This window comes from Amia ocellicauda (assembly GCF_036373705.1).
Source record: "Amia ocellicauda isolate fAmiCal2 chromosome 11 unlocalized genomic scaffold, fAmiCal2.hap1 SUPER_11_unloc_4, whole genome shotgun sequence".
Classification (NCBI taxonomy): domain Eukaryota; kingdom Metazoa; phylum Chordata; class Actinopteri; order Amiiformes; family Amiidae; genus Amia; species Amia ocellicauda.
In genome coordinates this window covers 656,945-716,569 of record NW_027102662.1, presented here as the reverse complement: position 1 = coordinate 716,569, position 59,625 = coordinate 656,945, and the positions used below count along the sequence as shown (strand labels likewise).

The 59,625-nt window shown below is 43.7% G+C and overlaps 7 non-coding genes across 7 annotated transcripts; all 7 read right to left on the bottom strand.

Annotated features, from left to right (window-relative positions):
* Positions 1-7,216: 7,216 nt before the first annotated feature.
* Positions 7,217-7,289, bottom strand: trnav-cac (transfer RNA valine (anticodon CAC)). Its single transcript has one exon. It is a non-coding gene; the product is annotated as a tRNA-Val (tRNA).
* Positions 7,290-9,444: 2,155 nt separating this feature from the next.
* On the bottom strand, positions 9,445-9,517 carry trnav-aac (transfer RNA valine (anticodon AAC)). Its single transcript has one exon. It is a non-coding gene; the product is annotated as a tRNA-Val (tRNA).
* A 16,216-nt stretch (positions 9,518-25,733) lies between these two features.
* On the bottom strand, positions 25,734-25,806 carry trnav-cac (transfer RNA valine (anticodon CAC)). Its single transcript has one exon. It is a non-coding gene; the product is annotated as a tRNA-Val (tRNA).
* Positions 25,807-26,326: 520 nt separating this feature from the next.
* trnam-cau (transfer RNA methionine (anticodon CAU)) lies at positions 26,327-26,399 on the bottom strand. Its single transcript has one exon. It is a non-coding gene; the product is annotated as a tRNA-Met (tRNA).
* A 12,932-nt stretch (positions 26,400-39,331) lies between these two features.
* trnav-aac (transfer RNA valine (anticodon AAC)) lies at positions 39,332-39,404 on the bottom strand. The gene has a single exon. It is a non-coding gene; the product is annotated as a tRNA-Val (tRNA).
* An 861-nt stretch (positions 39,405-40,265) lies between these two features.
* Positions 40,266-40,338, bottom strand: trnav-cac (transfer RNA valine (anticodon CAC)). The gene has a single exon. It is a non-coding gene; the product is annotated as a tRNA-Val (tRNA).
* Positions 40,339-57,202: 16,864 nt separating this feature from the next.
* Positions 57,203-57,275, bottom strand: trnav-aac (transfer RNA valine (anticodon AAC)). The gene has a single exon. It is a non-coding gene; the product is annotated as a tRNA-Val (tRNA).
* Between the last annotated feature and the right edge of the window lie 2,350 nt (positions 57,276-59,625).

Sequence of the window (59,625 nt, the reverse complement as noted above, 5' to 3'; positions counted from 1 at the left end):
CACGAGGAGGCGCGTCTTTCTCGGTTACAAAACTTTCTACCAGGGTCGTCAGAGACTTGATGTTAATGAGCTTGTTGTTACAATGGTTCAGAGTGAAACCCTTAACTTTCATACAGGTCTTACCCGCAGCCGTTCTGTATGCGTAAGTCTTAGGACCCCCTGAAACAAACTCCACTATGTGGTCCTGAGGATCTAGTTCGCTCGTTAACTCCCCAAGGTAGTCCCCGAGGGGAGGGACCCAATCCCCTGGCCTGGTGACAAAGATTACAGAGTCAGTATCATGATAGAGCGTGCGTTCCTGCAACTGATCCATTAAGTTGTACAGTTCAAGCCGGGCGTAAGCCGTGGTAACACCCGTCAGCGCTCTCTCTTCATCACTGTGCAGACAAGAGGTAGTTTGATTTTCAGTTTCCACACACGTTCTACACAGAGGGAACATCAATTTTCCCGAACACCAGTAAGGCAACACGGGTAAGAACAGCTCGCGAGGAGGGTACATGGTGACTTTGATCAAACCAAAGTAATGTCCGATTTCGAGAAAGTCACGATAAACAATGGTTGGACGCCCCACCGGGTACATTTTGGTCTTGTTGACATAAGGGTACAGACTGGTGAAATCATAGTAATCTACTCTCTCACCCTCCTTTACCTCATAATGTAAACAGAGGGCGTTGGTACGACCCCCAAATAACGCATCCCGGGGCTCTAGACGTTCAGGAAAGTCCAAGGTTTCCATAAACCGTTGTCCACCCGCTTCCTGTTGCTTCAGGGTCGTCCACTCGTGTTTCCAAATCACCAGCACGTTCAAACCATAGGTGTTTTTTAAAGTTTCAATTCGTTCCTGGAAATCATAGTACATATCACCGCAGAGTTTTTGTGTTACGGGGTTAAAGGTGTTTGGGTCGAAGCACTGAGGACAGCCATGGTAAATACAACCTGCAAACTCATAAGCGGTACGCCGCCCGGACACGTCGCTAAAACCGTCTAAGTAATAAGGCCCCATTTTGACTTCCCCTTGATTTAAAGCATGTCTGATGAAGATGTTATCCCGGGCACTCAGGTATTCCAGCCACTGTATGGAGACAGTCGAAAAGTTCTTTTGTCTAGCACGATAGTTGTCAGAAGTGGTGACCGCTATAGTGTTTTTCTGCAAGAAATTGGACCGATACATTTTCATGCAGAGAGACGCTATGGTCACACTTTGCAAAGGGTCGAGACCCGATGTGTTGATAACCTCGGCGCGGAAACGCACACAGGCTTCTTTAAGGATCACCACATCATTTTTACAATAAGCGGCCATCTCTTCTCGGAAATCAAAAACACCTCCCTTAACCGTATTGTACCATTTAAAGAATTCCTCCCTCTCATGAGACATCATAGTATCAACCCCATAATAAGAGGCGGGCGGGTAGGACCCTCGATAATTTTGAGTGTCCTTAGTATTAAAAAAATGGCAGAACCAACCTTTCTTCTGAGCCTCAAAACCCAGAGCCTTAGGCAAAGCGCTCAATTTCATGGGGAGGAAATTTAACGAGTCTATGTAACGTTAGTTGAAAGCTTCGTCGGTGAAACACATGATCTTGCTACCCTGAGCTATTATTTTTGGGGTCACCCCATTTTCCACCAGATACTTCATCAAAATGTAAGAATCATAACCCTTAGCATTGTGGGCAATAAATGTGTAATTGAGGTATTTTGGACCGCGATACCGCGTAAAGAAATCCCTGACACAACTCTCACCGCTAGCTGACCACTCACGATCCAACATGTCAATACAGTGTATATAATTAGCAACGTGGACCCCGTTTTCTTGCCGGCATTCAAAAGCAAAAAAGACATACCGGTTGTGCGGCGGCTCCTTTTTAACCGGCTGAATAAAGCACTGGTGTTCGGACCCCGGGGTTAAATCAGCATTACAGATCCTGCATCTCGGCTCCAGACATTTGTGTGGTTTAACCTCATGAAAACGGTACTGGAGGCAACACTGCGGGCAATATTTAGTTTGATCACAATAACTCCGTTTTTTAACCCCCTCAGCAGCGGCCCTCTGTACCTTATGCTCGGAAAAACAGAACGCTGAGAGACAAATCCTTAAGCAATCTTTACATCGGATGGTAGGGGCCAAACCCTTACGACATTGCGGATTGAAACAGACGTTACAGTAACCGTCACAGCGGTGCTTAAGCTTATCATTGAAGGCCTTATAACACCAATGACAAACATACGAACAACCCAAAAAAGCCGTCAAACTCTTTATTCCAAAGTAATGACTATCACTTAGGAAGAGAAACAGTGTCTGTGTATGGGTTTCAGGATGTGTCTGAAATTTCACAAATACTTCCTTTACCTCACAACGGTACCACACAACAATTTTTAAAGACAACAACTCCTCAAACTTGGTGATGTCTGAAAAGGCAACCATCTGTTGAGAGTTTAAGCCGGCCCTCTGATGAAGCATTAAAGCCTCTTGCAGAGCTTGGGGTTCAGGCATGTCGGGGCTGAGTAGTTTTATTAAACTGTAAGCAAAACAGAGCTTATTGTCCCCACTGGAACTCACCACTAATTGCCTGAGCTTGGTCCTAATTATGTCGTTCTTCAAGCATTTCGACAGTCTTCTAAGCGCCCCACCCTCAGGGTTACGAACCACATTCATTACCAGAGACAGACTTTCATCAGCTAAGATGGCTGCGTTACTTTGCAATAACGCTTCGATTTTAGCCAGACATCTAAATTATCTCCACTCAGCATTACAGATAGGTTGCTAAACAAATCATCCCCTCTGAGTTCTAACTGTACAACATCTCGAGGTCTGACCCTTTCAGCAACCTGTTCAAGCATTTTCTGCAAGGCCTCGTGTATGTTGACAAATATTTCTGCATAATTGTCACAATTTAAAAGTTCTGCAAAATTAAAACGCTGAATCATTTCAAAATTGTTATAGGCCGGTCTATCTATAATCACGGGATCACTGGTACTCTTGGACACATCATCATTTTGAACAAAGCCTTCACCCCCTACATTCTCACAGAGCATGACCTCCACAGCCTTATCAGTCTCAGAACCCTCCACATTCCGAACACCCCCACTGCTGACATCTACAAAACCCCCTTTTTGAGGAGGCTCATTTAAAGCCTGTAAAAGTCCTTCAAAGATATCCAACCGGTTAATGTCAAGACCCTCCTCTATAGTGATGGCTGCTTCTGCCGCCATCCTGTGTTCTAATTGTCTCAAATCATTTATAATAGGGGCAGAATTTGGTCGGGGTAGCTCCTCCAAAGCCTCCACCATTTCAAACAAATCGGGGTGAACTAGGGGGTGAACCTCTATAAGCGCTACCGGTGGGAGGTGGTTATTTAGATCATTGACCATCTGTAACAGGTCGGGGTTCACCGGTAAGTCTGTTAATTCACATTCTATCGGTGGTAATTGGGGGTTATTTAAATTATTTATCATTTGTAATAGTTCCAGGTTCATTGGGACATCAGAGGAGTTCACAACAGGGCCGGGGATGTTCTCTCGGGAAGGTCTTTTTGGGGCCCTAGCTTGTTCATAATCCTTTAGTTTGTGAGTTCTTTTACCAAGTCAGGACATTTTTTAATTTATTTTTTATTTTTCCAACAACCCACAATAGTAAGGCGTTTTGTGTCTATTAAAACATTAAATACGGTACAATTCGTTAGTAAGGGTATTAATAAGGGTGTTTTGGCTCTCTATCACCAGGTTTTGCCCCACTAACACAAGTCTTTGATTTTGTAACAAAGTATGTAGCAACTCATGCCAACCTTCAGGAAGTAGCTCCGGGGGCTGGTGGCCTGGCTCAGCTTCAAAGGATGGTCGCTCCGGTAAATCTCAGTCGAAGGAGGCAGGGAGCGAGCGTATACTCATGGACGGAGACCAAGAAGGCCTTTGCGGTAACACCCTGGCCAAGCGCAGGGTACTGTTCCGCGTTTCTGTAGCCAAGAAACGGGTCTGGGGGGACGATGTTGAAACCAGGCCGTCGTTGGGTGGTGTGTCAGCCCTGACTGACGGCGACCCCTGAGGTTGTTGGATGCCTGTATTTGTTCCGCCCGACAATGCGGCGGGCTGAATCTGGGGTGTTGAATTACCCCCAGAAGGCTGTGGCCTGAGTAGATGTTGGGGGGTCTCCAAGACCACCGTGGGGGATCCTCTCGGTGATCTCACCGGGGAAGATGTTTGATCCCACTTAGACGGGGTAATTGTCCTCAATAGCTCATCCACAGAATGACTATCCCAAGAGTCTTGGGAAGAATAAAAATATACATTACATTTACATCTTTAAACGGCGACAGAAATCAAACTTAAAACAACATGTCCAGGACATTCAAAACCTTTAGCTTTTTTAGACCTTTGAAAATAGCCTTAGACATTCACTACAACGCCTTATTATTTACAGACAATATATTTATTAGGACTTGATAATAAATGTAAAACAGAGAAGCCGCTGTAAATAAACTGTTTTATTAAATGTTTCTTTAAAAACTGTAATATTGTTAATAAAACACACACACACACAACAACATTTCATTTTTAAACGAACCTTCCAAGTGTAAACGCTTCCTGATCCCGGGACTTCCTGTTTCACAAACGTTTTCACGATCTGTTTAAATATTAAATACAATGAACACCTTCAAGCCTTTTCCTACAACCACTTTAAAACAGAAGTATAATAGCGGGAGATAAGCCAAACAACTTACTAAACCCTTTCGGACGGCTTTACTTCCTAACCAGACGGTATGGCAATCGGTCATTTCTAAACACGTTCCCCAGAAACAAGCCTAGACCTGTCCGGACTTCTAAAGATCTTTCCCAGAACCCCCCGCCCTACAGGAAACGGTCACCCATCGCTTAAATATTAGCCCTCAACGGGCAAACAAAGCCCTTTTAAAAACATTAAAGTTTGAAAGATCTTACTTACCTCCACAGAATAATCATTTCTTATGTTTTTCGGCTGGTTTAGCTTTTTGCACTGCTGTGAAGGTAAGAGACATGTTTAACCTTTAACCACACCGCTTTATAAAAAGCTTTAACCTCTTACAGGCTGCAGACATATACTCACAGCTATCAGATACCGGGGCTGAGGGCCATTGAGATTCTTGAAAGGTTACGGTTCTCGAAGGTAAAACGAAACAAGCCCTCGATGTGGAAGGCCTTTCGTTGTCTCGAACCACGTTTCTTAATACTGTTAGACAGGATAATTTTTTTTAAATTAACAAAACTGGACTCAAACATCTTACAGAAACGTTATACAAACAAACAGGGGTTTAGTTCTTACCCGGTCGGCAGACAGCCTGTCTAGGGACAACCACTTCTCTTGGTCGAGACATTAATCATAGGCCTTTCGATAGTTTCTGTGTAATTAAAGAGACCGGCATTAATATATATTAAAACGTTTTCATAACTCTAATGAGCCGCTTCAAAACCACACACACCCATACATAAGAACCCATGAGCGCAAACACAAAAATCTTACCGTCGTTGTTCCAGATGATCTCCTCAGCGTTGGGAATTAACTCCTGTTGACTGGCTGAAAAATAATTTCACAGAACTTAAAACAGATGTTATAGCCTTATTTACAATACATGCACACAACACGCTCTGAGTCAATGAAAATAATCTGAAGACTTGCCTAAAAACTCGTTTAAATCGAAGTCGCTGATGTTGTTTCCGGACATTGTTGATCTTTAGTCTTAAATCGAAAGGTCAGTATGAGTCTGTCGAGCTGAAGACCAGACCTTCATACTTATACTGATGGCCACATGCCGGATCTGCTTGTAAGGCATTGTTCTGGTCTGGCCTTTGTGCATCAAGACCTATAGTCAACAAACCACTAAGAATATTGCAGGCCTTTATAAGCGCTAAAAAACAACCTGAGCCAAGAAACTAACTATAAAGATCTAAAATAACTAGCGCTTTTACAGTGATTTTTTTTTTTTTTTTAATAGCGATGCTTTGTTTGGTATTAAACAAGTCACAAACTACTCAGAACAGCGTTTATCCCCGCAAAAGAGATATTTGGGTTTATTTTACAAAGCTTATAAATTATATAGGTTAAAAGTATTCTGAATGTTTTGATACCACATGCCATACGTACTGTTGTCTGAGCCCACCCCCGCCACCCATGGTGTGAGTGATTTAGCCTTGAGTGTTGTGATCTATTTAGCATTGAGTGATCAGTTGTTTTTATTTTTTAAACGATTCCTTATCATCAGGGATTGAGACTGCTAAAATACCTTAAAAGCATATCCTTATCTTAAGTCTAACTCTTATGAGCTTTAAGACCCTAGAATGTATTTAAGTAAAACGACTGAACACATTATGTGAGAGATAAAATATAACCACAGCTTTTTTTTTTTTTTTTTACAAAAACAATTAACCTATACACACAAACACCCACACACACACCCTCTTTTTTAATTTTATTTTTAATTAAATTTGAGGGGAGAGACAGAGCCAGATACAGTGTGGATAACATAAGTACCCTATGCAAAACAGGCATTGTTAGGACCTGGGATCATAACAGACAACAGAACTTGTTGATCTTATAAAATGATTGGGCGAGAGAGAGAGAGAGACAGACAGAGACAGTGTGAATATGATAAACGCACTATTCAAAACTGGCATTGTTAAGACCTGGGACCATTACAGACAACAGAACTTGTTGATCTTATAACGGTTTAGATTTACTAAACCATTACATGTATATTTAAAAAAGACCCCCAACCACTACAGGAAGAGCCGACCCATTCACACTCTACAGTTGACCAACAAGAACAACAAGAACAACAGGTTATGGGCGGCCTTGTTGTTCAGGGTTTTATGGGTGTACACTTTCTGACGGATATGACGTAGGAATAATTAAGGAAATAACTCTACCTAAAATCACGCCCCCCAATTATGACGTAGGAATATTAATAAGCTTAGGGCATACGTCATAACAAAATAGGCCGCGCCCATAAAACCCTACTATCTACTCATAAGAGTAACAGCAATGTCGCCGATCCTGCTACGGTCGTATTGTAACAGCAACAACATGTATCGATTTTAAAACTGTCAGTTCCAGCGCCTCGCAAAGCTACCCTTCTGCGATCGTTTGTTCTCAAGGTCAGGATTTCTTGACACTCCGAGGAAGAGAAAACGATGGCCGGCCGCGTTACAGGGACAGATAACACGGCACTAGCACGCGTGCACCGCGGGTTGTTTCCGCCCGGTTTCGAACCAGGGACCTTTCGCGTGTGAGGCGAACGTGATAGCCACTACACTACGGAAACCGACCTGTCCTGGTGTTTCGAATGGCTCCCATCGAAGCCGGCTGGTAAAACGCGCACAGGCGTTTCCCGTGGGCCAGCCTGTGAGATAAAGGTTTCTATTTTCACTGACCTATTTTGCATTGCTCAAGGACACATCAGGACACTTTGGAAACTCTTTCAAAGGAAGAACGCCCTGAGCTATGACAAGACTTACACTTACCCCAACAAGGTGATGCTCAATGGCTTGTTCAAACAGCTGCTGCTCGTCTTGTGCCACCATCAGACAATCACAGAGCTATTGTGCCTTCTACACCTTACGGTAGCTTTACTTTAACAATAATAATGACGGCGACCACGACGACAAAAAGAAAAACAAGAACAACAACAACAACAACAAGAACAATAACATCATCATCAGATTTTAATTAAAAGTGGCTACACCAGCGTTTACAATTTCAACCTGTCGACGGACGGACGCTCTGAGTCCAACAATTTCGGGAACTCCAATGAAGGAAAGCCACCTACCGCCTCCGGGGAACCACGAGGGCAAGCAGGACGAAAAGGGCCGGCCCACAGCAGGCTCTTTCCGCCCGGTTTCAAACCGGGGACCTTTCGTGCGTTAGGCGAACGTGATAGCCACTACACTACGGAAACCAACCCGTCCTGGTGTTTCGAATAACTCCTATCGAAGCCGGCTGGTAAAACGCACACAGGCGTTTCCCGTGGGCCAGCCTGTGGGATAAAGGTTTCTATTTTCACTGACCTATTTTGCATTGCTCAAGGGCACATCAGGACACTTTGGAAACTCTTTCAAAGGAAGAACGCCCTGAGCAATGACAAGACTTACACTTACCCCAACAAGGTGATGCTCAATGGCTTGTTCAAACAGCTGCTGCTCGTCTTGTGCCACCATCAGACAATCACAGAGCTATTGTGCCTTCTGCACCTTACGGTAGCAACAAATCTAACTACTGCTTTACTTTAACATTAATAATGACGGCGACTACGACGACAACAAGAACAACAACAACAACAACAACATCAACAAGAACAACAACAACATCATCATCATCAGATTTTAATTAAAAGTGGCTACACCAGCGTTTACAATTTCAACCTGTCGACGGACGGACGCTCTGAGTGCACCGATTTCGGGATACTTCGGAAACTCTTTCAAAGGCAGGACGCCCTGCGATCAGACAGTGCCTGCACTTAGCCCAACAAGGTGATGCTGAATGGCTTGTTCAAACGGCTGGTGGTCTTCCGTCACCACCAGACTATCAGAGCTATTTTGCGCCTTCAACTACATAAGAGTAACAGCAATGTCACCGATCCTGCTACGGTCGTATTGCAACAGCAACGACATGTATCGATTTTAAAAGTGTCAGTTCCAGCGCCTCGCAAAGCTACCCTTCTGCGATCATTTGTTCTCAAGGTCAGGATTTCTTGCCACTCCGAGGAAGAGAAAACGACGGCCGGCCATGGGGCAGAGAGATGAGGACGCGTAACACGGCACTGGCACGCGTGCACCGCGGGTTGTTTCCGCCCAGTTTCGAACCAGGGACTTTTCGCGTGTGAGGCGAACATGATAGCCACTACACTACAGAAACCAACCTGTCCTGGGGTTTCGATTGGCTCCCATCGAAGCAGGCTGGTAAAACGCGCACAGGCGTTTCCCGTGGGCCTGCCTGTGAGATAAAGGTTTCTATTTTCACTGACCTATATTGCATTGCTCAAGGGCACATCAGGACACTTTGGAAACTCTTTTAAAGGAAGAATGCCCTGAGCTATGACAAGACTTACACTTACCCCAACAAGGTGATGCTCAATGGCTTGTTCAAACAGCTGCTGCTCGTCTTGTGCCACCATCAGACAATCACAGAGCTATTGTGCCTTCTACACCTTACGGTAGCAACAAATCTAACTACTGCTTTACTTTAACAATAATAATGACGGCGATCACGATGACAACAAGAACAACAACAACAACATCATCATCATCATCATCATCAGATTTTAATTAAAAGTGGCTACACCAGCGTTTACAATTTCAACCTGTCGACGGACGGACGCTCTGAGAGCACCGATTTCGGGCACTCCAATGAAGAAAAGCTACCCACCGCCTCCGGGGAACCACGAGGGCAAACAGGACGAAAAGGGCCGGCCCACAGCAGGCTGTTTCCGCCCGGTTTCGAACCGGGGACCTTTCGCGTGTTAGGCGAACGTGATAACCGCTACACTACGGAAACTGACACCGCCACGTCTTGCTTCAAACGGTTACCGTTGAAGCCTGCTGGTAAAACGGGCTCAGGCATTTCAGGTCGGCTAGACTGTGAGATGGCGTCTGAAGTGCCGCGAAAGGATGCCATTTTCACAGACCTGTTTGGCATTGCTAAAGGGCACATCAGGACACTTCGGAAACTCTTTCAAAGGCAGGACGCCCTGCGCTCTGACAGTGCCTGCACTTAGCCCAACAAGGTGATGCTGAATGGCTTGTTCAAACGGCTGGTGGTCTTCCGTCACCACCAGACTATCAGAGCTATACTGCGCCTTCAACTACATAAGAGTAGATAGTAGGGTTTTTTGGGCGCGGCCTATTTTGTTATGACGTATGCCCTAAGCTTATTAATATTCCTACGTCATAATTGGGGGGCGTGATTTTAGGTAGAGTTATTTCCTTAATTATTCCTACGTCATATCCGTCAGAAAGTGTACACCCATAAAACCCTGAACATCAAGGCCACCCATAAATACCCCCACCCCTCTGAAGGCAACGCCCCGAAACTCTCCTCTCTATTTAAGAACCCGCGCTGCTTTTAGGCAATACCTCTTTAATTCTCAGCATCAGAAACATCCCGCTTCTTCAACATGTCCAGCGACATCAACATGAAACCCCGCAAGAAACAATCCCGGGCAAGGGTTCCTGTACTCACCAATTTGAAGATTGAATGCTCCTGGGTGTTGTTCTGGGGGGCTCGACGGGGTTACCGCTTTAAAAGGGATCCCAGCTATGTTGGAGTGGAGCTTTTTGCTTTGGGAGAGAAGGAGGGTACGTTGGAACCTTTTGAGACGGTAATTGAATACTCTTATGAGGACTGGTTGAAGGTGATGGCCTGGAGAGATCTGGGGCTTGTGGATAAGACTCTAGAAGGCTTGCAAGAGGGTCCAAGAGAATGCGAAATGGAGTCTCCGACTCAGGGTTTTGAAAGGTGTGAATGGGAAAGCTTGCAGAACTACGGTAGAGTGGTGAAGAGTCTATCTCTAACTACAGATCGTAAGGTTTTGTTTAGCAGTACCCTGATTACAAACCCTATTGAAGGGGGTGTGGAGGATCCAGAAAAACAGGTTACTGAAATTATGTTTGACGCCGTGGACTGGCCGTTCTTGAAAGAGGTCATAAACTGTATAAATGATGGTTTTGACATCTTGACCAAATGTTCGCAACTGGATTTGGTTAGAAGGAGAATATGCTGGATTATGGATTATATATCCCCCTTGAATGACGACGACGATGATAAAACAGACGACGTGTGGGGTTTTGGAGGGGGGTCTGACGGCTCAGGGGCTACTCTCTTCTAAGAGGGCGGTGTGTCGTGACGTAGTGAAGAGATAGGATAAAAGGCGCAACAATTCAATCATGGTTGAAAATTAAAGAGAATGTCTTACCTGAAAGCTGCGGACGTCGACAGGCTCTACAGGCCTCTTCAAACCCGGGATCACCCCTGGTTCTATTCCCCAGATTTTGTATACACTCTGGAACCCTTTGACTGCGGTTACTCTCCAAGACCTCAGACCCTGGACTGCTTCTGCAACTGGTTCTGTCATCAACACTCTGCAGCTAACCTGAGAGCGCTATTACACCATGTGCTTGACAGAAAAGTAGCCAACGCGAGCCTTTTCTCTACAGATTTAACCATCGATGAGGATCAACTTTCAAACCTGGAAAAGTTAATGGCTGCTGTAACAAAGACCGGGGGGTACGAACACTGGGATGAAGCGCTCAAGGGGGCCAAGAATGATATTAGGCCATTTCATCAACATCTGTATGACCTTTTACTGAGCATGTTTAATACACCTCTGTTTACTTTTAAAATAGGTCATATTGTTGTTTTATTTACATATGTAACTGAGGTGTGTGCCTACAAGATAAAGAAACAGGTATATTTGTTGATATAGATCAAGTAACCAATCATCTGATTTCTTTTTGTCTGGACCGTAGAAAAAATTGTTGTGTATGTTATACTTTTCTCAAATGTCTAAAAAGGGGTATCTGCTCTCCTGAAGTTGAATAAAAAACCTTGTATAAAAACTTTGCGCATAGTGTGGGTCTGTGTGGTTATTTGACAGAATGACTCGGCAAGCTCCCCAAATGCAGGAACTATACTACAACCCAGCCAAGATTGGGGGTTTGGCGGGTAAGAAGGGTTTTCAAAGAGGACTCGCTGAGGCCGGAGTGAAGGTTAATGATGTGGTTGTTTCAGAATGGTTACGGGAACAAGACGCCTATACCTTACATAAACCTCTCAGGATTAACTTTAAAAGAAACCGCGTATATGCAACTGACATAGACTCACAATGGCAAATGGATCTAGTCGATATGTCAAATTTATCAAAACATAACAATGGTCACAAATTTATGTTGATGTGTATCGATGTGTTATCAAAATATGCCTGGGCTCGCATTCTACATAATAAAACAGGTCGGGCGGTGACAAGGGCCTTTGAGGATATATTGTCCCAGGGTCGATGTCCTAAAAAACTGCAGACTGATAAAGGAAAAGAGTTTCTCAACAGAGAATTTCAGAATCTACTGAAGAGACACAAAATACATCATTTCACCACCGGTAATGAGCTTAAGGCATCGGTAGTGGAGAGGTTTAACCGCACCATAAAGACCAAAATGTGCAGATATTTTACAGCGGTCAACACGTTCAAGTATTTTGATAAAGTTCAGGATTTTATCGATACTTACAACCAAGGGTATCACACCAGTATTAAAATGAAGCCTATAGATGTGGATCAAAGTAATTCTTTTAAGGTCTATAAAAAATTATACGGACCATTTATTAAGAAGGGAAAAACTACTTATAAGTTCAACATCTGTGATGTGGTTCGCGTTTCAAAGCTAAGGAGTACTTTTACAGTTACCAAACAGTTGGCTAGAGACCCCCCCGTGTACCGGTTAAAAGACTATGACGGGGAGAATATAGAAGGAACGTTTTACGAAGCCGAGTTACAAAAAATTATTGTGGGTAAAGACAGTGTATACAGAGTTGAAAAGATATTAGCTGAAAAAACCCAGAACCGGAAAAAATATGTGTTGATGAAATGGCTTGGATGGCCTGAAAAGTTCAATAGTTGGGTCCCGGAACAACAGGTTTGCGATATTCAATCCTTATAACAACATGCCCGCGGGTGTGTTGGGGGCATTACTTTCGATACTCAAGATCGAATCAGGAGGCTTCTACGTGACTCTACCCAGTAACGCCTCTCTCGATATATACCCTAAAAATGAAATATTTGGAATTTGGAAAATCTATAGATCTAAGGGGGTTGTGGGAAGTGGGGTTGGCGGAAATACAGTATCCTTACACTTGGGCTGTTTTACAAGATAAGGATGCCACTTTCGCCATTTTTGATGATGTTAAAAAGAGTCAATGGACATTCACGATACAAGGAGGTTATTATGACAATGTGGATAAAATATTAGATGAGATGCATAAACAGTTCTCAGAAGGCACCCCCAACATCAAGCTATATTACAACCCTATTAAAAACAGAGTGTACAAGGTGTCAAAACCAGGTATTAGCATTCAAACCAGCGGCCAACTGGGGCGTATATTAGGGTTCTATTCTGACACAGAGAGCAAGTTCTCAGAAGTGGTGGGGCTGCTTTTACACTCTTTATGTGTATACGGATATCATAACCCACCAGAGGGTCTGGGATAGTTATGTCCCCCTTTTGAGAAATGTACTTATTAAAGGTAAAAGCAATGACATGGTCACAATTACTTATGACAAACCACACTACGTACCAGTCTCAATGACCCACTTTGACAACATCACGATCGAAGTAAAATCGGATCAGAATATCAACGTACCCTTCCGCTTCGGTAAAGTTAATGTCAAACTACATTTTCGACCCCTGAAACAGTGTGTACATTATTAAAATGGCTACCTCGAGGGGTTATGTAGATCCTAGCGCCTATGTGGATTATTACAAGATGCAAGATGGAACGGCTTGCCCGGTTTTGTAGGAGCCCCCACAATGTATGGCGCCGGTCTAGGAGGACTCTTTCGTGGTCTCTTTAGAATGGCCGTACCCCTGCTTAAGAGAGGCTTTGCTATAGCCAGACCCCACTTGAAATCAGCGGCTAAAAATATTGTTAGTGACGTGTTCACCAATGTTATGAACCGGGCAGCTAGCCATGAGCATCAGGAGGGTTCGGGTCTCATGGTAATGGCGAGGAGGGGGGGTAAAAGAAGAAACAGCATGTGTCCACCAGGGCGACGAAGATCCGTGGCTAACAAAAAACGAAGAATCTCTCATTCTCCAACATATCGTGGAAACACTCGGAGAAGGAAGCAGCACAAGAAAAAACCTGCAAAAAGAAAGTCTCAAAGAAAGAAAAATAGAGCCTCAGGATACATCTTTTAAACATGTCTTTTTTCCACAGTCTATCGGAAGTATGCGTCAAATCAGAACTGGATCTGTTTACAGTTCCATACACTCAAACGAGTATAGATAAGATCATATATGTAGAGATTCCCCCTCTATCTGCAATTTCAGACACGGCCCCTCTGGAGTTTTTTATAGCTGGCAATGGCGAGGATTATATTGATTTGAATAACACATTTATTTTAATGAACTGTAAAGTGACTGATTAGGATGGCGATGCAATCGAGAAGACGGCCATCGCTGGGGTCATCAATTACCCGGTGGCCACCATGTTTTCACAGGTGGATGTGACCCTAAGAGATCGGCTCATTAGTCAAAGCAGCAATACTTACCCCTATAGAGCCATGATGGAGTGTAAACTTAATTATAGTGAGGAGACCCTAAGCAAACAGTTCAGCCCCGGCCTTTTCTTCAAAGACATCTCGGAAGCTATGGACGACAAGGATCCAGAGGGACTCAATAAGGGTTTGCAAAAAAGAACGGCCTCTTCAACAGAAGGGAGGACCTTTGAGCTAATGGGGCATATCCATGCAGACATATTTTTCCAAGAAAAACTCATGCTCAACGGGGTAGACATAAAAATTAAAATGATCCGTAGTAAAAGTGCTTTTTGTCTGATGACCCCTGATACGGAAAAATATAAACTGACCATATTATCGGCCTCGCTGTTTGTGAAAAAAGTGTCCGTCTCCCCGGCAGTTAAACTAGGACACGCGCAGGCGTTAATGACGGCAAACGCCGAGTACCCGATCGAAAGAGTCTATATGAAAGTCCACAGTATCCCCGCAGGGACACGGGTGATGAACCAGGAAAATCTGTTTCTAGGACAGCTCCCAAAACAGGTTATTATAGGTCTTGTGGATAATGATGCATTTACCGGGGTTTACAACAAGAACCCCTTTAACTTTAAACATTATAACGTGGAATTTATAGTATTGTACGTCGATGGTGTGCAGGTTCCATCCAGACCTTTTCAACCTGACTTTGAAAACGGCAATGCGGTTCGTGAATATTACAGTCTAGTACTGGCTAAGGGTCGCCATCTCAAGGATCAAACTCTGCTGATCGATCGCCGGGAATACTGCAGCGGTTACACCCTGTACGGTTTCAACCTGGCCCCTGACGAAGAGTGTGGACAACATTTTTCACTGATGAAGACGGGCAATATGCGTTTGGAGATGCGTTTCAAGCAGCCTCTACCACGCACTGTAAATATGGTCGTGTATGCTGTGTTTGACAACATTATTGAGGTGCATCAGAGGAGAAACGTTCTGTATGATTATTATTAAAATGAACACCAGAGAGCTCAACCACATCATGAATGCCCTGGCCGGCTCACGGAAACTGTTTCAAGGAGTCTACGCCTGCGATCAGCTGCCTAAATTTAAGATCAAGAATTTACCTGCAATGTACATAATCAACACACACCCTAAAAATATGCCCGGAGAACATTGGCTGGTTATTTATCTAAGGGAGGACCAACGTGGTGAATTTTTTGATTCCTATGGAAACCCCCCAGATTTCAGACCTTTCCCTCGGAAGATCAATAACTTTCTGCTCAACAACTGTCAAGAAACCATTTACAGCTGTCGTCAAGTACAAAGTCTTCAGACCTTCACTTGTGGTCAACACTGTGTGTTTTTCTTATATAATAGATCTAAAGGAAGGTCATACCCCGATATTATGGCCTTGTACAGTGAGGATTTAGGCCAAAATGATAAAAAAGTGGCAGAGTTTGTCAGGACACTGTGGACCCCCCCTTATAACACAATGACTTACGACCCTAGCCAGACATGTATACAGATGGGGTGTTCTTGTGAGGATTTTAATAGATGTCATGCGTGTTAAGGTGAAAAAATAATGAAAACAGCCTTTGAATCATTAGTTTTGTTTTTATTCAACACAATTCTTATACAAAGCAGGGGTTATGTTATAAATAAATGTACAACATTTGAAAATAAAAAAAATAAAATAAAAAATTGTTTGTCGGGTCATTATTTACAGGGGAGACAAATAAAAACATGAGATTAATAAGCTTCCCAACGATGGATAGATCCTGAGGATGGTCGCTCAGCACGGTCAGAGTAATGAGATATCGGAGTCAGATCAGGCTCCACCTCTTTACACAGACGGATTTTTTGTCGCGTTTCCTGGTTAGGAACTGTGGATTGGGGCATGTTCAGACAGGCCATCGCCTGTAGGAAAGCATTCCAGCCTACAGGTCGGCGACTATCGGGTACCTTATTAGTGCTAGTGACACTCTTCAACAAATCAAACATGTGTGAACCTTTGATCAGTTGTCCTTTAAAAACAAATTCACCCTGTTCATTCCAAGCCGTTACCCGCGGTTTCTGAACCATTTTGTGCAGGATATATTCTGCATGTCTTTTGCTTCTGGCCGGCATGTTTCTCAAAACATCCGTTACAACATCTCCCTCTGAACTCTCTACAGGTTCGGTCACCGCAACATCTTTATCAACCGTTCCCCCCGCATCAGCCCCAGAACCATTTTCTTGAGAGGCCATGGTTAAAGTTAAAATGTTTTGATCTTTTTCACCCTGTCTAACCAGACGGAGGTAGCGCTGTAACGTGTTGGTATACAACTGGGCTTTGGAATACTGATTTAAATCGGCCCTGGCCTGTATAGCTTTCATTTCAGAGTCCAGGTTGTTTTCGGCCGTTTGTCTAATGGGCTCTGGCCCGACAACATTTTTTCTCAGTTTCTCAAGCTGCTCCTGAGGGATCAAAAACATTTTCTGAGCATATTCCATTATTAACCCACTCTGGAAGCTAGAAGACTGGTTAGGAAAGGCACGGCTATGCTCAACAGCGGTCCTATAAAACCCCCGGTTTGATTAATCTTCTTTCTTTTTCTTTTAATAGAATACTTCTTATTAGCGATGATCTTGATAACCGCTTTTTGTTTTTTGAGTTTAGAATGTTGAGAAGGGGTTAGGGGTATATTACCGCGTAAGATGTTAAAAGCTATTTCACACAGGGTCTCGATCAAATCCGAGGGGGCCCCTGCCAGCACAGCTTTCCTATGGCGCGGGCTCCCCTCAAATAACATTTGCAAAAGCGGCAGATTTCTTTTAATCCGAACAGACATTCTTATTTATTTCCTTTTCTTTAGCACATACACTGCCGGCCAATCGGGCGGGCACAAACCTGTTCTGAGGCGAAAGTCTTCTGGGGTTTGTGCTTTTAAGTCCGCAATCAAGTACCCGTAGGGTTTTTTGGTGGCATCCTCAAATGCCTCCAAAAAGAACTTGGTCTGGTTAGGGTACATTTGACGAGCCAAGACGGTGACCTGTAGTTTATCTCTGGGGTATTTAAAAAGAATTATATAATTGGCATTTAAATTAATAGTGCGGCTTTTTTTACCTTGAAAAAATAGATTTTGAACTAAATAAATAATACTTAAATTCCTATGATGAGTGTACTTTGTGAAAGCTTTTTCCACTTCACTGTTGTCACCGGCCTGCTCCATCAGGTCATCAAGGATCACTAGATTAGTTTGACCGGGCGGGAACAAGTCATCGTCACACAACGAGGCGGGGAGACCTTGCACAAATTTCAGATTATTTTTTTTCGAAGCCAAATCATCGTAGAGAGGTTGCCAGCAAGAGTAACGCCACACTATGTTGTCAAGAGCTTGGGACACGGTTGCGTCCACATCTTCTATGATGTTCTTTATAAGATAGCTCTTCCCCGAATTGGAGGGACCGGCTATAATACAGGAGAAAGGGTGTTGAAGTCTGTTATCAAAACCACCGCTAATATCCATAAGGCAGAGTGGTATAATCAGTCTTCAAGACTCTTTTATTGTACACCACCCTGAACCGTTTGTTTAGTGATCTATTTTCCAACGTGTACCCCTTTTTATTGCGATAGATCTGATTTCCGGCTGTAATAATCTCACGAGGAGGCGCGTCTTTCTCGGTTACAAAACTTTCTACCAGGGTCGTCAGAGACTTGATGTTAATGAGCTTGTTGTTACAATGTTTCAGAGTGAAACCCTTAACTTTCATACAGGTCTTACCCGCAGCCGTTCTGTATGCGTAAGTCTTAGGACCCCCTGAAACAAACTCCACTATGTGGTCCTGAGGATCTAGTTCGCTCGTTAACTCCCCAAGGTAGTCCCCGAGGGGAGGGACCCAATCCCCTGGCCTGGTGACAAAGATTACAGAGTCAGTATCATGATAGAGCGTGCGTTCCTGCAACTGATCCATTAAGTTGTACAGTTCAAGCCGGGCGTAAGCCGTGGTAAAAACCGCTATGAAAACATTAACGTTCCCCTGTTTGGTGGGGAAATCTTTAGGGGCCCTCCACTGGACCTGTGCCACGTGGTCATTTAAGAATTGAAAGTGTGATACTGCATGTTGTTTGGAAAACATAAATTCTATAAACTGTTCAGGGGTTTTAATCAAGGTTGTGTTTAGACGGTAATTTCTTTCCCCAAACTTACCCCACAGATTGTTTAAAATCAGTTTGGACATTTGTCTCTTGGCGGGGTTTACAGTTATGTTCCCCGGCTCTAGACGGATCCCTTCCTTTTCAAAATATTGCTGAACGTATCGCTCTTTGGCCGCGGAGTCAACACACCATGAGGGATAGCCCGATGCCTCCTGTTTCCCTTTCAGATGGGTCATAATGTAATCAGCAAAAAGAGTATCAGGTTTTTCAGAAAAATGCCAAACCTCATACACCTTACCGACTCTGTAACCTTTCTCCACCGCCTTGTCAAGCTCAATGCTACACCAGACACCCGTCAGCGCTCTCTCTTCATCACTGTGCAGACAAGAGGTAGTTTGATTTTCAGTTTCCACACACGTTCTACACAGAGGGAACATCAATTTTCCCGAACACCTGTAAGGCAACACGGGTAAGAACAGCTCGCGAGGAGGGTACATGGTGACTTTGATCAAACCAAAGTAATGTCTGATTTCGAGAAAGTCACGATAAACAATGGTTGGACGCCCCACCGGGTACATTTTGGTCTTGTTGACATAAGGGTACAGACTGGTGAAATCATAGTAATCTACTCTCTCACCCTCCTTTACCTCATAATGTAAACAGAGGGCGTTGGTACGACCCCCAAATAACGCATCCCGGGGCTCTAGACGTTCAGGAAAGTCCAAGGTTTCCATAAACCGTTGTACCCCCGCATCCTGTTGCTTCAGGGTCGTCCACTCGTGTTCCCAAATCACCAGCACGTTCAAACCATAGGTGTTTTTTAAAGTTTCAATTCGTTCCTGGAAATCATAGTACATATCACCGCAGAGTTCTTGTGTTACGGGGTTAAAGGTGTTTGGGTCGAAGCACTGAGGACAGCCATGGTAAATACAACCAGCAAACTCATAAGCGGTACGCCGCCCGGACACGTTGCTAAAACCGTCTAAGTAGTAAGGCCCCATTTTGACTTCCCCTTGATTTAAAGCATGTCTGATGAAGATGTTATCCCGGGCACTCAGGTATTCCAGCCACTGTATGGAGACAGTCGAAAAGTTCTTTTGTCTAGCACGATAGTTGTCAGAAGTGGTGACCGCTATAGTGTTTTTCTGCAAGAAATTGGACCGATACATTTTCATGCAGAGAGACGCTATGGTCACACTTTGCAAAGGGTCGAGACCCGATGTGTTGATAACCTCGGCGCAGAAACGCACACAGGCTTCTTTAAGGATCACCACATCATTTTTACAATAAGCGGCCATCTCTTCTCGGAAATCAAAAACACCTCCCTTAACCGTATTGTACCATTTAAAGAATTCCTCCCTCTCATGAGACATCATAGTATCAACCCCATAATAAGAGGCGGGCGGGTAGGACCCTCGATAATTTTGAGTGTCCTTAGTATTAAAAAAATGGCAGAACCAACCTTTCTTCTGAGCCTCAAAACCCAGAGCCTTAGGCAAAGCGCTCAATTTCATGGGGAGGAAATTTAACGAGTCTATGTAACGTTAGTTGAAAGCTTCGTCGGTGAAACACATGATCTTGCTACCCTGAGCTATTATTTTTGGGGTCACCCCATTTTCCACCAGATACTTCATCAAAATGTAAGAATCATAACCCTTAGCATTGTGGGCAATAAATGTGTAATTGAGGTATTTTGGACCGCGATACCGCGTAATGATTTCCCTGACACAACTCTCACCGCTAGCTGGCCACTCACGATCCAACATGTCAATACAGTGTATATAATTAGCAACGTGGACCCCGTTTTCTTGCCGGCATTCAAAAGCAAAAAAGACATACCGGTTGTGCGGCGGCTCCTTTTTAACCGGCTGAATAAAGCACTGGTGTTCGGACCCCGGGGTTAAATCAGCATTACAGATCCTGCATCTCGGCTCCAGACATTTGTGTGGTTTAACCTCATGAAAACGGTACTGGAGGCAACACTGCGGGCAATATTTAGTTTGATCACAATAACTCAGTTTTTTAACCCCCTCAGCAGCGGCCCTCTGTACCTTATGCTCGGAAAAACAGAACGCAGAGAGACAAATCCTTAAGCAATCTTTTCATCGGATGGTAGGGGCCAAACCCTTACAACATTGGGGATTGAATCAGACGTTACAGTAACCGTCACAGCGGTGCTTAAGCTTATCATTGAAGGCCTTATAACAACAATGACAAACATACGAACAACCCAAAAAAGCCGTCAAACTCTTTATTCCAAAGTAATGACTATCACTTAGGAAGAGAAACAGTGTCTGTGTATGGGTTTCAGGATGTGTCTGAAATTTCACAAATACTTCCTTTACCTCACAATGGTACCACACAACAATTTTTAAAGACAACAACTCCTCAAACTTGGTGATGTCTGAAAAGGCAACCATCTGTTGAGAGTTTAAGCCGGCCCTCTGATGAAGCATTAAAGCCTCTTGCAGAGCTTGGGGTTCAGGCATGTCGGGGGTGAGTAATTTTATTAAACTGTAAGCAAAACAGAGCTTATTGTCCCCACTGGAACTCACCACTAATTGCCTGAGCTTGGTCCTAATTATGTCGTTCTTCAAGCATTTCGACAGACTTCTAAGCACCCCACCCTCAGGGTTACGAACCACATTCATTACCAGAGACAGACTTTCATCAGCTATGATGGCTGCGTTACTTTGCAATAATGCTTCGATTTTAGCCAGACATCTAAATTATCTCCACTCAGCATTACAGATAGGTTGCTAAACAAATCATCCCCTCTGAGTTCTAACTGTACAACATCTCGAGGTCTGACCCTTTCAGCAACCTGTTCAAGCATTTTCTGCAAGGCCTCGTACATGTTGACAAATATTTCTGCATAATTGTCACAATTTAAAAGTTCTGCAAAATTAAAACGCTGAATCATTTCAAAATTGTTATAGGCCGGTCTATCTATAATCACGGGATCACTGGTACTCTTGGACACATCATCATTTTGAACAAAGCCTTCACCCCCTACATTCTCACAGAGCATGTCCTCCACAGCCTTATCAGTCCCAGAACCCTCCAAATTCCGAACACCCCCACTGCTGACATCTACAAAACCCCCTTTTTGAGGAGGCTCATTTAAAGCCTGTAAAAGTCCTTCAAAGATATCCAACCGGTTAATGTCAAGACCCTCCTCTATAGTGATGGCTGCTTCTGCCGCCATCCTGTGTTCTAATTGTCTCAAATCATTTATAATAGGGGCAGAATTTGGTCGGGGTAGCTCCTCCAAAGCCTCCACCATTTCAAACAAATCGGGGTGAACTAGGGGGTGAACCTCTATAAGCGCTACCGGTGGGAGGTGGTTATTTAGATCATTGACCATCTGTAACAGGTCGGGGTTCACCGGTAAGTCTGTTAATTCACATTCTATCGGTGGTAATTGGGGGTTATTTAAATCATTTATCATTTGTAATAGTTCCAGGTTCATTGGGACATCAGAGGAGTTCACAACAGGGCCGGGGATGTTCTCTCGGGAAGGTCTTTTTGGGGCCCTAGCTTGTTCATAATCCTTTAGTTTGTGAGTTCTTTTACCAAGTCAGGACATTTTTTAATTTATTTTTTATTTTTCCAACAACACACAATAGTAAGGCGTTTTGTGTCTATTAAAACATTAAATACGGTACAATTCGTTAGTAAGGGTATTAATAAGGGTGTTTTGGCTCTCTATCACCAGGTTTTGCCCCACTAACACAAGTCTTTGATTTTGTAACAAAGTATGTAGCAACTCATGCCGACCTTCAGGAAGTAGCTCCGGGGGCTGGTGGCCTGGCTCAGCTTCAAAGGATGGTCGCTCCGGTAAATCTCGGTCGAAGGAGGCAGGGAGCGAGCGTATACTCATGGACGGAGACCAAGAAGGCCTTTGCGGTGACACCCTGGCCAAGCGCGGGGTACTGTTCCGCGTTTCTGTAGCCAAGAAACGGGTCTGGGGGGACGATGTTGAAACCAGGCCGTCGTTGGGTGGTGTGTCAGCCCTGACTGACGGCGACCCCTGAGGTTGTTGGATGCCTGTATTTGTTCCGCCCGACAATGCGGCGGGCTGAATCTGGGGTGTTGAATTACCCCCAGAAGGCTGTGGCCTGAGTAGATGTTGGGGGGTCTCCAAGACCACCGTGGGGGATCCTCTCGGTGATCTCACCGGGAAAGATGTTTGATCCCACTTAGACGGGGTAATTGTCCTCAATAGCTCATCCACAGAATGACTATCCCAAGAGTCTTGGGAAGAATAAAAATATACATTACATTTACATCTTTAAACGGCGACAGAAATCAAACTTAAAACAACATGTCCAGGACATTCAAAACCTTTAGCTTTTTTAGACCTTTGAAAATAGCCTTAGACATTCACTACAACGCCTTATTATTTACAGACAATATATTTATTAGGACTTGATAATAAATGTAAAACAGAGAAGCCGCTGTAAATAAACTGTTTCTTAAATGTTTCTTTAAAAACTGTAATATTGTTAATAAAACACACACACACACAACAACATTTCATTTTTAAACGAACCTTCCAAGTGTAAACGCTTCCTGATCCCGGGACTTCCTGTTTCACAAACGTTTTCACGATCTGTTTAAATATTAAATACAATGAACACCTTCAAGCCTTTTCCTACAACCACTTTAAAACAGAAGTATAATAGCGGGAGATAAGCCAAACAACTTACTAAACCCTTTCGGACGGCTTTACTTCCTAACCAGACGGTACGGCAATCGGTCATTTCTAAACACGTTCCCCAGAAACAAGCCTAGACCTGTCCGGACTTCTAAAGATCTTTCCCAGAACCCCCCGCCCTACAGGAAACGGTCACCCATCGCTTAAATATTAGCCCTCAACGGGCAAACAAAGCCCTTTTAAAAACATTAAAGTTTGAAAGATCTTACTTACCTCCACAGAATAATCGTTTCTTATGTTTTTCGGCTGGTTTAGCTTTTTGCACCGCTGTGAAGGTAAGAGACATGTTTAACCTTTAACCACACCGCTTTATAAAAAGCTTTAACCTCTTACAGGCTGCAGATATATACTCACAGCTATCAGATACCGGGGCTGACGGCCTTTCAGATTCTTGAAAGGTTACGGTTCTCGAAGGTAAAACGAAACAAGCCCTCGATGTGGAAGGCCTTTCGTTGTCTCGAACCACGTTTCTTAATACTGTTAGACAGGATAATTTTTTAAAATTAACAAAACTGGACTCAAACATCTTACAGAAACGTTATACAAACAAACAGGGGTTTAGTTCTTACCCGGTCGGCAGACAGCCTGTCTAGGGACAACCACTTCTCTTGGTCGATCCTCGGAGACATTAATCACAGGCCTTTCGATAGTTTCTGTGTAATTAAAGAGACCGGCATTAATATATATTAAAACGTTTTCATAACTCTAATGAGCCGCTTCAAAACCACACACACCCATGCATAAGAACCCATGAGCGCAAACACAAAAATCTTACCGTCGTTGTTCCAGATGATCTCCTCAGCGTTGGGAATTAACTCCTGTTGACTGGCTGAAAAATAATTTTACAGAACTTAAAACAGATGTTATAGCCTTATTTACAATACATGCACACAACACGCTCTGAGTCAATGAAAATAATCTGAAGACTTGCCTAAAAACTCGTTTAAATCGAATCGCTGATGTTGTTTCCAGACATTGTTGATCTTTAGTCTTAAATCGAAAGGTCAGTATGAGTCTGTCGAGCTGAAGACCAGACCTTCATACTTATAATGATGGCCACATGCCGGATCTGCTTGTAAGGCATTGTTCTGGTCTGGCCTTTGTGCCACCCTGTTACCAATTAACATATCAAAACCAACCAATAAAATGACACTGCATCAAATTTCAAATAGAAACCAAGATGGAGACGATCTCTCTCCTCTCTACTCTAAACTTTTATTAGAACCTTTTGGTCTCTCAAAAAAACATTTTTAAGCATCAAGACCTATAGTCAACAACCACTAAGAATATTTCAGGCCTTTATAAGCGCTAAAAAACAACCTGAGCCTAGAAAATAACTATAAAGATCAAAAATAACTAGCGCTTTTACAGTGATTTTTTTTTTTTTTTTTATAGCGATGCTTTGTTTGGTATTAAAAAAGTCACAAACTACTCAGAACAGCGTTTATCCCCGCAAAAGAGATATTTGGGTTTATTTTACAAAGCTTATAAATTATATAGGTTAAAAGTATTCTGAATGTTTTGATACCACACGCCATACCTATTGTTGTCTGAGCACACCCCCGCCCCCCATGGTGTGAGTGATTTAGCCTTGAGTGTTGTGATCTATTTAGCATTGAGTGATCAGTTGTTTTCATTTTTTAAACGATTCCTTATCATCAGGGATTGAGACTGCTAAAATACCTTAAAAGCATATCCTTATCTTAAGTCTAACTCTTATGAGCTTTAAGACCCTAGAATGTATTTAAGTAAAACGACTGAACACATTATGTGAGAGATAAAATATAACCACAGCTTTTTTTTTTTTTTTTTTACAAAAACAATTAACCTATACACACAAACACCCACACACACACCCTCTTTTTTAATTTAATTTTTAATTAAATTTGAGGAGAGAGACAGAGCCAGATACAGTGTGGATAACATAAGTACCCTATGCAAAACAGGCATTGTTAGGACCTGGGATCATAACAGACAACAGAACTTGTTGAATTTTATAAAATGATTGGGCGAGAGAGAGAGAAAGACAGACAGAGACAGTGTGAATATGATAAACGCACAATTCAAAATTGGCATTGTTAAGACCTGGGACCATTACAGACAACAGAACTTGTTGATCTTATAACGGTTTAGATTTACTAAACCATTAAATGTATATTTAAAAAAGACCCCCAACCACTACAGGAAGAGCCGACCCATTCACACTCTACAGTTGACCAACAAGAACAACAAGAACAACAGGTTATGGGCGGCCTTGTTGTTCAGGGTTTTATGGGTGTACACTTTCTGACGGATATGACGTAGGAATAATTAAGGAAATAACTCTACCTAAAATCACGCCCCCCAATTATGACGTAGGAATATTAATAAGCTTAGGGCATACGTCATAACAAAATAGGCCGCGCCCAAAAAACCCAACTATCTACTCATAAGAGTAACAGCAATGTCGCCGATCCTGCTACGGTCGTATTGTAACAGCAACAACATGTATCGATTTTAAAAGTGTCAGTTCCAGCGCCTCGCAAAGCTACCCTTCTGTGATCGTTTGTTCTCTAGGTCAGGCTTTCTTGACACTCCGAGGAAGAGAAAACGATGGCCGGCCGCGTTACAGGGACAGGTAACACAGCACTAGCACACGTGCACCGCGGGTTGTTTCCGCCCGGTTTCGAACCAGGGACCTTTCGCGTGTGAGGCGAACGTGATAGCCACTACACTACGGAAACCAACCTGTCCTGGTGTTTCGAATGGCTCCCATCGAAGCAGGCTGGTAAAACGTGCACAGGCGTTTCCCTTGGGCCAGCCTGTGAGATAAAGGTTTCTAATTTCACTGACCTATTTTGCAATGCTCAAGGGCACATCAGGACACTTTGGAAACTCTTTCAAAGGCAGGACGCCCTGCGCTCTGACAGTGCCTGCACTTAGCCCAACAAGGTGATGCTGAATGGCTTGTTCAAACGGCTGGTGGTCTTCCTTCACCACCAGACTATCAGAGCTATACTGCGCCTTCAACTACATAAGAGTAACAGCAATGTCGCCGATCCTGCTACGGTCGTATTGTAACAGCAACAACATGTATCGATTTTAAAAGTGTCAGTTCCAGCTCCTCGCAAAGCTACCCTTCTTCGATCATTAGTTCTCAAGGTCAGGATTTCTTGCCACTCCGAGGAAGAGAAAACGACGGCCGGCCTTGGGGCAGAGAGATGAGGACGGGTAACACGGCACTGGCATACGTGCACCGCGGGTTGTTTCCACCCAGTTTCGAACCGGGGACCTGTCGCGTATGAGGCGAACGTGATAGCCACTACACTACGGAAACCGACCTGTCCTAGCGTTTCGAATGGCTCCCATCGAAGCAGGCTGGTAAAACGCGCACAGGCGTTTCCCGTGGGCCAACCTGTGAGATAAAGGTTTCTATTTTCACTGACCTATTTTGCATTGCTCAAGGGCAAGAGGATCCAGAAAAACAGGTTACTGAAATGATGTTTGACGCCGTGGACTGGCCGTTCTTGAAAGAGGTCATAAACTGTATAAATGATGGTTTTGACATCTTGACCAAATGTTCGCAACTGGATTTGGTTAGAAGGAGAATATGCTGGATTATGGATTATATATCCCCCTTGAATGACGACGACGATGATAAAACAGACGACGTGTGGGGTTTTGGAGGGGGGTCTGACGGCTCAGGGGCTACTCTCTTCTAAGAGGGCGGTGTGTCATGACGTAGTGAAGAGATAGGATAAAAGGCGCAACAATTCATTCATGGTTTAAAATTAAAGAGAATGTCTTACCCGAAAGCTGCGGACGTCGACAGGCTCTACAGGCCTCTTCAAACCCGGGATCACCCCTTGTTCTATTCCCCAGATTTTGTATACACTCTGGAACCCTTTGACTGCGGTTACTCTCCAAGACCTCAGACCCCGGTCCCTCAGGACGAAACAACATGCGGTGCGATGGATGTCCAAATGAGTCTCGGGGATCCCCAGCCTCTGGAGCTCATGGAGGGCCTCGATTTTGCCGAACTGTCTACCGTCTGTGCGTCTCAGGAGGGGGTCAGTCCAATGGATGTAGAAACACCCCACAAACCACCAGGCGAACCAATGAGCATCGGACAGTCCCGGGGGCGTGATGAAGATGAAGGATTTATGCCCGGGGTATGTGACCAAGTAAGCAGAGTGGTTAAAAGCACCCTGGTGTATATTCTGAGTGCTCTCATCGACCGAGCTCTGAAAGAAGTCTGTCGGGGGTGTGAAGTGAATCACCCCAGTCAGTTGAGACACAGTTGTTTGTTTGAACCAGACCGTTACTATTTCCTGTTCTATTTCAACGTGTTTTACAGAAGACTGAACAAACCGTGGCTGAAACCGGCACTAATCAAGGCGCTGTCTTACTCCCACATACATGTCACTGCGGGACAAGTCCAGAAAATCATAGATGAGATTTTGCTGGAGCTGAAAAAGGAGCCGTTTATAATAGAGAAACTTGGGCAGCTGCTCAATGACCTGGATGAGCCGAGTAGAAAAACCGCTGGCAAGCTAAAAGCTTATTTCTTCCGTAAAGAAGTTAAAGCTGGGGACAGCGACGAAGAATTCGACATCTACGCCACTGATTCAGACTCTGACCTGAACTAAGGGACTTTGAACATGGGGAATGTTCTGGACTGCTTCTGCAACTGGTTCTGTCATCAACACTCTGCAGCTAACCTGAGAGCGCTATTACACCATGTGCTTGACAGAAAAGTAGCCAACGCGAGCCTTTTCTCTACAGATTTAACCATCGATGAGGATCAACTTTCAAACCTGGAAAAGTTAATGGCTGCTGTAACAAAGATCGGGGGGTACGAACACTGGGATGAAGCGCTCAAGGGGGCCAAGAATGATATTAGGCCATTTCATCAACATCTGTATGACCTTTTACTGAGCATGTTTAATACACCTCTGTTTAATTTTAAAATAGGTCATATTGTTGTTTTATTTACATATGTAACTGAGGTGTGTGCCTACAAGATAAAGAAACAGGTATATTTGTTGATATAGATCAAGTAACCAATCATCTGATTTCTTTTTGTCTGGACCGTAGAAAAAATTGTTGTGTATGTTATACTTTTCTCAAATGTCTAAAAAGGGGTATCTGCTCTCCTGAAGTTGAATAAAAAACCATGTATAAAAACTTTGCGCATAGTGTGGGTCTGTGTGGTTATTTGACAGAATGACTCGGCAAGCTCCCCAAATGCAGGAACTATACTACAACCCAGCCAAGATTGGGGGTTTGGCGGGTAAGAAGGGTTTTCAAAGAGGACTCGCTGAGGCCGGAGTGAAGGTTAATGATGTGGTTGTTTCAGAATGGTTACGGGAACAAGACGCCTATACCTTACATAAACCTCTCAGGATTAACTTTAAAAGAAACCGCGTATATGCAACTGACATAGACTCACAATGGCAAATGGATCTAGTCGATATGTCAAATTTATCAAAACATAACAATGGTCACAAATTGATGTTGATGTGTATCGATGTTTAATCAAAATATGCCTGGGCTCGAATTCTACATAATAAAACAGGTTGAGCGGTGACGAGGGTCTTTGAGGATATATTGTCCCAGGGTCGATGTCCTAAAAAACTGCAGACTGATTAAGGAAAAGAGTTTCTCAACAGAGAATTTCAGAATCTACTGAAGAGACACAAAATACATCATTTCACCACCGGAAATGAGCTTAAAGCATCGGTAGTGGAGAGGTTTAACCGCACCATAAAGACCAAAATGTGGAGATATTTTACAGCGGTCAACACGTTCAAGTATTTTGATAAAGTTCAGGATTTTATTGATGCTTACAACCAAGGGTATCACACCAGTATTAAAATGAAGTCTATAGATGTTGATCAAAGTAATTCTTTTCAGGTCTATACAAAATTATACGGACCATTTATTAAGAAGGGAAAAACTACTTATAAGTTCAACATCGGTGATGTGGTTCGCGTTTCAAAGCTAAGGAGTACTTTTGCCAAAGGTTATGAACAAACATTTTCTGACGAATATTTTACAGTTACCGAACAGTTGGCTAGAGCCCCCCCCGTGTACCGGTTAAAAGACTATGACGGGGAGGATATAGAAGGAACGTTTTACGAAGCCGAGTTACAAAAAATTATTGTGGGTAAAGACAGTGTATACAGAGTTGAAAAGATATTAGCTGAAAAAACCCAGAACCGGAAAAAATATGTGTTGGTGAAATGGCTTGGATGGCCTGAAAAGTTCAATAGTTGGGTCCCGGAACAACAGGTTTGCGATATTCAATCCTTATAACAACATGCCCGCGGGTGTGTTGGGGGCATTACTCTCGATACTCAAGATGGAATCAGGAGGCTTCTACGTGACTCTACCCAGTAACGCCTCTCTCGATATATACCCTAAAAATGAAATATCCAGTTACACGGTACAATTTGGAAAATCTATAGATCTAAGGGGGTCGTGGGAAGTGGGGTTGGCGGAAATACAGTATCCTTACACTTGGGCTGTTTTACAAGATAAGGATGCCACCTTCGCCATTTTTGATGATGTTAAAAAGAGTCAATGGACATTCACGATACAAGGAGGTTATTATGACAATGTAGATAAAATATTAGATGAGATGCATAAACAGTTCTCAGAAGGCACCCCCAACATCAAGCTATATTACAACCCTATTAAAAACAGATTGTACAAGGTGTCAAAACCAGGTATTAGCATTCAAACCAGCGGCCAACTGGGGCGTATATTAGGGTTCTATTCTGACACAGAGAGCAGGTTCTCAGAAGTGGTGGGGCGGCTTTTACACTCTTTATGTGTATACGGATATCATAACCCACCAGAGGGTCGGGGATAGTTATGTCCCCCTTTTGAGAAATGTACTTATTAAAGGTAAAAGCAATGACATGGTCACAATTACTTATGACAAGCCACACTACGTACCAGTCTCAAAGACCCACTTTGACAACATCACGATCGAAGTCAAATCGGATCAGAATATCAACGTACCCTTCCGCTTCGGTAAAGTTAAGTTGTCAAACTACATTTTCGACCCCTGAAACAGTGTGTACATTATTAAAATGGCTACCTCGAGGGGTTATGTAGATCCTAGCGCCAATGTGGATTATTACAAGATGCAAGATGGAACGGCTTGCCCGGTTTTGTAGGAGCCCCCACAATGTATGGCGCCGGTCTAGGAGGACTCTTTCGTGGTCTCTTTAGAATGGCCGTACCCCTGCTTAAGAGAGGCTTTGCTATAGCCAGACCCCACTTGAAATCAGCGGCTAAAAATATTGTTAGTGACGTGTTCACCAATGTTATGAACCGGGCAGCTAGCCATGAGCATCAGGAGGGTTCGGGTCTCATGGTAATGGCGAGGAGGGGGGGTAAAAGAAGAAACAGCATGTGTCCACCAGGGCGACGAAGATCCGTGGCTAACAAAAAACGAAGAATCTCTCATTCTCCAACATATCGTGGAAACACTCGGAGAAGGAAGCAGCACAAGAAAAAACCTGCAAAAAGAAAGTCTCAAAGAAAGAAAAATAGAGCCTCAGGATATATCTTTTAAACATGTCTTTTGTCCACAGTCTATTGGAAGAATGCGTCAAATCAGAACTGGATCTGTTTACAGTTCCATACACTCAAACGAGTATAGATAAGAGCATATATGTAGAGATTCCCCCTCTTTCTGCAATTTCAGACATGGCCCCTCTGGAGTTTTTTATAGCTGGCAATGGCGAGGATTATAATGATTTGAATAACACATTTATTTTAATGAACTGTAAAGTGACTAATGAGGATGGCGATGCAATCGAGAAGACGGCCAACGCTGGGGTCATCAATTACCCGGTGGCCACCATGTTTTCACAGGTGGATGTGACCCTGGGAGATCGGCTCATTAGTCAAAGCAGCAATACTTACCCCTATAGAGCCATGATGGAGTGTAAACTTAATTATAGTGAGGAGACCCTAAGCAAACAGTTCAGCCCCGGCCTTTTCTTCAAAGACAACCCGGAAGCTATGGACGACAAGGATCCAGAGGGACTCAATAAGGGTTTGCAAAAAAGAACGGCCTCTTCAACAGAAGGGAGGACCTTTGAGCTAATGGGGCATATCAATGCAGACATATTTTTCCAAGAAAAACTCATGCTCAACGGGGTAGACATTAAAATTAAAATGATCCGTAGTAAAAGTGCTTTTTATCTGATGACCCCTGATACTGAAAAATATAAACTGACCATATTATCGGCCTCGCTGTTTGTGAAAAAAGTGTCCGTCTCCCCGGCGGTTAAACTAGGACACGCGCAGGCGTTAAGTACCCGATCGAAAGAGTCAATATGACTGCAGGGACACGGGTGATGAACCAGGAAAATCTGTTTCTAGGACAGCTCCCAAAACAGGTTATTATTGGTCTCGTGGATAATGATGCATTTACCGGGGTTTACAACAAGAACCCCTTTAACTTTAAACATTATAACGCGGAATTTATAGCGTTGTACGTCGATGGTGTGCAGGTTCCATCCAGACCTTTTCAACCTGACTTTGAAAACGGCAATGCGGTTCGTGAATATTACAGTGTAGTACTGGCTACGGGTCGCCATCTCAAGGATCAAACTCTGCTGATCGATCGCCGGGAATACTGCAGCGGTTACACCCTGTACGGTTTCAACCTGACCCCTGACGAAGAGTGTGGACAACATTTTTCACTGATGAAGACGGGCAATATGCGTTTGGAGATGCGTTTCAAGCAGCCTCTACCACGCACTGTAAATATGGTCGTGTATGCTGTGTTTGACAACATTATTGAGGTGAATCAGAGGAGAAACGTTCTGTATGATTATTATTAAAATGAACACCAGAGAGCTCAACCACATCATGAATGCCCTGGCCGGCTCACGGAAACTGTTTCAAGGAGTCTACGCCTGCGATCAGCTACCTAAATTTAAGATCAAGAATTTACCTGCAATGTACATAATCAACACACACCCTAAAAATATGCCCGGAGAACATTGGCTGGCTATTTATCTAAGGTAGGACCACCGTGGTGAATTTTTTGATTCCTATGGAAACCCCCCGGATTTCAGACCTTTCCCTCGGAAGATCAATAACTTTCTGCTCAACAACTGTCAAGAAACCATTTACAGCGGTCGTCAAGTACAAAGTCTTCAGACCTTCACTTGTGGTCAGCACTGTGTGTTTTTCTTATATCATAGATCTAAAGGAAGGTCATACCCCGATATTATGGCCTTGTACAGTGAGGATTTAGGCCAAAATGATAAAAAAGTGGCAGAGTTTGTCAGTACACTGTGGACCCCCCTTATAACACAATGACTTACGACCCTAGCCAGCCATGTATACAGATGGGGTGTTCTTGTGAGGATTTTAAAAGATGTCATGCGTGTTAAGGTGAAAAAATAATGAAAACAGCCTTTGAATCATTAGTTTTGTTTTTATTCAACACAATTCTTATACAAAGCAGGGGTTATGGTATAAATAAATGTACAACATTTGAAAAAAAAAAAAAAAAAAAAAAAAATTGTTTGTCGGGTCATTATTTACAGGGGAGACAAATAAAAACATGAGATTAATAAGCTTCCCAACGATGGATAGATCCTGAGGATGGTCGCTCAGCACGGTCAGAGTAATGAGATATCGGAGTCAGATCAGGCTCCACCTCTTTACACAGATGGATTTTTTATCGCGTTTCCTGGTTAGGAACTGTTGATTGGGGCATGTTCAGACAGGCCATCGCCTGTAGGAAAGCATTCCAGCCTACAGGTCGGCGACTATCGGGTACCTTATTAGTGCTAGTGACACTCTTCAACAAATCAAACGTGTGAACCTTTGATCAGTTGTCCCTTAAAAACAAATTCACCCTGTTCATTCCAAGCCGTTACCCGCGGTTTCTGAACCATTTTGTGCAGGATATATTCTGCATGTCTTTTGCTTCTGGCCGGCATGTTTCTCAAAACATCCGTTACAACATCTCCCTCTGAACTCTCAACAGGTTCGGTCACCGCAACATCTTTATCAACCGAACCCCCCGCATCAGCCCCAGAACCATTTTCTTGAGAGGCCATGGTTAAAGTTAAAATGTATTGATCTTTTTCACCCTGTCTAACCAGACGGAGGTAGCGCTGTAACATGTTGGAATACACCTGGGCTTTGGAATACTGATTTAAATCGGCCCTGGCCTGTATAGCTTTCATTTCAGAGTCCAGGTTGTTTTCGGCCATTTGTCTAATGGGCTCTGGCCCGACAACATTTTTTCTCAGTTTCTCAAGCTGCTCCTGAGGGATCAAAAACATTTTCTGAGCATATTCCATTATTAACCCACTCTGGAAGCTAGAAGACTGGTTAGGAAAGGCACGGCTATGCTCAACAGCGGTCCTATAAAACCCCCGGTTTGATTAATCTTCTTTCTTTTTCTTTTAATAGAATACTTCTTATTAGCGATGATCTTGATAACCGCTTTTTGTTTTTTGAGTTTAGATTGTTGAGAAGGGGTTAGGGGTATATTACCGCGTAAGATGTTAAAAGCTATTTCACACAGGGTCTCGATCAAATCCGAGGGGGCCCCTGCCAGCACAGCTTTCCTATGGCGCGGGCTCCCCTCAAATAACATTTGCAAAAGTGGCAGATTTCTTTTAATCCGAACAGACATTCTTATTTATTTCCTTTTCTTTAGCACATACACTGCCGGCCAATCGGGCGGGCACAAACCTGTTCTGAGGCGAAAGTCTTCTGGGGTTTGTGCTTTTAAGTCCGCAATCAAGTACCCGTAGGGTTTTTTGGTGGCATCCTCAAATGCCTCCAAAAAGAACTTGGTCTGGTTAGGGTACATTTGACGAGCCAAGACGGTGACCTGTAGTTTATCTCTGGGGTTTTTAAAAAGAATGATATAATTGGCATATAAATTAATAGTGCGGCTTTTTTTACCTTGAAAAAATAGATTTTGAACTAAATAAATAATACTTAAATTCCTATGATGAGTGTACTTTGTGAAAGCTTTTTCCACTTCACTGTTGTCACCGGCCTGCTCCATCAGGTCATCAAGGATCACTAGATTAGTTTGACCGGGCGGGAACAAGTCATCGTCACACAACGAGGCGGGGAGACCTTGCACAAATTACAGATTATTTTTTTTCGAAGCCAAATCATCGTAGAGAGGTTGCCAGCAAGAGTAACACCACACTATGTTGTCAAGAGCTTGGGACACGGTTGCGTCCACATCTTCTATGATGTTCTTTATAAGATAGCTCTTCCCCGAATTGGAGGGACCGGCTATAATACAGGAGAAAGGGTGTTGAAGTCTGTTATCAAAACCACCACTAATATCCATAAGGCAGAGTGGTATAATCAGTCTTCAAGACTCTTTTATTGTACACCACCCTGAACCGTTTGTTTAGTGATCTATTTTCCAACGTGTACCCCTTTTTATTGCGATAGATCTGATTTCCGGCTGTAATAATCTCACGAGGAGGCGCGTCTTTCTCGGTTACAAAACTTTCTACCAGGGTCGTCAGAGACTTGATGTTAATGAGCTTGTTGTTACAATGGTTCAGAGTGAAACCCTTAACTTTCATACAGGTCTTACCCGCAGCCGTTCTGTATGCGTCTTAGGACCCCCTGAAACAAACTCCACTATGTGGTCCTGAGGATCTAGTTCGCTCGTTAACTCCCCAAGGTAGTCCCCGAGGGGAGGGACCCAATCCCCTGGCCTGGTGACAAAGATTACAGAGTCAGTATCATGATAGAGCGTGCGTTCCTGCAACTGATCCATTAAGTTGTACAATTCAAGCCGGGCGTAAGCCGTGGTAAAAACCGCTATGAAAACATTAACGTTCCCCTGTTTGGTGGGGAAATCTTTAGGGGCCCTCCACTGGACCTGTGCCACGTGGTCATTTAAGAATTGAAAGTGTGATACTGCATGTTGTTTGGAAAACGTAAATTCTATAAACTGTTCAGGGGTTTTAATCAAGGTTGTGTTTAGACGGTAATTTCTTTCCCCAAACTTACCCCACAGACTGTTTAAAATCAGTTTGGACATTTGTCTCTTGGCGGGGTTTACAGTTATGTTCCTGCAACTTGGTGATGTCTGAAAAGGCAACCATCTGTTGAGAGTTTAAGCCGGCCCTCTGATGAAGCATTAAAGCCTCTTGCAGAGCTTGGGGTTCAGGCATGTCGGGGGTGAGTAGTTTTATTAAACTGTAAGCAAAACAGAGCTTATTGTCCCCACTGGAACTCACCACTAATTGCCTGAGCTTGGTCCTAATTATGTCGTTCTTCAAGCATTTCGACAGTCTTCTAAGCGCCCCACCCTCAGGGTTACGAACCACATTCATTACCAGAGACAGACTTTCATCAGCTAAGATGGCTGCGTTTCTTTGCAATAACGCTTCGATTTTAGCCAGACATCTAAATTATCTCCACTCAGCATTACAGATAGGTTGCTAAACAAATCATCCCCTCTGAGTTCTAACTGTACAACATCTCGAGGTCTGACCCTTTCAGCAACCTGTTCAAGCATTTTCTGCAAGGCCTCGTGTATGTTGACAAATATTTCTGCATAATTGTCACAATTTAAAAGTTCTGCAAAATTAAAACGCTGAATCATTTCAAAATTGTTATAGGCCGGTCTATCTATAATCACGGGATCACTGGTACTCTTGGACACATCATCATTTTGAACAAAGCCTTCACCCCCTACATTCTCACAGAGCATGTCCTCCACAGCCTTATCAGTCTCAGAACCCTCCACATTCCGAACACCCCCACTGCTGACATCTACAAAACCCCCTTTTTGAGGAGGCTCATTGAAAGCCTGTAAAAGTCCTTCAAAGATATCCAACCGGTTAATGTCAAGACCCTCCTCTATAGTGATGGCTGCTTCTGCCGCCATCCTGTGTTCTAATTGTTTCAAATCATTTATAATAGGGGCAGAATTTGGTCGGGGTAGCTCCTCCAAAGACTCCACCATTTCAAACAAATCGGGGTGAACTAGGGGGTGAACCTCTATAAGCGCTACCGGTGGGAGGTGGTTATTTAGATCATTGACCATCTGTAACAGGTCGGGGTTCACCGGTAAGTCTGTTAATTCACATTCTATCGGTGGTAATTGGGGGTTATTTAAATCATTTATCATTTGTAATAGTTCCAGGTTCATTGGGACATCAGAGGAGTTCACAACAGGGCCGGGGATGTTCTCTCGGGAAGGTCTTTTTGGGGCCCTAGCTTGTTCATAATCCTTTAGTTTGTGAGTTCTTTTACCAAGTCAGGACATTTTTTAATTTATTTTTTATTTTTCCAACAACCCACAATAGTAAGGCGTTTTGTGTCTATTAAAACATTAAATACGGTACAATTCGTTAGTAAGGGTATTAATAAGGGTGTTTTGGCTCTCTATCACCAGGTTTTGCCCCACTAACACAAGTCTTTGATTTTGTAACAAAGTATGTAGCAACTCATGCCGACCTTCAGGAAGTAGCTCCGGGGGCTGGTGGCCTGGCTCAGCTTCAAAGGATGGTCGCTCCGGTAAATCTCGGTCGAAGGAGGCAAGGAGCGAGTGTATACTCATGGACGGAGACCAAGAAGGCCTTTGCGGTGACACCCTGGCCAAGCGCGGGGTTACTGTTCCGCGTTTCGGTAGCCAAGAAACGGGTCTGGGGGGACGATGTTGAAACTAGGCCGTCGTTGGGTGGTGTGTCAGCCCTGACTGACGGCGACCCCTGAGGTTGTTGGATGCCTGTATTTGTTCCGCCCGACAATGCGGCGGGCTGAATCTGGGGTGTTGAATTACCCCCAGAAGGCTGTGGCCTGAGTAGATGTTGGGGGGTCTCCAAGACCACCGTGGGGGATCCTCTCGGTGATCTCACCGGGAAAGATGTTTGATCCCACTTAGACAGGGTAATTGTCCTCAATAGCTCATTCACAGAATGACTATCCCAAGAGTCTTGGGAAGAATAAAAATATACATTACATTTACATCTTTAAACGGCGACAGAAATCAAACTTAAAACAACATGTCCAGGACATTCAAAACCTTTAGCTTTTTTAGACCTTTGAAAATAGCCTTAGACATTCACTACAACGCCTTATTATTTACAGACAATATATTTATTAGGACTTGATAATAAATTTAAAACAGAGAAGCCGCTGTAAATAAACTGTTTCTTAAATGTTTCTTTAAAAACTGTAATATTGTTAATAAAACACACACACACACAACAACATTTCATTTTTAAACGAACCTTCCAAGTGTAAACGCTTCCTGATCCCGGGACTTCCTGTTTCACAAACGTTTTCACGATCTGTTTAAATATTAAATACAATGAACACCTTCAAGCCTTTTCCTACAACCACTTTAAAACAGAAGTATAATAGCGGGAGATAAGCCAAACAACTTACTAAACCCTTTCGGACGGCTTTACTTCCTAACCAGACGGTACGGCAATCGGTCATTTCTAAACACGTTCCCCAGAAACAAGCATAGACCTGTCCGGACTTCTAAAGATCTTTCCCAGAACCCCCCGCCCTACAGGAAACGGTCACCCATCGCTTAAATATTAGCCCTCAATGGGCAAACAAAGCCCTTTTAAAAACATTAAAGTTTGAAAGATCTTACTTACCTCCACAGGATAATCGTTTCTTATGTTTTTCGGCTGGTTTAGCTTTTTGCACCGCTGTGAAGGTAAGAGACATGTTTAACCTTTAACCACACCGCTTTATAAAAAGCTTTAACCTCTTACAGGCTGCAGATATATACTCACAGCTATCAGATACCGGGGCTGACGGCCTTTCAGATTCTTGAAAGGTTACGGTTCTCGAAGGTAAAACGAAACAAGCCCTCGATGTGGAAGGCCTTTCGTTGTCTCGAACCACGTTTCTTAATACTGTTAGACAGGATAATTTTTTTAAATTAACAAAACTGGACTCAAACATCTTACAGAAACGTTATACAAACAAACAGGGGTTTAGTTCTTACCCGGTCGGCAGACAGCCTGTCTAGGGACAACCACTTCTCTTGGTCGATCCTCGGAGACATTAATCACAGGCCTTTCGATAGTTTCTGTGTAATTAAAGAGACCGGCATTAATATATATTAAAACGTTTTCATAACTCTAATGAGCCGCTTCAAACCACACACACCCATGCATAAGAACCCATGAGCGCAAACACAAAAATCTTACCGTCGTTGTTCCAGATGATCTCCTCAGCGTTGGGAATTAACTCCTGTTGACTGGCTGAAAAATAATTTTACAGAACTTAAAACAGATGTTATAGCCTTATTTACAATACATGCACACAACACGCTCTGAGTCAATGAAAAGAATCTGAAGACTTGCCTAAAAACTCGTTTAAATCGAATCGCTGATGTTGTTTCCGGACATTGTTGATCTTTAGTCTTAAATCGAAAGGTCAGTATGAGTCTGTCGAGCTGAAGACCAGACCTTCATACTTATACTGATGGCCACATGCCGGATCTGCTTGTAAGGCATTGTTCTGGTCTGGTCTTTGTGCCGCCCTGTTACCAATTAACATATCAAAACCAACCAATAAAATGACACTGCATCAAATTTCAAATAGAAACCAAGATGGAGACGATCTCTCTCCTCTCTACTCTATACTTTTATTAGAACCTTTTGGTCTCTCAAAAAAAAAATTTTAAACATCAAGACCTATAGTCAACAACCACTAAGAATATTTCAGGCCTTTATAAGCACTAAAAAACAACCTGAGCCTAGAAAATAACTATAAAGATCAAAAATAACTAGCGCTTTTACAGTGATTTTTTTTTTTTTTTTATAGCGATGCTTTGTTTGGTATTAAACAAGTCACAAACTACTCAGAACAGCGTTTATCCCCGCAAAAGATATATTTGGGTTTATTTTACAAAGCTTATAAATTATATAGGTTAAAAGTATTCTGAATGTTTTGATATCACACGCCATACCAACTGTTGTCTTCTACACCTTACGGTAGCAACAAATCTAACTACTGCTTTACTTTAACAATAATAATGACGGCGACCACGATGACAACAAGAACAACAACAACAACATCATCATCATCATCATCATCATCAGATTTTAATTAAAAGTGGCTACACCAGCGTTTACAATTTCAACCTGTCGACGGACGGACGCTCTGAGTGCATCGATTGCGGGCACTCCAATGAAGAAAAGACACCCACCGCCTCCGGGGAACCACGAGGGCAAGCATGACGAAAAGGGCCAGCCCACAGTAGGCTGTTTCCGCCCGGTTTCGAACCGGGGACCTTTCGCGCGTTAGGCGAACGTGATAACCGCTACACTACGGAAACTGACACCGCTGCCTCTTGCTTCAAATGGTTACCGTTAAAGCCTGCTGGTAAAACGGGCTCAGGTGTTTCAGGTCGGCTAGGCTGTGAGAAGTGCGGCGAAAGGATGCCATTTTCACTGACCTGTTTGGCATTGCTAAAGGGCACATCAGGACACTTCGGAAACTCTTTTAAAGGCAGGACGCCCTGCGCTCTGACAGTGCCTGCACTTAACCCAACAAGGTGATGCTGAATGGCTTGTTCAAACGTCTGGTGGTCTTCCTTCACCACCAGACTATCAGAGCTATTGTGCCTTCTACACCTTACGGTAGCAACAAATCTAACTACTGCTTTACTTTAACATTAATAATGACGGCGACTACGACGACAACAAGAATAACAACAACAACATCATCATCATCAGATTTTAATTAAAAGTGGCTACACCAGCGTTTACAATTTCAACCTGTCGATGGACGAACGCTCTGAGTGCACCGATTTCGGGACACTTCGGAAACTCTTTCAAAGGCAGGACGACCTGCGCTCTGACAGTGCCTGCGTTTAGCCCTACAAGGTGATGCTGAATGGCTTGTTCAAACGGCTGGTGGTCTTCCGTCACCACCAGACTATCAGAGCTATACTGCGCCTTCAACTACATAAGAGTAACAGCAATGTCGCCGATCCTGCTACGGTCGTATTGTAACGCAACAACATGTATCGATTTTAAAAGTGTCAGTTCCAGTGCCTCGCAAAGCTACCCTTCTGCGATCGTTTGTTCTCAAGGTCAGGATTTCTTGCCACTCCGAGGAAGAGTAAACGACGGCCGGCCTTGGGGCAGAGAGATGGCGACGGGTAACACGGCACTGGCACGCGTGCACCGCGGGTTGTTTCCGCCCGGTTTCGAACCAGGGACCTTTCGCGTGTGAGGCGAACGTGATAGCCACTACACTACGGAAACCGACCCGTCCTGGTGTTTCAAATGGCTCCCATCGAAGCCGGCTGGTAAAACGCGCACGGGGGTTTCCCGTGGGCCAGCCTGTGAGATAAAGGTTTCTATTTTCACTGACCTATTTTGCATTGCTCAAGGGCACATCAGGACACTTTGGAAACTCTTTCAAAGGAAGAACGCCCTGAGCTATGACAAGACTTACACTTACCCCAACAAGGTGATGCTCAATGGCTTGTTCAAACAGCTGCTGCTCGTCTTGTGCCACCATCAGACAATCACAAAGCTATTGTGCCTTCTACACCTTACGGTAGCAACAAATCTAACTACTGCTTTACTTTAACAATAATAATGACGGCGACCACGACGACAACAAGAAAAACAAGAACAACAACAACAACAAGAACAAGAACAACAACATCATCATCATCATCATCATATTTCAATTAAAAGTGGCTACACCAGTGTTTACAATTTCAACCTGTCGACGGACGGACGCTCTGAGTGCACCGATTTCGGGACACTTAGGAAACTCTATCAAAGGGAGGTCGCCCTGCGCTCTGACAGTGCCTGCACTTAGCCCAACAAGGTGATGCTGAATGGCTTGTTCAAACGGCTGGAGGTCCTCCGTCACCACCAGACTATCAGAGCTATACTGCGCCTTCGACTACATAAGAGTAACAGCAATGTCGCTGATCCTGCTACGGTCGTATTGTAACAGCTACAACATGTATCGATTTTAAAAGTGTGAGTTCCAGCGCCTCGCAAAGCTACCCTTCTGCGATCGTTTGTTCTCAAGGTCAGGATTTCTTGCCACTCCGAGGAAGAGAAAACGACGGCCGGCCTTGGGGCAGAGAGATGGCGACAGGTAACATGGCACTGGCACGCGTGAACCGCGGGGTGTTTCCGCTCGGTTTCGAACCGGGGACCTTTCGCGTGTGAGGCAAACGTGATAGCCACTACACTACGGAAAACGACCCGTCCTGGCGTTTCGAATGCCTCCCATCGAAGCAGGCTGATAAAACGCGCACAGGCGTTTCCCGTGGGCCAGCCTGTGAGATAAAGGTTTCTATTTTCACTGACCTATTTTGCATTGCTAAAGGGCACATCAGGACACTTCGGAAACTCTTTCAAAGGCAGGACGCCCTGCGCTCTGACAGTGCCTGCACTTAACCCAACAAGGTGATGCTGAATGGCTTGTTCAAACGGCTGGTGGTCTTCCGTCACCACCAGACTATGAGAGCTATACTGCGCCTTCAACTACATAAGAGTAGATAGTAGGGTTTTTTGGGCGCGGCCTATTTTGTTATGACGTATGCCCTAAGCTTATTAATATTCCTACGTCATAATTGGGGGGCGTGATTTTAGGTAGAGTTATTTCCTTAATTATTCCTACGTCATATCCGTCAGAAAGTGTGCACCCATAAAACCCTGAACAACAAGGCCACCCATAAATACCCCCACCCCTCTGAAGGCAACGCCCCGAAACTCTCCTCTCTATTTAAGAACCCGCGCTTCTTTTAGGCAATACCTCTTTAATTCTCAGCTTCTGAAACATCCCGCTTCTTCAACATGTCCAGCGACATCAACATGAAACCCCGCAAGAAACAATCCCGGGCAAGGGTTCCTGTACTCACCAATTTGAAGATTGAACGCTCCTGGGTGTTGTTCTGGGGGGCTCGACGGGGTTACCGCTTTAAAAGGGATCCCAGCTATGTTGGAGTGGAGCTTCTTGCTTTGGGAGAGAAGGAGGGTACGTTGGAACCTTTTGAGACGGTAATTGAATACTCTTATGAGGACTGGTTGAAGGTGATGGCCTGGAGAGATCTGGGGCTTGTGGATAAGACTCTAGAAGGCTTGCAAGAGGGTCCAAGAGAATGCGAAATGGAGTCTCCGACTCAGGGTTTTGAAAGGTGTGAATGGGAAAGCTTGCAGAACTACGACAGACGACGTGTGGGGTTTTGGAGGGGGGTCTGACGGCTCAGGGGCTACTCTCTTCTAAGAGGGCGGTGTGTCGTGACGTAGTGAAGAGATAGGATAAAAGGTGCAACAATTCATTCATGGTTTAAAATTAAAGAGAATGTCTTACCCGAAAGCTGCGGACGTCGACAGGCTCTACAGGCCTCTTCAAACCCGGGATCACCCCTGGTTCTATTCCCCAGATTTTGTATACACTCTGGAACCCTTTGACTGTGGTTACTCTCCAAGACCTCAGACCCCGGTCCCTCAGGACGAAACAACATGCGGTGCGATGGATGTCCAAATGAGTCTCGGGGATCCCCAGCCTCTGGAGCTCATGGAGGGCCTCGATTTTGCCGAACTGTCTACCGTCTGTGCGTCTCAGGAGGGGGTCAGTCCAATGGATGGAGAAACACCCCACAAACCACCAGGCGACCCAATGAGCATCGGACTGTCCCGGGGGCGTGATGAAGACGCAGGATTTATGCCCGGGGTATGTGACCAAGTAAGCAGAGTGGTTAAAAGCACCCTGGTGTATATTCTGAGTGCTCTCATCGACCGAGCTCTGAAAGAAGTCTGTCGGGGGTGTGAAGTGAATCACCCCAGTCAGTTGAGACACAGTTGTTTGTTTGAACCAGACCGTTACTATTTCCTGTTCTATTTCAACGTGTTTTACAGAAGACTGAACAAACCGTGGCTGAAACCGGCACTAATCAAGGCGCTCTCTTACTCCCACATACATGTCACTGTGGGACAAGTCCAGAAAATCATAGATGAGATTTTGCTGGAGCTGAAAAAGGAGCCGTTTATAATAGAGAAACTTGGGCAGCTGCTCAATGACCTGGATGAGCCGAGTAGAAAAACCGCTGGCAAGCTAAAAGCTTATTTCTTCCGTAAAGAAGTTAAAGCTGGGGGCAGCGACGAAGAATTCGACATCTACGCCACTGATTCAGACTCTGACCTGAACTAAGGGACTTTGAACATGGGGAATGTTCTGGACTGCTTCTGCAACTGGTTCTGTCATCAACACTCTGCAGCTAACCTGAGAGCGCTATTACACCATGTGCTTGACAGAAAAGTAGCCAACGCGAGCCTTTTCTCTACAGATTTAACCATCGATGAGGATCAACTTTCAAACCTGGAAAAGTGAATGGCTGCTGTAACAAAGACCGGGGGGTACGAACACTGGGATGAAGGGCTCAAGGGGGCCAAGAATGATATTAGGCCATTTCATCAACATCTGTATGACCTTTTACTGAGCATGTTTAATACACCTCTGTTTACTTTTAAAATAGGTCATATTGTTGTTTTATTTACATATGTAACTGAGGTGTGTGCCTACAAGATAAAGAAACAGGTATATTTGTTGATATAGATCAAGTAACCAATCATCTGATTTCTTTTTGTCTGGACCGTAGAAAAAATTGTTGTGTATGTTATACTTTTCTCAAATGTCTAAAAAGGGGTATCTGCTCTCCTGAAGTTGAATAAAAAACCTTGTATAAAAACTTTGCGCATAGTGTGGGTCTGTGTGGTTATTTGACAGAATGACTCGGCAAGCTCCCCAAATGCAGGAACTATACTACAACCCAGCCAAGATTGGGGGTTTGGCGGGTAAGAAGGGTTTTCAAAGAGGACTCGCTGAGGCTGGAGTGAAGGTTAATGATGTGGTTGTTTCAGAATGGTTACGGGAACAAGACGCCTATACCTTACATAAACCTCTCAGGATTAACTTTTAAAGAAACCGCGTATATGCAACTGACATAGATTCACAATGGCAAATGGATCTAGTCGATATGTCAAATTTATCAAAACATAACAATGGTCACAAATTGATGTTGATGTGTATCGATGTGTTATCAAAATATGCCTGGGCTCGCATTCTACATAATAAAACAGGTCGGGCGGTGACAAGGGCCTTTGAGGATATATTGTCCCAGGGTCGATGTCCTAAAAAACTGCAGACTGAAAAAGGAAAAGAGTTTCTCAACAGAGAATTTCAGAATCTACTGAAGAGACACAAAATACATCATTTCACCACCGGTAATGAGCTTAGGGCATCGGTAGTGGAGAGGTTTAACCGCACCATAAAGACCAAAATGTGGAGATATTTTACAGCGGTCCACACGTTCAAGTATTTTGATAAAGTTCAGGATTTTATCGATGCTTACAACCAAGGGTAACACACCAGTATTAAAATGAAGCCTTTAGATGTTGATCAAAGTAATTCTTTTAAGGTCTATAAAAAATTATACCGACCATTTATTAAGAAGGGAAAAACTACTTATTAGTTCAACATCGGTGATGTGGTTCGCGTTTCAAAGCTAAGGAGTACTTTTGCCAAAGGTTATGAACAAACATTTTCTGACGAATATTTTACAGTTACCGAACAGTTGGCTAGAGACCCCCCCGTGTACCGGTTAAAAGACTATGACAGGGAGGATATAGAAGGAACGTTTTACGAAGCCGAGTTACAAAATATTATTGTGGGTAAAGACAGTGTATACAGAGTTGAAAAGATATTAGCTGAAAAAACCCAGAACCGGAAAAAATATGTGTTGATGAAATGGCTTGGATGGCCTGAAAAGTTCAATAGTTGGGTCCCGGAACAACAGGTTTGCGATATTCAATCCTTATAACAACATGCCCGCGGGTGTGTTGGGGGCATTACTTTCGATTCTCAAGATGGAATCAGGAGGCTTCTACGTGACTCTACCCAGTAATGCCTCTCTCGATATATATCCTAAAAATGAAATACCCAGTTACACGGTACAATTTGGAAAATCTATAGATCTAAGGGGGTCGTGGGAAGTGGGGTTGGCGGAAATACAGTATCCTTACACTTGGGCTGTTTTACAAGATAAGGATGCCACCTTCGCCATTTTTGATGATGTTAAAAAGAGTCAATGGACATTCACTATACAAGGAGGTTATTATGACAATGTGGATAAAATATTAGATGAGATGCATAAACAGTTCTCAGAAGGCACCCCCAACATCAAGCTATATTACAACCCTATTAAAAACAGAGTGTACAAGGTGTCAAAACCAGGTATTAGCATTCAAACCAGCGGCCAACTGGGGCGTATATTTGGGTTCTATTCTAACACAGAGAGCAGGTTCTCAGAAGTGGTGGGGCGGCTTTTACACTCTTTATGTGTATACGGATATCATAACCCACCAGAGGGTCTGGGATAGTTATGTCCCCCTTTTGAGAAATGTACTTATTAAAGGTAAAAGCAATGACATGGTCACAATTACTTATGACAAACCACACTACGTACCAGTCTCAAAGACCCACTTTGACAACATCACGATCGAAGTAGAATCGGATCAGAATATCAACGTACCCTTCCGCTTCGGTAAAGTTAATGTCAAACTACATTTTCGACCCCTGAAACAGTTTGTACATTATTAAAATGGCTACCTCGAGGGGTTATGTAGATCCTAGCGCCTATGTGGATTATTACAAGATGCAAGATGGAACGGCTTGCCCGGTATTGTAGGAGCCCCCACAATGTATGGCGCCGGTCTAGGAGGACTCTTTCGTGGTCTCTTTAGAATGGCCATACCCCTGCTTAAGAGAGGCTTTGCTATAGCCAGACCCCACTTGAAATCAGCGGCTAAAAATATTGTTAGTGACGTGTTCACCAATGTTATGAACCGGGCAGCTAGCCATGAGCATCAGGAGGGTTCGGGTCTCATGGTAATGGCGAGGAGGGGGGGTAAAAGAAGAAACAGCATGTGTCCACCAGGGGGCGACAAATATCCGTGGCTAACAAAAAACGAAGAATCTCTCATTCTCCAACATATCGTGGAAACACTCGGAAAAGGAAGCAGCACAAGAAAAAACCTGCAAAAAGAAAGTCTCAAAGAAAGAAAAATAGAGCCTCAGGATACATCTTTTAAACATGTCTTTTGTCCACAGTCTATCGGAAGAATGCGTCAAATCAGAACTGGATCTGTTTACAGTTCCACACACTCAAACGAGTATAGATAAGAGCATATATGTAGAGATTCCCCCTCTTTCTGCAATTTCAGACACGGCCCCTCTGTAGTTTTTTATAGCTGGCAATTGCGAGGATTATATTGATTTGAATAACACATTTATTTTAATGAACTGTAAAGTGACTGATGAGGATGGCGATGCAATCGAGAAGACGACCAACGCTGGGGTCATCAATTACCCGGTGGCCACCATGTTTTCACAGGTGGATGTGACCCTGGGAGATCGGCTCATTAGTCAAAGCAGCAATACTTACCCCTATAGAGCCATGATGGAGTGTATACTTAATTATAGTGAGGAGACCCTAAGCAAACAGTTCAGCCCCGGCCTTTTCTTCAAAGACATCCCGGAAGCTATGGACGACAAGGATCCAGAGGGACTCAATAAGGGTTTGCAAAAAAGAACGGCCTTTTCAACAGAAGGGAGGACCTTTGAGCTAATGGGGCATATCCATGCAGACATATTTTTCCAAGAAAAACTCATGCTCAACGGGGTAGACATTAAAATTAAAATGATCCGTAGTAAAAGTGCTTTTTGTCTGATGACCCCTGATACTGAAAAATATAAACTGACCATATTATCGGCCTCGCTGTTTGTGAAAAAAGTGTCCGTCTCCCCGGCGGTTAAACTAGGACACGCGCAGGCGTTAATGACGGCAAACGCCAAGTACCCGATCGAAAGAGTCTATATGAAAGTCCACAGTATCCCCGCAGGGACACGGGTGATGAACCAGGAAAATCTGTTTCTAGGACAGCTCCCAAAACAGGTTATTATAGGTCTCGAAGATAATGATGCATTTACCGGGGTTTACAACAAGAACCCCTTTAACTTTAAACATTATAACGCGGAATTTATAGCGTTGTACGTCGATGGTGTGCAGGTTCCATCCAGACCTTTTCAACCTGACTTTGAAAACGGCAATGCGGTTCGTGAATATGACAGTCTAGTACTGGCTACGGGTCGCCATCTCAAGGATCAAACTCTGCTGATCGATCGCCGGGAATACTGCAGCGGTTACACCCTGTACGGTTTCAACCTGACCCCTGACGAAGAGTGTGGACAACATTTTTCACTGATGAAGACGGGCAATATGCGTTTGGAGATGCGTTTCAAGCAGCCTCTACCACGCACTGTAAATATGGTCGTGTATGCAGTGTTTGACAACATTATTGAGGTGAATCAGAGGAGAAACGTTATGTATGATTATTATTAAAATGAACACCAGAGAGCTCAACCACATCATGAATGCCCTGGCCAGCTCACGGAAACTGTTTCAAGGAGTCTACACCTGCGATCAGCTGCCTAAATTTAAGATCAAGAATTTACCTGCAATGTACATAATCAACACACACCCTAAAAATATGCCCGGAGAACATTGGCTGGCTATTTATCTAAGGGAGGACCACCGTGGTGAATTTTTTGATTCCTATGCAAACCCCCCGGATTTCAGACCTTTCCCTCGGAAGATCAATAACTTTCTGCTCAACAACTGTCAAGAAACCATTTACAGCGGTCGTCAAGTACAAAGTCTTCAGACCTTCACTTGTGGTCAACACTGTGTGTTTTTCTTATATCATAGATCTAAAGGAAGGTCATACCCCGATATTATGGCCTTGTACAGTGAGGATTTAGGCCAAAATGATAAAAAAGTGGCAGAGTTTGTCAGGACACTGTGGACCCCCCCTTATAACACAATGACTTACGACCCTAGCCAGCCGTGTATACAGATGGGATGTTCTTGTGAGGATTTTAAAAGATGTCATGCGTGTTAAGGTGAAAAAATAATGAAAACAGCCTTTGAATCATTAGTTTTGTTTTTATTCAACACAATTATTATACAAAGCAGGGGTTATGGTATAAATAAATGTACAACATTTGAAAAATAAAAAATAAAAATAAAAAATTGTTTGTCGGGTCATTATTTACAGGGGAGACAAATAAAAACATGTGATTAATAAGCTTCCCAACGATGGATAGATCCTGAGGATGGAAGCTCAGCACGGTCAGAGTAATGAGATATCGGAGTCAGATCAGGCTCCACCTCTTTACACAGACGGATTTTTTGTCGCGTTTCCTGGTTAGGAACTGTTGATTGGGGCATGTTCAGACAGGCCATCGCCTGTAGGAAAGCATTCCAGCCTACAGGTCGGCGACTATCGGGTACCTTATTAGTGCTAGTGACACTCTTCAACAAATCAAACATGTGTGAACCTTTGATCAGTTGTCCTTTAAAAACAAATTCACCCAGTTCATTCCAAGCCGTTACCCGCGGTTTCTGAACCATTTTGTGCAGGATATATTCTGCATGTCTTTTGCTTCTGGCCGGCATGTTTCTCAAAACATCCGTTACAACATCTCCCTCTGAACTCTCAACAGGTTCGGTCACCGCAACATCTTTATCAACCGTACCCCCCGCATCAGCCCCAGAACCATTTTCTTGAGAGGCCATGGTTAAAGTTAAAATGTTTTGATCTTTTTCACCCTGTCTAACCAGACGGAGGTAGCGCTGTAACGTGTTGGTATACAACTGGGCTTTGGAATACTGATTTAAATCGGCCCTGGCCTGTATAGCTTTCATTTCAGAGTCCAGGTTGTTTTCGGCCGTTTGTCTAATGGGCTCTGGCCCGACAACATTTTTTCTCAGTTTCTCAAGCTGCTCCTGAGGGATCAAAAACATTTTCTGAGCATATTCCATTATTAACCCACTCTGGAAGCTAGAAGACTGGTTAGGAAAGGCACGGCTATGCTCAACAGCGGTCCTATAAAACCCCCGGTTTGATTAATCTTCTTTCTTTTTCTTTTAATAGAATACTTCTTATTAGCGATGATCTTGATAACCGCTTTTTGTTTTTTGAGTTTAGAATGTTGAGAAGGGGTTAGGGGTATATTACCGCGTAAGATGTTAAAAGCTATTTCACACAGGGTCTCGATCAAATCCTAGGGGGCCCCTGCCAGCACAGCTTTCCTATGGCGCGGGCTCCTCTCAAATAACATTTGCAAAAGCGGCAGATTTCTTTTAATCCGAACAGACATTCTTATTTATTTCCTTTTCTTTAGCACATAGACTGCCGGCCAATCGTGCGGGCACAAACCTGTTCTTAGGCGAAAGTCTTCTGGGGTTTGTGCATTTAATTCCGCAATCAAGTACCCGTAGGGTTTTTTGGTGGCATCCTCAAATGCCTCCAAAAAGAACTTGGTCTGGTTAGGGTACATTTGACGAGCCAAGACGGTGACCTGTAGTTTATCTCTGGGGTTTTTAAAAAGAATTATATAATTGGCATTTAAATTAATAGTGCGGCTTTTTTTACCTTGAAAAAATAGATTTTGAACTAAATAAATAATACTTAAATTCCTATGATGAGTGTACTTTGTGAAAGCTTTTTCCACTTCACTGTTGTCACCGGCCTGCTCCATCAGGTCATCAAGGATCACTAGGTTAGTTTGACCGGGCGGGAACAAGTCATCGCCACACAACGAGGCGGGGAGACCTTGCACAAATTTCAGATTATTTTTTTTCGAAGCCAAATCATCGTAGAGAGGTTGCCAGCAAGAGTAACACCACACTATGTTGTCAAGAGCTTGGGACACGGTTGCGTCCACATCTTCTATGATGTTCTTTATAAGATAGCTCTTCCCCGAATTGGAGGGACCGGCTATAATACAGGAGAAAGGGTGTTGAAGTCTGTTATCAAAACCACCGCTAATATCCATAAGGCAGAGTGGTATAATCAGTCTTCAACACTCTTTTATTGTACACCACTCTGAACCGTTTGTTTAGTGATCTATTTTCCAACGTGTACCCCTTTTTATTGCGATAGATCTGATTTCCGGCTGTAATAATCTCACGAGGAGGCGCGTCTTTCTCGTTACAAAACTTTCTACCAGGGTCGTCAGAGACTTGATGTTAATGAGCTTGTTGTTACAATGGTTCAGAGTGAAACCCTTAACTTTCATACAGGTCTTACCCGCAGCCGTTCTGTATGCGTAAGTCTTAGGACCCCCTGAAACAAACTCCACTATGTGGTCCTGAGGATCTAGTTCGCTCGTTAACTCCCCAAGGTAGTCCCCGAGGGGAGGGACCCAATCCCCTGGCCTGGTGACAAAGATTACAGAGTCAGTATCATGATAGAGCGTGCGTTCCTGCAACTGATCCATTAAGTTGTACAGTTCAAGCCGGGCGTAAGCCGTGGTAAAAACCGCTATGAAAACATTAACGTTCCCCTGTTTGGTGGGGAAATCTTTAGGGGCCCTCCACTGGACCTGTGCCACGTGGTCATTTAAGAATTGAAAGTGTGATACTGCATGTTGTTTGGAAAACATAAATTCTATGAACAGTTCAGGGGTTTTAATCAAGGTTGTGTTTAGACGGTAATTTCTTTCCCCAAACTTACCCCACAGACTGTTTAAAATCAGTTTGGACATTTGTCTCTTGGCGGGGTTTACAGTTATGTTCCCCGGCTCTAGACGGATCCCTTCCTTTTCAAAATATTGCTGAACGTATCGCTCTTTGGCCGCGGAGTCAACACACCATGAGGGATAGCCCGATGCCTCCTGTTTCCCTTTCAGATGGGTCATAATGTAATCAGCAAAAAGAGTATCAGTTTTTTCAGAAAAATGCCAAACCTCATACACCTTACCGACTCTGTAACCTTTCTCCACCGCCTTGTCAAGCTCAATGCTACACCAGACACCCGTCAGCGCTCTCTCTTCATCACTGTGCAGACAAGAGGTAGTTTGATTTTCAGTTTCCACACACGTTCTACACAGAGGGAACATCAATTTTCCCGAACACCTGTAAGGCAACACGGGTAAGAACAGCTCGCGAGGAGGGTACATGGTGACTTTGATCAAACTAAAGTAATGTCCGATTTCGAGAAAGTCACGATAAACAATGGTTGGACGCCCCACCGGGTACATTTTGGTCTTGTAAACATAAGGGTACAGACTGGTGAAATCATAGTAATCTACTCTCTCACCCTCCTTTACCTCATAATGTAAACAGAGGGCATTGGTACAACCCCCAAATAACGCATCCCGGGGCTCTAGACATTCAGGAAAGTCCAAGGTTTCCATAAACCGTTGTACCCCCGCATCCTGTTGCTTCAGGGTCGTCCACTCGTGTTCCCAAATCACCAGCACGTTCAAACCATAGGTGTTTTTTAAAGTTTCAATTCGTTCCTGGAAATCATAGTACATATCACCGCAGAGTTTTAGTGTTACGGGGTTAAAGGTGTTTGGGTCGAAGCACTGAGGACAGCCATGGTAAATACAACCGGCAAACTCATAAGCGGTACGCCGCCCGGACACGTCGCTAAAACCGTCCAAGTAGTAAGGACCCATTTTTACTTCCCCTTGATTTAAGGCATGTCTGATGAAGATGTTATCCCGGGCACTCAGGTATTCCACCCACTGTATGAAGACAGTCGAAAAGTTCTTTTGTCTAGCACGATAGTTGTCAGAAGTGGTGACCGCTATAGTGTTTTTCTGCAAGAAATTGGACCGATACATTTTCATGCAGAGAGACGCTATGGTCACACTTTGCAAAGGGTTGAGACCCGATGTGTTGATAACCTCGGCGCAGAAACGCACACAGGCTTCTTTAAGGATCACCACATCATTTTTATAATAAGCGGCCATCTCTTCTCGGAAATCAAAAACACCTCCCTTAACCGTATTGTACCATTTAAAGAATTCCTCCCTCTCATGAGACATCATAGTATCAACCCCATAATAAGAGGCGGGCGGGTAGGACCCTTGATAATTTTGAGTGTCCTTAGTATTAAAAAAATGGCAGAACCAACCTTTCTTCTGAGCCTCAAAACCCAGAGCCTTAGGCAAAGCGCTCAATTTCATGGGGAGGAAATTTAACAAGTCTATGTAACGTTAGTTGAAAGCTTCGTCGGTGAAACACATGATCTTGCTACCCTGAGCTATTATTTTTGGGGTCACCCCATTTTCCACCAGATACTTCATCAAAATGTAAGAATCATAACCCTTAGCATTGTGGGCAATAAATGTGTAATTGAGGTATTTTGGACCTCGATACCGCGTAAAGAAATCCCTGACACAACTCTCACCGCTAGCTGACCACTCACGATCCAACATGTCAATACAGTGTATATAATTAGCAACGTGGACCCCGTTTTCTTGCCGGCATTCAAAATCAAAAAAGACATACCAGTTGTGCGGCGGCTCCTTTTTAACCGGCTGAATAAAGCACTGGTGTTCGGACCCCGGGGTTAAATCAGCATTACAGATCCTGCATCTCGGCTCCAGACATTTGTGTGGTTTAACCTCATGAAAACGGTACTGGAGGCAACACTGCGGGCAACATTTAGTTTGATCACAATAACTCCATTTTTTAACCCCTCTCAGCAGCGGCCCTCTGTACCTTATGCTCGGAAAAACAGAACGCTGAGAGACAAATCCTTAAGCAATCTTTACATCGGATGGTAGGGGCCAAACCCTTACGACATTGCGGATTGAAACAGACGTTACAGTAACCGTCACAGCGGTGCTTAAGCTTATCATTGAAGGCCTTATAACACCAATGACAAACATACGAACAACCCAAAAAAGCCGTCAAACTCTTTATTCCAAAGTAATGACTATCACTTAGGAAGAGAAACAGTGTCTGTGTATGGGTTTCAGGATGTGTCTGAAATTTCACAAATACTTTCCTTTACCTCACAACGGTACCACACAACAATTTTTAAAGACAACAACTCCTCAAACTTGGTGATGTCTGAAAAGGCAACCATCTGTTGAGAGTTTAAGCCGGCCCTCTGATGAAGCATTAAAGCCTCTTGCAGAGCTTGGGGTTCAGGCATGTCGGGGGTGAGTAGTTTTATTAAACTGTAAGCAAAACAGAGCTTATTGTCCCCACTGGAACTCACCACTAATTGCCTGAGCTTGGTCCTAATTATGTCGTTCTTCAAGCATTTCGACAGTCTTCTAAGCGCCCCACCCTCAGGGTTACGAACCACATTCATTACCAGAGACAGACTTTCATCAGCTAAGATGGCTGCGTTACTTTGCAATAACGCTTCGATTTTAGCCAGACGTCTAAATTATCTCCACTCAGCATTACAGATAGGTTGCTAAACAAATTATCCCCTCTGAGTTCTAACTGTACAACATCTCGAGGTCTGACCCTTTCAGCAACCTGTTCAAGCATTTTCTGCAAGGCCTCGTGTATGTTGACAAATATTTCTGCATAATTGTCACAATTTAAAAGTTCTGCAAAATTAAAACGCTGAATCATTTCAAAATTGTTATAGGCCGGTCTATCTATAATCACGGGATCACTGGTACTCTTGGACACATCATCATTTTGAACAAAGCCTTCACCCCCTACATTCTCACAGAGCATGTCCTCCACAGCCTTATCAGTCTCAGAACCCTCCACATTCCGAACACCCCCACTGCTGACATCTACAAAACCCCCTTTTTGAGGAGGCTCATTTAAAGCCTGTAAAAGTCCTTCAAAGATATCCAACCGGTTAATGTCAAGACCCTCCTCTATAGTGATGGCTGCTTCTGCCGCCATCCTGTGTTCTAATTGTCTCAAATCATTTATAATAGGGGCAGAATTTGGTAGGGGTAGCTCCTCCAAAGCCTCCACCATTTCAAACAAATCGGGGTGAACTAGGGGGTGAACCTCTATAAGCGCTACCGGTGGGAGGTGGTTATTTAGATCATTGACCATCTGTAACAGGTCGGGGTTCACCGGTAAGTCTGTTAATTCACATTCTATTGGTGGTAATTGGGGGTTATTTAAATCATTTATCATTTGTAATAGTTCCAGGTTCATTGGGACATCAGAGGAGTTCACAACAGGGCCGGGGATGTTCTCTCGGGAAGGTCTTTTTGGGGCCCTAGCTTGTTCATAATCCTTTAGTTTGTGAGTTCTTTTACCAAGTCAGGACATTTTTTAATTTATTTTTTATTTTTCCAACAACCCACAATAGTAAGGCGTTTTGTGTCTATTAAAACATTAAATACGGTACAATTCGTTAGTAAGGGTATTAATAAGGGTGTTTTGGCTCTCTATCACCAGGTTTTGCCCCACTAACACAAGTCTTTGATTTTGTAACAAAGTATGTAGCAACTCATGCCGACCTTCAGTAAGTAGCTCCGGGGGCTGGTGGCCTGGCTCAGCTTCAAAGGATGGTCGCTCCGGTAAATCTCGGTCGAAGGAGGCAGGGAGCGAGCGTATACTCATGGACGGAGACCAAGAAGGCCTTTGCGGTGACACCCTGGCCAAGCGCGGGGTACTGTTCCGCGTTTCTGTAGCCAAGAAACGGGTCTGGGGGGACGATGTTGAAACCAGGCCGTCGTTGGGTGGTGTGTCAGCCCTGACTGACGGCGACCCCTGAGGTTGTTGGATGCCTGTATTTGTTCCGCCCGACAATGCGGCGGGCTGAATCTGGGGTGTTGAATTACCCCCAGAAGGCTGTGGCCTGAGTAGATGTTGGGGGGTCTCCAAGACCACCGTGGGGGATCCTATCGGTGATCTCACCGGGGAAGATGTTTGATCCCACTTAGACGGGGTAATTGTCCTCAATAGCTCATCCACAGAATGACTATCCCAAGAGTCTTGGGAAGAATAAAAATATACATTACATTTACATCTTTAAACGGTGACAGAAATCAAACTTAAAACAACATGTCCAGGACATTCAAAACCTTTAGCTTTTTTAGACCTTTGAAAATAGCCTTAGACATTCACTACAACGCCTTATTATTTACAGACAATATATTTATTAGGACTTGATAATAAATGTAAAACAGAGAAGCCGCTGTAAATAAACTGTTTCTTAAATGTTTCTTTAAAAACTGTAATATTGTTAATAAAACACACACACACACAACAACATTTCATTTTTAAACGAACCTTCCAAGTGTAAACGCTTCCTGATCCCGGGACTTCCTGTTTCACAAACGTTTTCACGATCTGTTTAAATATTAAATACAATGAACACCTTCAAGCCTTTTCCTACAACCACTTTAAAACAGAAGTATAATAGCGGGAGATAAGCCAAACAACTTACTAAACCCTTTCGGACGTCTTTACTTCCTAACCAGACGGTACGGCAATCGGTCATTTCTAAACACGTTCCCCAGAAACAAGCATAGACCTGTCCGGACTTCTAAAGATCTTTCCCAGAACCCCCCGCCCTACAGGAAACGGTCACCCATCGCTTAAATATTCGCCATCAACGGGCAAACAAAGCCCTTTTAAAAACATTAAAGTTTGAAAGATCTTACTTACCTCCACAGAATAATCGTTTCTTATGTTTTTCGGCTGGTTTAGCTTTTTGCACCGCTGTGAAGGTAAGAGACATGTTTAACCTTTAACCACACCGCTTTATAAAAAGCTTTAACCTCTTACAGGCTGCAGACATATACTCACAGCTATCAGATACCGGGGCTAACGGCCTTTCAGATTCTTGAAAGGTTACGGTTCTCGAAGGTAAAACGAAACAAGCCCTCGATGTGGAAGGCCTTTCGTTGTCTCGAACCACGTTTCTTAATACTGTTAGACAGGATAATTTTTTAAAATTAACAAAACTGGACTCAAACATCTTACAGAAACGTTATACAAACAAACAGGGGTTTAGTTCTTACCCGGTCGGCAGACAGCCTGTCTAGGGACAACCACTTCTCTTGGTCGATCCTCGGAGACATTAATCACAGGCCTTTCGATAGTTTCTGTGTAATTAAAGAGACCGGCATTAATATATATTAAAACGTTTTCATAACTCTAATGAGCCGCATCAAAACCACACACACCCATGCATAAGAACTCATGAGCGCAAACACAAAAATCTTACCGTCGTTGTTCCAGATGATCTCCTCAGCGTTGGGAATTAACTCCTGTTGACTGGTTGAAAAATAATTTTACAGAACTTAAAACAGATGTTATAGCCTTATTTACAATACATGCACACAACACGCTCTGAGTCAATGAAAATAATCTGAAGACTTGCCTAAAAACTCGTTTAAATCGAATCGCTGATGTTGTTTCCGGACATTGTTGATCTTTAGTCTTAAATCGAAAGGTCAGTATGAGTCTGTCGAGCTGAAGACCAGACCTTCATACTTATACTGATGGCCACATGCCGGATCTGTTTGTAAGGCATTGTTCTGGTCTGGCCTTTGTGCCACCCTGTTACCAATTAACATATCAAAACCAACCAATAAAATGACACTGCATCAAATTTCAAATAGAAACCAAGATGGAGACGATCTCTCTCCTCTCTACTCTAAACTTTTATTAGAACCTTTTGGTCTCTCAAAAAAACATTTTTAAGCATCAAGACCTATAGTCAACAACCACTAAGAATATTTCAGGCCTTTATAAGCGCTAAAAAACAACCTGAGCCTAGAAAATAACTATAAAGATCAAAAATAACTAGCGCTTTTACAGTGATTTTTTTTTTTTTTTTATAGCGATGCTTTGTTTGGTATTAAACAAGTCACAAACTACTCAGAACAGCGTTTATCCCCGCAAAAGAGATATTTGGGTTTATTTTACAAAGCTTATAAATTATATAGGTTAAAAGTATTCTGAATGTTTTGATATCACACGCCATACCAACTGTTGTCTTCTACACCTTACGGTAGCAACAAATCTAACTACTGCTTTACTTTAACAATAATAATGACGGCGACCACGATGACAACAAGAACAACAACAACAAGAACAACAACAACAACATCATCATCATCATCATCATCATCAGATTTTAATTAAAAGTGGCTACACCAGCGTTTACAATTTCAACCTGTCGACGGACGGACGCTCTGAGTGCATCGATTGCGGGCACTCCAATGAAGAAAAGACACCCACCGCCTCCGGGGAACCACGAGGGCAAGCATGACGAAAAGGGCCAGCCCACAGTAGGCTGTTTCCGCCCGGTTTCGAACCGGGGACCTTTCGCGCGTTAGGCGAACGTGATAACCGCTACACTACGGAAACTGACACCGCTGCCTCTTGCTTCAAATGGTTAGCGTTAAAGCCTGCTGGTAAAACGGGCTCAGGTGTTTCAGGTCGGCTAGGCTGTGAGAAGTGCGGCGAAAGGATGCCATTTTCACTGACCTGTTTGGCATTGCTAAAGGGCACATCAGGACACTTCGGAAACTCTTTTAAAGGCAGGACGCCCTGCGCTCTGACAGTGCCTGCACTTAACCCAACAAGGTGATGCTGAATGGCTTGTTCAAACGGCTGGTGGTCTTCCGTCACCACCAGACTATGAGAGCTATACTGCGCCTTCAACTACATAAGAGTAGATAGTAGGGTTTTTTGTGCGCGGCCTATTTTGTTATGACGTATGCCCTAAGCTTATTAATATTCCTACGTCATAATTGGGGGGCGTGATTTTAGGTAGAGTTATTTCCTTAATTATTCCTACGTCATATCCGTCAGAAAGTGTACACCCATAAAACCCTGAACAACAAGGCCACCCATAAATACCCCCACCCCTCTGAAGGCAACGCCCCGAAACTCTCCTCTCTATTTAAGAACCCGCGCTTCTTTTAGGCAATACCTCTTTAATTCTCAGCTTCTGAAACATCCCGCTTCTTCAACATGTCCAGCGACATCAACATGAAACCCCGCAAGAAACAATCCCGGGCAAGGGTTCCTGTACTCACCAATTTGAAGATTGAATGCTCCTGGGTGTTGTTCTGGGGGGCTCGACGGGGTTACCGCTTTAAAAGGGATCCCAGCTATGTTGGAGTGGAGCTTCTTGCTTTGGGAGAGAAGGAGGGTACGTTGGAACCTTTTGAGACGGTAATTGAATACTCTTATGAGGACTGGTTGAAGGTGATGGCCTGGAGAGATCTGGGGCTTGTGGATAAGACTCTAGAAGGCTTGCAAGAGGGTCCAAGAGAATGCGAAATGGAGTCTCCGACTCAGGGTTTTGAAAGGTGTGAATGGGAAAGCTTGCAGAACTACGACAGACGACGTGTGGGGTTTTGGAGGGGGGTCTGACGGCTCAGGGGCTACTCTCTTCTAAGAGGGCGGTGTGTCGTGACGTAGTTAAGAGATAGGATAAAAGGCGCAACAATTCATTCATGGTTTAAAATTAAAGAGAATGTCTTACCCGAAAGCTGCGGACGTCGACAGGCTCTACAGGCCTCTTCAAACCCGGGATCACCCCTGGTTCTATTCCCCAGATTTTGTATACACTCTGGAACACTTTGACTGTGGTTACTCTCCAAGACCTCAGACCCCGGTCCCTCAGGACGAAACAACATGCGGTGCGATGGATGTCCAAATGAGTCTCGGGGATCCCCAGCCTCTGGAGCTCATGGAGGGCCTCGATTTTGCCGAACTGTCTACCGTCTGTGCGTCTCAGGAGGGGGTCAGTCCAATGGATGGAGAAACACCCCACAAACCACCAGGCGACCCAATGAGCATCGGACTGTCCCGGGGGCGTGATGAAGACGCAGGATTTATGCCCGGGGTATGTGACCAAGTAAGCAGAGTGGTTAAAAGCACCCTGGTGTATATTCTGAGTGCTCTCATCGACCGAGCTCTGAAAGAAGTCTGTCGGGGGTGTGAAGTGAATCACCCCAGTCAGTTGAGACACAGTTGTTTGTTTGAACCAGACCGTTACTATTTCCTGTTCTATTTCAACGTGTTTTACAGAAGACTGAACAAACCGTGGCTGAAACCGGCACTAATCAAGGCGCTCTCTTACTCCCACATACATGTCACTGTGGGACAAGTCCAGAAAATCATAGATGAGATTTTGCTGGAGCTGAAAAAGGAGCCGTTTATAATAGAGAAACTTGGGCAGCTGCTCAATGACCTGGATGAGCCGAGTAGAAAAACCGCTGGCAAGCTAAAAGCTTATTTCTTCCGTAAAGAAGTTAAAGCTGGGGGCAGCGACGAAGAATTCGACATCTACGCCACTGATTCAGACTCTGACCTGAACTAAGGGACTTTGAACATGGGGAATGTTCTGGACTGCTTCTGCAACTGGTTCTGTCATCAACACTCTGCAGCTAACCTGAGAGCGCTATTACACCATGTGCTTGACAGAAAAGTAGCCAACGCGAGCCTTTTCTCTACAGATTTAACCATCGATGAGGATCAACTTTCAAACCTGGAAAAGTGAATGGCTGCTGTAACAAAGACCGGGGGGTACGAACACTGGGATGAAGAGCTCAAGGGGGCCAAGAATGATATTAGGCCATTTCATCAACATCTGTATGACCTTTTACTGAGCATGTTTAATACACCTCTGTTTACTTTTAAAATAGGTCATATTGTTGTTTTATTTACATATGTAACTGAGGTGTGTGCCTACAAGATAAAGAAA